General features: G+C 45.7%; 1 protein-coding gene across 2 annotated transcripts; it reads right to left on the reverse strand.

The window, feature by feature from the left end:
* Nucleotides 1–3,958: 3,958 nt before the first annotated feature.
* On the reverse strand, nt 3,959–48,946 carry LOC138663588 (zinc finger protein 773-like). 2 transcript variants are annotated; one of them, XM_069749848.1, is made up of 7 exons: nt 48,814–48,945; nt 14,582–14,731; nt 14,273–14,452; nt 14,066–14,189; nt 13,885–13,982; nt 13,596–13,686; nt 3,959–6,290 (listed from the first exon to the last, which is right to left on the reverse strand). In XM_069749848.1, the coding sequence occupies exons 2-7, from the start codon at nt 14,657–14,659 to the stop codon at nt 5,245–5,247; spliced, it is 1,617 nt and encodes a 538-aa protein (XP_069605949.1). In that variant the 5' UTR covers nt 14,660–14,731; nt 48,814–48,945; the 3' UTR covers nt 3,959–5,244. The 2 variants fall into 2 exon arrangements, with proteins under 2 accessions (XP_069605949.1, XP_069605947.1); XM_069749846.1 differs by having other exon boundaries at nt 3,965–6,290; nt 48,876–48,946.
* Nucleotides 48,947–72,089: the final 23,143 nt, after the last annotated feature.

Genomic DNA, 72,089 nt, shown 5'->3' on the forward strand with positions numbered 1-72,089 from the left:
GATTTGAAAGTTGAAAAGGACTATATCTCAATCTTTATTACACCGACTGATGGGAACCCACAGCGAAACAGAGGCGACCCTGATGGTGCAGAGAATGGGGCCACAGGTAGACTAAGTGATGGACAATGTTGTCATGTAATAGGGGGCCAGGGCAGAGATATACCAGAGTGTTTGGCCATGACTACTGCCCTGGTCCAGCCTCTTACAATAGTGATAGCCATCCTTCGTGGAACCCATATTTTTGTTTACACTTCTCTTGGTGAACTATCCCATCTTTCCTTTTCTTCTCTCCTCCCCCTGTTCCCCTGTGATATATGCCTGCTGCGTGCACTGCAGTTTTCACAGAATTATTAAATGCATCCGGAGGTATGTTCACCATAACAGGAGTTGGCCTTTGCTGCTTCTTTGCTTTCCAACTGTTAATCTGGTCCTCTGTCCCTCTAAACATGGGAAAGAATTGTATATACATTCTGGCCGTACCCTCATCACTTCTGTTCTTAGATCTTCTTTCAATCCTGTCAGAAACATACATTTTAGAACTATGGCTTCTCTGGGGTTTTTCAAATCACAGTTATGAGGGGTAAGTGTTGTCTGCAAGTGAAATGTTTCCTACGGTGGGGAGAATGAGGAATTAAATTTTGTGGTTGGGGCTCTTCCTTACCGGAGTTGAGAAACTGTCTGTGGACCCCTATGGCAACCCATGGTAATGAGTATCAGGGAGAGGGAAAACATCATATACACGTGAGCTAGTTTGCATCTGTGGAGACATGGGGATCAGCACTCCCCCGTGGCTGGCACCCATGGGGCCCCTGGCTGTTGGTATATCACCAGGGTCTGCACATAGCAGAGTCCAAGTGCTGGAAGTCCCATCGGGGATGACAGTGATGGGATGGAGATGAGGCTATACGAGTCAGGCAAGAAGGGTATTGTACTGGTGTCGAGGCTGCAGTGACGGAATAAATCTCCTGTTCTTGCGCAGCTTCGTCCTTTTTTGGGCTGCTTTCAGAAGGGGGGCTGATCTCATCCCCCGCTCTTACAGGGGTGGAGGGAGCTGTGGAAACATAGAATGACTTTGTGAGGGGGGGGAGCAGCCTGTGTGTGTGGAGACACTGCACATTGTCTCCCATACATTCTTTCATTCTAACTTCATCACATTCCTCTTTCTCAGTATTTAAGCATGGATCACATTCTCAGTATTTAAGCATGGACCATGTTATTCAGAGCTACTGATCCATGCTGCAACTTGCACCCCATAGTCATATTTATCAATCCATGCAATGCGGCATGCTCATTACTTAAATGCTTCCATCTCTCAGCATCCAAACATCCATTTCTTGGCATTCCTGCCTTTTCAAGAATTTTTAGCGGTATTCTTAACTGCTTTATGACCCTACTCAAGACGCACCAGTATCTTGGATCCGTAATCTGTCCTGACCTGGTGTGTCTAGCACCCATAACAGCGGTCAAAGGTAGCGACCTCTATCTTCAGCCCTGTTATGTATAAGCTGGATCCCACTGGTCTACTATGATAGCCAGCAATCCTGCTTCCAAAGCAAAAAGCTGAACCGCAACTCACTGTTCTGTCCTGATGCTGATGCACACTGTCCTGAAAAAGTAGATCACTATGAACAACGCAGTTCCTACCACAAGCGCTGTATACTCCTCATACATCTGGATCTGAGTCCTTACTAGACTCTGAATATGCAAGGTCTATTCCTGAATCCACGCCGGGTTCAATAAGATAATATTCGTGCGTGACATTATCTTGCCACCTTGGCATATACCATCTAGAGTCTAATATATCTTCCCAGCTTTTGTACAATCCATGAGGGTGAGTTACTATATGACAAGAGTATTCTCTGCACCTATACTGGTGAACTGAACATAGACACTTTTCACACAGCATGTGGTGCACACACATGGGAAGCATTTGTCTGATATTTCAATCACATTCATACACGCAGTCCTTCTGCACTTTCCCGATCCCCACATTTTATAAAAAATGCTCTAGTGCTGATGGACAAAAACCTAAATCACATCTATCTGTGGAATCTCCTACTTGGTTCCTATATCCTCTAATTAATATCCTATCTGAGTACGGGATTGTATAAAAAAATAAGCATTTATGTTCACCTAGATTGTCTTCACGTGATTTTTCCCACTTCACTACAGACTCCCACCCGAGACCTTCCTGTAAGTTTTTTCGAGTAGCAACGAACCGGAGAGTTTTATCTTGCTCACTGAAGGCTATTTATACATTGAGCACACATCACCAACGCTGCTCTATACCCCACAACACAGCAATATATCAGGACGGCAGTATAATCAGAACAGTTCAGCACAGCACTACTTCTCATTTAACAACTGACAAGGCACCAATAAACTGAACTAATATAATTAGCTAATCAAAAGCAGAATAAAAGTAATAAAGAAGGAAAGAAACATAGAATATAGGACAAGTATAGCAGAGCAGGTATAAGACAATAAAGACATTATAATTACAATATTTACAGTATTAACAATTGACATAATTACAAACAGTCAGGAATACTTGTTATAGATACAGACAAAACAAATGATGGAAAATCATCCACTTCATAACAAACCAAGAACAATTGTTAACAGCACTTACACAAACAATAGACAAACATGAGACAACAAATAACATACTTTCTTTTACCTGAGGGCTTTCCCGTTAGAAATCCCCAAAGATTTACTCTAGAAAGCCTCCTTCCCCCGAGAGAAAACTGTGTGAGTAATAAATCTACTCACTTAGGCTGGTATCACATTTGCGGTTGTGTCCGCAGCGTTTCTGACGCATACATCCGCATGCGTCTTGATTTCCTATCTTTGACATTGTAGACGCAGGTGCATGCGTTCACCCGCGTTTGCTTACGCATGCGTTTTTCGCGGTGTGCGGCAGGGCGCGGCTAACACACCATGTTGCAATTTTTGAGGCGGCAATTTTCTGTCAAATATGAGTGGGTTTAAAAAAAGCATTACTGTCTATGGGAACGCATGCGTACGCATGTCTTTGCGTAAGCATGTGTTCAATGAGCTTGCGTACTTCGGACTGCGCATGTCCAGGAACTGATTTAGACACGCCTATTGAGACACGCCCTCCTGGAAATATCAAACGCATGCGCATAAAAAGCACAAACGCATGTAAAAACGCATGCAAACGCTGCATTTATTTTGCCATCATGCGTAAGCTGATGCATTATCATGCATTTGCATGCGTTTGTGGTTCCGGACGATACGCTGTGGACTCAACCGCAAATGTGAACCTAGCCTTTCCCGGGATCTGGTTTCCTGTTCAGGAGTGATGCAGTCAATTGTTCAGTCTGAGATGAAAGTCGAAGGGGAATATTATATCCCCAGCCGGGGCAGTTCTCCTCATATTTCAGGACATATATATACCAGCCTTTTTCGGCTCTTAGGACATACTTACTAGCCCTTATTTCTACTCAACGGCGCCTGTAAATAGGAATCAGGACTACTGGATCACTTTTGTATACAGTGAGTCTATACAATTGTTTGGTATTAATTAACCCTTTCTTCCTGCAGCTCATCATTTTTAGGCATTGTTTGCAGACTACTATTAACCCTTTTTTTCTCCCCACTCCCCTGAAGCTGGGCTAAATGCAATTATTGACCATCATGTTTCGTGCTAGTTTGCTATTTTTCCATGCAAACAATATATCTACATTGTGTCAATATAGAATTCTTGCACCTGGCCAATTTTTGTTTTGTGGCTAATGCCAGTAAAATTGTATTTCTCTACATACTATCAGTGGGTTGTAATAGCGTGATTCTATATATATTTTTATTATTCGAATATTATATCCTGCTGAAGGCCTCCAAGTTGTTAGAGGAGGGATTTCTAGTCCTTCTCAGGCTTTTTTCTGTCTTAGGTACCCAAGCTATGAAGAATAAAACAGTGAGACACTCTTCTATTGTCTATCTGAATAATCTCTCTTTATTTTTGGATATGGTGATCTTTTATAGTACAAGATCAAAGGGAAATGAGGCATTACACAATAATATGGCAGAAATATGAGTTATACAATGAGAAAATGTGGGGGTACCTCCCTTATGTCAGTGTGTTCTGGTTCAAGCATTCAAGTTATCAAGAAAATTTGGGTGGAATCCATAGAATTTTGGGTGATGACAGACTTTATTGCTTAAAATTGGAAACAATAACATGTCCTTGATAATTTCTGGGAATTGAAGGGACTCACCAATAGCAATCAAAATATCCACACGTAGACAGATGATAATTATGAACATAGGCCATTATTCCATAATACTATTTCCTTGCATTTTATTCAGAACAGAAGTTTACCATTTCTTTCACAGTTTTTGTACAATTTGCCAAAAACATGTATAGTTTCTGCCTGTATGAGTTATTTTTGATGGTCAACAAAATAGAATTTTCCAACAATTCCTTTTTCACACTCTAGGTATGATAATGACTTCTATATGGGATTTTTGATGTTTAAAATGGTTGTCCACTACTTGGACAACTCTTTCTCTATTCTCATGTTTGGTCCTATTAAAATAAAAACAATTATACAAACTTCCCATGACGGCGCAGTTCCAGTGGTGTCAGCACTTGCATTCCTGATGCTCATGTGAGGTTGTTAAGTCATGTGAGCTGTGCATCAAGTCAGCACTGGTGTTACTGTCCCCACCTATGGACAAATCGAACAGCACAAGGAAATTAGAGAGCAGCTGCAGCTCTGGCTTCCTGTTGATGTTCAAGACGTCCAAAGGTGGGGGCAGGGAAGCAGACACTGGGCGCAGGGCTTGTGTGATGTAACAACCTTACGTGAGCCCCAGGAACGGCACCAGCATGGGATCTGAGTATGAGCATTTTTTACTTTTAAGAGGTCAAACATGAGGAATGACAGAAGGTTTTCCTAGTAGTTGACAACCCCTTTAAGAACATACAATTTTTGGATAAAACATTTTTAACATTCTGAACATGAAAAAGGCTTCTCCTCTGTATAACTTCTCTGATGTTTTTTTTTTATTCAAATAAATTTTTATTAAGAATAACAAGATAAATGACATGTTACATTGTCATTTTCAATACAAAGCTTTCCACCCCCCCCTTCAAACATTCCCATTCAATCCCACCACCCCCCAACCCCACCAACAAAGCAGCTCACCTTGCTTAGCACTTCCATAACTTCTCTGATGTTTATTAAGAGTTGATTTCTGTGTAAAACATTTCCCACATTAAAAACATGATAAAGGCTTTTCCCCTGTGTGGGTTCTCTGGTGGCCATCAAGATGCGCTTTCTGAGTAAAACATTTCGCACATTCTGAACATTTAAAAGGCTTCTCCCCTGTGTGGGTTCTTTGATGTTTAACAACATCTGATTTCTGATTAAAATGTTTCCCACATTCTAAACAGGGAAAAGGCTTCTCCCCTGTGTGAATTCTCTGGTGCTTAACAAGATATGCTTTCTGGTTAAAACATTTCCCACATTCTGAACATGAAAAAGGCTTCTCCCCTCTGTGACTACTCTGGTGCCTAAAAAGAGATGATTTCTTCACAAAACATTTTCCACATTCTGAACATGAAAATGGCTGTTCCCCTGTGTGACTTCTCTGATGTGTAAAAAGAGCCGATTTCTCGGTAAAACATTTCCCACATTCTAAACATGAAAATGGCTTCTCCCCTGTGTGAGTTCTCTGATGTGTAACAAGAGTTGATGTGTATGCAAAACATTTTCCACACTCTGAACAGGAAAAAGGCTTCTCCCCTGTGTGTGTTCTCTGATGAATAACAAGATTCCATTTCAGGCTAAAACATTTCCCACATTCTGAACAGGAAAAAGGCTTCTCCCCTGTGTGAGTTCTCTGGTGACTAACAAGATCTGATTTCTCATTAAAACATTTCCCACATTCTGAACAAGAAAAAGGCTTCTCCCCTGTGTGAGTTCTCTGGTGTCTAAGAAGATGCGATTTCTGGTTAAAACATCTCATACACTTGGAACAAGAAAATCTATTCTCTGGTCTGTTAATTTTTTGCTTCTTTGCTGTAGGAGCAATTTGTTTTTTAATGCTTATTTTGTGACTTTGATTTTCCTTAGTAGTTGGTAATGAATCAGAAGACAAGACCTGTTTCAAAGGATCAGATGACAGATCTTTGCTTTGAAGGAATGATGGCATATCTGGAGTAATGGCATTCACTTCAATTGTATCCTGTGAGAGCTCAAAATCATCTGATTTAAAAATTGAAGAGGTCATCTGTCCCTCTGATCGCCTGGTACAGTCATCTGTCAAAGAGAAAAACAATTATTAATTATATTGAAATTCATATTTAATATTTCTACTTAAAACTGTCCCTAAAAATGGCAAGTTAGAAAAAAATATGTAACTATTCTCCAAGACAATGAATGTTCACAGTCTAATAGAAAACCTCATAGGATGAACCAGTGGAGCATGGTGCTCAATTATTAGTTCATTCTGCCTCCCAAATATGGAATGAAAAGCTACAAATTAATGTTATGTAGGATAAAATAACACCAATAAAAATTTCTATTTATCTCGCAAAAAAACAAGCCCCCACTCAGATCCAATCTGTCAGTGGGAAAACAGAGGTTTCCACATTATTAATGTTTCAAAGGCTCTTGAAGAGCAACATAGCTTCCATAAGCCGATCCAGCAATAGCAGCTCTCTCAATGTCAAATCTCCCCCTTGCTTCTGAGTCTTGCAGTGTGCCCAAACCACATTTAGCATTCATGTACTTGGCACTACTATAATGAAAAAAACACTTAATTTACTGTGAGTGTGTGTCTCCTGAAAAACAATCTTGGCACTATGTGTTGGGTAATAAAATGGCAAATGTGCAATTTTCACCCTCCAACATCCATTGCATGCTAATTTACAGAAAGTGGCCGTGGAGTCAAAATAGTTACTACTATAGATTAATTCATTGAGGGTTATAATTTCCAAAATGTAGTTACTTTATGGAGATTTCCACTGCACTGCTGGTTTTCTGCCATTTTGTTATATTAGGACCTCTGCAAATGGTGGGTCTCATCCTCTCTGGGATCTGCTCCTGCGACGCCTGCTTCTGTCACCAGGTATCGCCTTATTCATTCTGCAGGCGGCTCTGGTAATGTAGGAGATGTCTGAACCAGAAGCTCTGGGTGGTGATGGCTCTGTCCAGCCACTAAGATTAGGGTTCCTAGGACCAGTAGTACCTTCTAGTCCGGCAATATGGGTGTGTGTGCTGTCCAGCTGAAGTAATTTGATCTCTGCTTCAGCCAAATGGAAAGCACCGCACCCTACTAAAGCTCGAAGAATATTACCGGAAGCTGCCAGATACAGCCTTGTTTTCCTCAGGTTTAGTCTTCTGCGCTCAGCTCCCAGCTTGTGTATTTGCTCTCTGTTGTGACCCCAGGCCATCTACTGACTACTCTGGCATCTTATGATTTTGTATTTTCTCTGCCCTCCTTGTTCTGACCAGGCTACCTGACTATTCGTCTTTCCATCTCACACTACAGATAGGCAGATAACACCATGGCCAAAGCCTAGGGGTCTCTGTGTAAGGGTCATGAGCATATCAATCCCTGTGATCTGGAAAATGGAGTAGATAGCACCAAGCCTGTTCATGGTAGCCATCTTTTGAGCTGCCAGGAGACCACAATACATTTTGTCTGCAAACTATTCCAGCAAAATCTGCATTCATATAGCTAAATAGCGCTCCTTCCCTTCTTAACCCTCCATGTGCGCAGACAGTAGTGCACAACTGTATATAGGGTATTGTTGGACTCAAGAGACGTTGGAAAATAATTTGTAAGGTCTATTGGATTCCTATTATGCTTTGTGAAGAATTGCAAAGTTATCACCACATAAAGTGACCACGTCAGATTTGAAAAATGGGGCCTGATTAGGAACATAAAACTGGCTGCAGGAACTGGTTATCAGAGTATTTTGTAAACTAACTACTGTAGTCAAAATCTGTGAGTATAGACAAAAACAAGTCTACTGAAATGATCAAACTCAACAAACTTCATCAGTAAAGAATGAGTAACTCATGGTGAAAGCTCTCTGGGGTGATTAGAGTATGGGGCTCGGTGGCTCTTGGCAATCTAAACCAATATTTGCTATAAGATTAGTTTTAAAAAATTAGACATTTAAAGATAAGTTTTTAAAATAATGCAGAGCTGAGAGGTCTTAAAGGGAACTTGTCAGATCCCCTGTGGCCTCAGACGCACAAAAAGTTGTGTCTACATACTGTAGCTAAATACCCTAACAGTCCCTTCATTACATTACACAAACAGATCTTTAAGTGTTCCGGCTTTAGAAAGGCACACTGTGCATGAGGTCTTCTACAGTTCCGATTATACGCAGTGTGACTCTCTGAAGCCGGGCATGCGACCAGCTTCAGAGGATCAGTGCAGTGAAGGAAAGAAGCAGCGAGTATGCGCGATGATGCCGGCACTTGTAAGTCCTGTTATTAAACCCACATAGGCTTGAAAACATGCTAAGTGGGCCGATTAGTCTAGGGAGACTAACGCCCCATTGACTAGTCAAAGGCTTCACTTACATATCTTAAACGGACTTTTGAAATAGTTTTTCTAAAGCTCTGTTTATGTGTGTAATCTAATAAAGGGACTATTGAGCAGGTACGTAGACACAACTGCAGGTGGTTCTGAGGGCATGAGGGACCTTACAGGCTCCCTTTAAATTTAGATAGCGAGGCAGGCCAATCCCACCACAATCAAACATACCATACAGATTGAACATGTAAAAACATTAAAAAAAAGACAAAGAATAAAAATATCATTCCCCAACAACGTTTGGTTTGTTTACAGAACTCCAATATTAACTGCTTTACCACCAGAAACGTCCCTGTGACCTGGTACTTATTACGTCCTGGCAATTTTGCGTGCACAGAGGCTGTGCGCGAGCAATCACTGCCAGATGTCAGCTGATTCTGACAGGTGACGCCCGGAACTTTGTGCCAGAAGCGGTCCTGCTCCACTCCCAGTATTTTAACCTCCTAAATGTCACAATCGAATTCAATTGCAGCTTTTCGGGAGCAGGCATAGGAAAGAAATCCCCTCTGCCCTTGGATCTGCTCAGAGCATGATCAGCAAGTTTGCCTAGCGTAGGGATGCTATACAAGCAATCAGCCTGCAAAAAATGAAAGTCCCATAGTGGGACAAAGTTAAAAAAAAAAGGAAAAAACAAAAATTGTAAGAATTTTTTCGTAGAAATATTTATTAATGGGAGATATGTATCTCCCATTAATGAATATTTGTATGAAAAAATATACTGTATATAGTATAGAAAAATATATATAAACAATTAAAGTACTTCTCACCTGGGTAGCTATATTTGGCATTGCCGTGTTCAGAACGACCTGACCTATAAAACTGTCCCACTAGTTAACCCCTTTAGTGAACGCCATAAAAAATAACTAACTAAAACATAAAACAAAAATACAATGCTTTATCATCATACCGCTGTACAAAAATTGTAATAAAATGCAATCAAAAACAGGACTATAAAAAATATGGTACCACTGAAAACATCATCCCCTTTTCCCGCAAAAAAAAAGCCACCATACAGCTCAATGAGCGGAAAAATAAAAAAGTTATAGCTCTCAGAGTAAAGCAATGCAAAAATAATTATTTTTTCTATAAAATAGTTTTTATTGTGTAAAAGCGCCAAATCATAAAAAACTGATATAAATCTGGTATTGCTGTAATTGTACTGACCTGAAGAATAAAACTGCCTTATCAATTTTACCACACGCAGAACGACATAAAAGAAAATCCCCCAAAACAATTCCTGAATTGCTGTTTTTGTTCATTCTGTCTCCCAAAAATCGGAATAGAAAGCAATCAAAAATGTGATGTGTCCGAAAATGGATCCAATAAAAATGTCAACTTGTCCCGCAAAAAACAAGCTATCACATGACTCTGTAGGTCGATATATTGAAAAATTATATCTTTCAATATATGACAATGTGCAATAAAAAGCGTTTTTTAGCGTGTGACAGCAGCCAAACATAAAAAACAGATAAGTCTGCTATCGCTGTAAACGCACCGACCTGAAGAAAAAGGCCACCATATCACGTATACCAGATGAGGAATGGCATAAAAAAAAAAATAAAACCAATTCTTCACCTGCTGTTGATTTGTTTATTCTGCCTCCCAAAGATCGCAGTAAGGCTCAGTGCACATTTATCTTGCACTCTGCGCTGAGCACTTACATCGGGGTTTCCGTGTAAATCTCTGAAATACGTGATTCAGACAAAACCCTTGACGGAAGATTCCCTATAATGAGGCATATGGAAAATCTGCTGCCTCATTATAGCGAATGGACCCTTCGGGGGTTACATCTGAATCATGTCAATCATAGTTTTAGATGGGATCCCTGATGTAAGTGCTCAGCATTGAGCATCGGGTAAATGTGATCCCAAACGTTATGTAAAATGTTCCTAACAAAATCTTCAACTCAATCCACAAAAAAGTCCACACTCAGGTCAGTCAACAGTTAACGGAAATATAGGGGCTTCCATGTTACTGGTAGCACAAAGGCTCTGGAACAGCGAAATGGCTCCTCGCTTCTCAAAAGAAATTCAGAAAATTCTGCGCTCCCAAATACAAATACCCCCCCTCCCTTCTGGGCCCCACAGAATGCCTAAACCACATATAGCATCCACATGAGTTGGGCATAACAAGCTGGTCACTATAATGGTACTGGTCACTACAACATACTGGTCACTACAACAGCAGTTTACAATTTTCACTTGGCAACATTCATTGCTGCTTGTTTCTGGAAAACATCCATGGAGTCAAAATCCTCACTAACCTGTAGATACATTCCCAAAGGGGTATAATTTCCAAAATGGGGTCACTTAAGGGAGGGTTTCTGATCTTCTTAGGGGCTCTGTATATGGAGTCTGCAAACTATTCTACGAAAATCTGCGCTCCTGGAGGCAAATAGCGCTCCATCCCTCCAGAGTCTCTCCATATGACTAAGCAGTACAGTAGAGCCACATATAGGGTATTGCCATGCTCAGTAGATATTGTGGGACAAATTATGGTGCAATTTTTACCCAATTATTGTGTGAAAATGTAAAATCTGGGGCTAAAAATGTAATTATTTTTTCTTCACTGCCCAATGGTATAAAATTCTGTGGCAACCCATGGTGTCAATCTGATTACTGCAACCCTAGATTAATTCACTGAGAGGTGTAGGGTCACTTACAGGGGTGGGGGGTTAATTCTGCTGTTCTGGCAACTCAGGGGCTCTCCCAGTGTGTTATGGCACTCGCGAACCATAACAGTAAAATCTGCATTATAGTATGGCGCTCCTTCCCTTCTGAGCCTTGCACTGTGCCTGACAAATATTTCTCGATTACTTGTAGGGTATTGGCGCACTCAGGAAAAAATAGACCTCAGTTTTTTATGAAAAAAATGTTCCTACTAGCCCTTAGAAAAAAATAAAACTTGGGGCTAAAACAACATTTTAGTGGTAAAAAATGCAATTTATTCTTTCTTCACCGCTCAATTGTATAAAATTCTGTGTCAATATGATCACTGTACCCCTAGATTAATTCATTGGGGAGTATAGTTTGTAAATGAGTTCACACATGGGGGGTTTCTGTTGTTCTGGTACCTCAGGGGCACTGCCAATGTGATATAATACCCTCAAACCATTCCAACAAAATCTGAACTACAATATGGCGCCTCTTCCCTTCGGAGCTTTGCACTGTGACTCAAAAGTAGTATTCCTCTCCATATGGGATATCGACACACTCAGGAGATATTGCACACCAAATTGTATGGTGCAATTTCTCTTGTTACCCTTGTAAAAATAAAAAAATGAGAGCTAAAACAACATTTTTGTGTGGAAAATGTGACTTTTTTTATTTTCAGGGCTCAATGTTATAAACTTCTGTGAGGCACCGAAGGGTTTAAAGTGCTCACTAAACATCTAAATATATTCTTTGAGGGGTTTAGTTTCCAAAATGGGGTCACATGTGGGGTGTTTAACACATCACGGGCTCTCTAAACAGGACATGGCGTCTGCCAATGATTCCACCAAGTTTTTCATTCAAAAAGTAAAATTACGTTCCTTCACTTTAGAGCCCTACCGTGCGCACAAACAGTAGTTTTCCCCCACATATTTGGTATCGGTAAGGTCATGATAAAATGCACAACAAATTTTGGGGTCTATCTTTTTCTGTTACCCTTGTGAAAATAAAAAAAAGGGTCTAAATAAATTTTTTGTGAAAAAAAGGTGAATGTTCATTTTTTTCAAAATTCCTATCAAGCACCTGAAGGGTTAATAAACTTCTTGAATGCGGTTTTGAGCACCTTGAGGAGTGCAGAATTTAGAATGGTGTCACTGGAGTATTTTCTACAATATACACCCCTCCAAGTCACTTCAAATGTGAGGTGGTCCCTGAAAAATAATTTTGGTAATTTTGTTGGAGAAATCACTGGTCAACTATTAACCTTTATAACTTCCTAACAAAAAAAAAAGTTTTAAAAATTGTGCTGATGTAAAGTAGATATGAGGGAAATGTTATTTATTAACTATTTTGTGTGACATATCTCTTTGATTAAAAGGGAACCTGTCACCCCCAAAATCGAAGATGAGCTAAGCCCACCGGCATCAGGGGCTTATTTACAGCATTCTGGAATGCTGTAGATAACCCCCGATGTAACCTGAAAGGTGAGAAAAAGAGGTTAGATTATACTCAACCAGGGACAGTCCCACTGCGGTCCGGGGCCTTCCATCTTCTTACGATGACGTCCTCTTCTTGCATTCATGCTCTGGCTCCGGCGCAGGCGTACTTTGTCTGCCCTGTTGAGGGCAGAGCAAAGTACTGCAGTGCGCAAGCGCCGGGAAAGGTTAAAGAGGCCCAGCGCCTGCACACTGCAGTACTTTGCAGTACTTTGCTTCTTAGGACGTCATCGTAAGAAGATGGGAGGCCCCGGACCGGACCGCGACGACCATCGGACCGGACCGCAGCGGGACCGCCCCTGGGTGAGTATAATCTAACCTCTTTTTCTCATCTTTCAGGATACATCGGGGGCTGTACAGAATGCTGTAGATAAGCCCCTGATGCAGGTGGGCTTAGCTCATCTTCGATTTTGGGAGTGACAGGTTCCCTTTAAGGGCATAAGAATTCAAAGTTTGAAAATTGCAAAATTTTCCAAATTTCCACCAAGTTTCCAGTTTTTTCACAAATAAACGCAAGTTATTTAAAAGAGATTTTACCACTGTCATGATGTACAATATGTCGCGAAAAAACAGTTTTAGAATCAGAGAGATCCATTGTAGTGTTGCAGAGTTATTACCTCATAAAGTGACAGTGGTTAGAATTGTAAAAATTAGCCTGGTAATTAATGTGCAAACATTAAAGGGGTTAAACAGGAGTTGCACTCATTTATGATGGACCATTGGAACTACTAGGAGTCCTGACCAGAAGAGTAGAGTATATGTTACTCCTGATTTCAGGAGAGATTGTGCAGTAATCCGAATAATCTTGTTTGAAGTTAGTCAGTTTTAAAAGAAATTGAAAATTCTATTCGCAAATACTACTCACCTGGGTAGTCAAATGTAGGAATCTCCTCTTTAAACCACTCATCACACCTCAAATATGTCTCTGTAGTATTAATATGGGTCAGATCTTCACCCTGAAACAAATATTGTAAAAGCCACAGACAGAAGGAGAAGTCACATCTATGATCAGCTCTATTTCTGCCATCTCCACAGTTTTCATTACACAAGTATAAAACATATAATACTGATGGATAAAACTAGATCGAGCACTAGATCTTCACAGCCGTCTACACATCATAGAGGAGATCTCATGACACCTTCTCTCCATCTACCTGATGATCCTGAGGAACATTTGGATCTTCTTGTTTACAGTCCTGAGGAAGAAGAGGACGGGGACATCTCTCTGGTGTTGTCCTCTTACTGGATAGATCTGGAGGAAACACATACAGGGACTGAATTCATTCTTTACATACAGATAATTATAGGCTGTGCGTATTTAGTCTTGTCTATTACCTGATGATGTGAGGGGCTGGGGAACCTCCATCATGACGTCCTTGTACAGATCTTTGTGTCTTTCTAAATACTTCCACTCCTCCATGGAGAAATAGACAGTGACATCTTGACACCTTATAGGAACCTGACACATACAATGATACCGTCATCCCCCTAATCCCTTCATAGTGTTACTGTATAATGTCCCAGCATTCCCAGCAGTGTCACCTCTCCAGTCAGCAGCTCAATCATCTTGTAGGTGAGTTCTAGGATCTTCTGGTCATTGATGTCCTCATGCATCAGGTGGTGAGGTGGAGGTCCTGTGATTGGGCTCAGGGGTCTTCCACATCCCTCAGACACAGGGTCCTGACAGTGCTCACTAGAGGTCTTCATCACTACTGTGTAATCCTGGTAATGGAAAGACACATTAATAAATATCACTACAGACATTTCCAGAGTCCTCACCTCTCCAGTTCTGTCCATCTGATATTCCCATAGATAAGAATGATGTAATGTGACGTCATCAGAATCTCTCACCTCTCCAGTAAGCCGGAAGAGGATCTCTATGGTGAGGTGTATTATCCTCTCAGCCATCTTGTTTCTGTCCATATCCATCCTTGATGGGTAAATCAGGAAAATTCTCTTATATAGAAGATTTTCACTGAGGGGATCCGATATTGTAGAGACCTGAATGAGAAGAAGATGAGCCGATGTAACATCATAAAAATCCTGTGTAATAATACAATTACTGAAGATTAGTGAAACATATGAGAAGATTTATTATTTTACAGTATTTAGTTCTCTTCTTTACATCTACTAATAAAACCTACATATTTTAGGCCACAGACAACATGGAGTTTCTCTCTCGGAGTCAATGGGAACCTATGTGTTAGTCTATGGGAACGCATAGGAACGCAAGGACATGCGTTTGTTTGCGTTTGCACAAGGGTCTATATACAGAAATCCTATGAGCCACGCCCATTGGGCGTGGCTTTTGTCAATGAAATTCGCCTTGAAATATTTTTTCATAACAAACGTATGTGCATAAACAACGCGAACGCATGCAAGAATGCATGCAAACACGTGCAAATGTTGCGGTTTTTTATCCGTCATGTGTAAGTTGATGCAGATAAAAAACGCAGAGTTATCATGCCATGTGTTTGCCTTTGCGTACTAAACGCTGCAGACTCAACCCCAAATGTGAAACTAGCCTAAGTAATTATCATTTTTCTCATTCCCCACAACAGCACCATGGAGAGAGATTTCAGAGGAATCCCTTGGGGAGGGACCACCGCTTGTAAGACATTAGTAAGATGTAAGATAAATAAGATCTCCAGCACCTAAATCCATCCTAGTGCTTGAAAAAAGTGGAGGGTAAGGACCTTGTGACAGGCCTACAGATTTGTTCCAGAGAAGCTTTAGCCCAGGATGTAGAGACAGCCCTTGTGGTGTGGTTTTATATTATCAGGGGGTGGGAATACTTCCCAAAGAGTAGGCCAAGGCAATCCTTGTTCTGACTCATCTGTCTATGTACCCTTTGAACGAAAGCCTGGCCTCTCCTTGGACTATGAAAGAGAGCAAACAGAGAGGAAGATTTAGTGAATTCACTGGTTGACTCTAGGTATTGTAACAGGTATCTCCTACCATCCAAGATGTTGAGCTCTTTTTCCCCCTCTTTTTTAGGGTTATCACAGAAAGATGGCAAAGCTAGCTCCTGAGATCTGTTGAAGGTTGTTACCACTTTTGGGAGAAAGGGTTATACTTAGCCCTGACCCAACCTATCTGGTAAGACCTGAGTAGGTGGTTGGTTGACCGATAGTGCCTGCAGCTCCCCCATCCTTCTAGCTGATGCCACCAGAAGGGCTATTTTTAGGTTCAAAATCTAAATCCAGCACTCTGATAGGGGATCAAATGGGAGACCTGTTGATAGACTGTCAGGCGAGTACGCTTGAAAGGCAAACATACGAGGATATGAGCACTGGGACCTGAGAACTAACAAGAGTGTTAGGAAATAAACTTACAACATTACACAGGTACCTTCCACCCAGTGCAGGTGCCTTAAATAATTAGTGCTCCCCAGCCACTGGTTGTGGACACTTTAGGATGGCGCGAGCTGTCTTATTAAGAAGCTGGGAGCTCACTGTGCCCGGGCATCTGCAAGCAGTGCACAGACCCTGGGCAGCCGCAGGAGGATGAGGACAGGGCGCGGGACCATGGTGGTGAGCATGGGCACCAGAGAAAAAGCAGGGATGGCAGGAGGGGAGGGAGGTGCGGCGCTGAAAATTTTTGGTGTCTTTGCTGGGGAAGGGAATGTAGAGACACCGGCGTTATACAAGTTGCCCTTTTCTCAGTTTGAAATGTTATTAAGAAATGGCAGTTAACAGGAGTAGTGGAGGTCAAGATATGGTCTGGAAGACCAAGTAAAATTTCAGTGAGAACAGCTCGTAGGATTGATATAGGCAAAATCAGAACCCCTACTTGGCTGCAAAAGACCTTCAGAAAGATTTAGCAGACTTTGGAGCTGTGGTCCTTTGTTCTACTGTTCAGAGACACCTGCACAAATATGGCCTTCATAGAAGAGTCATCAGAAGAAAACCTTTCCTGCATCCTCACCATAAAATTCAGCTTCAGAACTATGCCAACGAACATCTAAACAAGCCTCATGCATTTTGGAAACACACCCTATGGACCGATGAGGTTAAAATAGAACTCTTTGGCCACAATGATCAAAGGTAGTGTCGAGGAAAAAGAGCACAGAATTTCAGTAAAAGGACATCTCGCCAACCATTAAGCATCGGGTTGGATCAATCATGCTTTGGGGTTGTGTTGCAACCAATCTCACGAGGAACATTTCATGGGAGAAGAATGGATTTAATTAAATTTTCATTTAAAATCTTGATGCAATATAACACCATCTGTTAAAAGAAGTTGAAAAGAGGATGACTTCTATAAACGGATAATGATGCTAAGCACACATCAAAATCCACAATAGACTACATGAAAAGGCGCAAGCTGAAAGTTTTACCATGGTCCTCACAGTCACTTGATCTGAACATCATTGAAAATCTGTGACTATACCTCAAAATAGCAGTGCATGCAAGACTCCCCAGAAATCTCCTCTTGATCTGAACATCATTGAAAATCTGTGACTATACCTCAAAATAGCAGTGCATGCAAGACGACTCAGAAATCTCACAGAACTGGAAGAATTTTCCAAAGAAGAAGGGATGAAAACCCTCAAACAATGGAAAGACTTCTCTGGCTTCTAAAAGCATGTGCAACTTGTAATACTTGCAAAAGGGGTGCTACTAGGTACTAACCATACAGGGTTCCCAACCTTTTAAAAATCCAATTTTCCTTTTTGAAATTTTTTAAATGTAGAATATGAAAATATTTATATTTTGCATAAAATACAACGGAAATGTGTCATCTTTAACTTTAGCCCTTTTAGAGATAATGTCATCTTCAACTTGCTTAACTGTTCACAATGTCAGTAATTTGTCATGGTATAGGACATGGTTCATGTCCTGCTCTCTGGGGGTTAATATTGCTGGCCTCTCTTTGGATCTGGGAGCGGTATTTATACACACTCCAGACTAGGATTCCCTGTCAGCTATACTTTCGTTTAGTCTGTGTGTCTGACCCCTTGAGTGTGTGCTCGGTTTGCATTTGCTTCTTTTGCTCTCCATGCTTTACTCTGCTTGTTTGTTCTGCTGGCTTTATGACCTTTGGCTCCCTTTCTGGCTATCCCTCCGCCTCATCCCTCGGTTACCTTGTTATCTTCTGGTTTTGATCTTGGCACGTTTAACTACTCTCCAGTGTATATTGTCTCCTCTGCACCCCGACGTCTGGCGCCACCCTCGACCACCTCCTACCCTGTCACGTGTTTCAGGTCCTGTTTGCTACCCGTTGAGTTCCCCTCCGCTCTGCTTTCAGCTCCCTTGCTGTGGCACGCAGCTGTCCCCGCAGCAGTAATACCCAGGAGTCTGTTGTGAATTCTGCTCTTGGGCTCCCTCCAGTGGTTGTAGGTGGGAATGCAGTTGTCTCTGAGTCACAGCACTGGCCAGGTGTATCAGCTAATTGCTGTTCTGACTGGGATATTTAAGTGTGCAGGATTCATTAGCCCTTGCCAGTTGTCAATATTTCTTTGGAAGTATTGGATCTCTGCCTGGCCTCACCTGCTTAGCTGCCAGTTCACCAAAGATAAGTGTCTGTTTCTTTTTCTGAAGCACACTTGCTGTGTGCTTATTTCCAGTGCTGATCTTTTGTTTCTATTTGTCCAGCTTAGACTGTGTCAGCTGTTTTTCTCAGTCTGGTTGGATTCTCTGGAGTTGCAGTTATACTCTCCATGTCTTTAGTTAGATGGTGGAGTTTTTGTATTTTATTTTCTGCTGTGGATATTTTGGAAGGGTTTTATTACTGACCGCACAGAACTCTGTCCTGTCTTTTTCTATTTAGCTAGAAGTGGCCTCCTTTGCTAAGCCTGTTTTCTGCCTGCGTGTGTCTTTTCCTCTTCAACTCACAGTCAATATTTGTGGGGGGCTGCCTATCCTTTGGGGGTCTACTCTGAGGCAAGATAGTTTTCCTATTTCCATCTTTAGGGGTATTTAGTCCTCCGGCTGTGTCGAGGTGTCTAGGTTTTGTTAGGTACACCCCATGGCTACTTCTAGTTGCGGTGATAGGATCAGGGTTTGCGGTCAGTATAAGTTACCACCTACTCCAGAGAAGGTTTTCATGCTGCTCCAAGGCCACCTGATCATAACAGGAGTCGTGACATTATAGCTGACCGTACAGTCTTTCCCCGATGGTGGGGTGTTAGTATATTATAGATCTGGTACAGGCTCTCACGGATCATGTTAATGAGCTCTCCCAGCTTATGCAGAAGCTGTCCGTGGAGCAGCAAGTCCTGGTTCGCTCGCACCAACAGGTGCAGAGAGATGTGTCAGGCGCTCTACAGGGGTCTGCTCCATCGGGGTTTGGGGAGGGGGCCCAACTGATGTATCCCTAGCAGACCCTGAGCCACCGGTAAAGCTACCCGACAATTTTTAAAGAGATAAAAAATTGTTTAGGGTCTTCAAGGAGGGATGCAAGTTGTTCTTTGAATTGCATATCAGAGGATATGGTGTTGAGTGAGACACAGGGGAAGCACTCCGCTGAAAGCTTCTGCTCAGAGTTTAGACGCTGGGCAGCTGAAGTATCTTGGAACGCCGCCGCCCTGAGGGGGTTGTTCTGCAGTGGCCTGTCTGACCGTCTACATCCTTACATTACATCCTCCTCCGGATACCCTGGAGGACACCATGACGCAGGCGGTCCGTATGGATTGGAGACTTCGTGCTAGAGGATTGATGCAACAACAGACTCCCTTGTACTCCAAATTGTGTGATGTTGCACCCATACCTGAGCCCATGGTGATTGGGTCAATCTCGGCGGTAAAGGAAAGAGAGAGAAGACATCGTAGAGACAAGCTACTATGCTTTTACTGTTGTGACATCATTTTGAGCAGGGGTGCCTAAACTTTTACATACCACTGTAGAATGGAAAGTATTGCCAGCTGCTGTCAGTTTGGCAGTCCGCATGGTTGGCTGTTTTTTCCTACCCATTGGGACTATTCTGGAATGTCCAATGGTCGTGTCCATATTGCTATGAATATGAAAATTGGATTTTTCCACTTATGTAAAATATTCTTCTTGTTCAGTACTGTACTTTGGAGGACACAGCTCCAAACCTTTCCTGTTCTTTGGCCTAGGGTCAAAACTGGTGTCATTGTGGTTGCCTTCTTTGGTTCAAGTCATGTTGGTTCCTATGTTGATTTTTTTTTTTAGTAGAATTTTTTTTTACTGTTTTCTTGGGTTACTCTCCTAATCTTATAGGCACTAAAATGAGCTGCCTCGTGTCTGAGCAGAGGACATAGCCCACCAGGGGAGCCAATGTTTATTGTGGATTTCACTAATTATTATGGAGCCCTCTAATGGCAGGGCATATACCCATACTCTTCTATCATGGTGTGTTCACTGTTGTGAATTCTGCTCTTGGGCTCCCTCCGGTGGTTATGAGTGGTAGTGCTGCTGTCTGTGGATCGCAGCATTTATCAGGTGTGTTTACTTTTTGCAATTTAGACTCAGCTATTTAGTCCTGCTTGATCTTTTAGTCAGTGCCAGTTGTCCATTGTTTTTGGAGGATTCACATCCCTTTCTGGTCTCTCCTGTTTGCTGTGCTTTTCATCAAAGATAAGTCCTGGCTTTGTTTCTGCTGTCCACATGCTGTGGGCCTTATAGTTCAGTGCATTTTCATGTTTTGTCTTGTCCAGCTTGTCTGTGAAAGGATTTTTTGCAGCCAAGCGGTATCTCTGGAGATGCAGATATACCCTCCATGTCTTTAGTCAGATGTGGAGTTTTGTATTTTCTGTGGTGGATATTTTCTAGTGTTTTAATACTGACCGCAAAGTTCTCTGTTCTATTCTTTCTTTTTAGCTAGAAAGGCCTCCTTTGCTAATCCTGATTTCAGTTTGCGTTTGTCATTTCCCTCACCTCTCACAGTCAATATTTGTGGGGGGCTGTCTATCCTTTGGGGATTTTCTCTGAGGCAAGATAGTTTTCCGTTTCTATCTTTAGGGGAAGTTAGTCCTTAGGCTGTGTCGAGGTGTCTAGGGAGTGTTAGGTACATCCCACGGCTATTTCTAGTTGCGCTGCTAGGTTCAGGGTCTGCGGTCAGTACAGGTACCACCTTCTCCAGAGTACGTCACATGCTGCTCCTAGGCCACCAGATCTTAACAGTACAACTGACCAACAATGAGTTAATTGCATCTCAGAAGAAGGGAGGAAAGGTTTTGAGCCATTTTTTTTCCTTAGCCTGTTTTGTCTTTTCCTCCGTCTTAATCTCTGGGTGGCTGCGGAACCTAGTAATAACATGAATGTTCAGGAGTTAGTTTCTCGTGTGGATCAGCTTGCTGCTAGGGTACAGGGTATTTCAGATTATATTGTTCAGACTCCTGCCTTAGAACCTAAGATTCCCACTCCTGATTTATTCTTTGGTGACAGATCCAAATTTTTGAGTTTCAAAAATAACTGTAAACTGTTTTGTGCTCTGAAACCCCGTTCTTCTGGTGATCCCATTCAGCAGGTTAAAATCATCATATCCCTGCTGAATGGTGACCCACAGGATTGGGCATTTTCCCTGGAAACTGGCAATCCTGCTTTGCTTAATGTTGATTCTTTCTTTCAAGCATTGGGGTTATTGTATGATGAGCCTAATTCTGTGGATCAAGCTGAGAAGATCTTGTTGGCCCTGTGTCAGGGTCAAGAAGTGGCAGAATCGTATTGCAAGAAATTTAGAAAATGGTCTGTACTGACTAAATGGAATGAGGATGCCTTGGCGGCAATTTTCAGAAAGTGTCTTTCTGAATCCGTTAAAGATGTTATGGTGGGGTTCCCCATGCCTGCTGGTCTGAGTGATTCTATGTCTCTGGCCATTCAGATTGATCGGCGCTTGCGCGAGCGCAGACTTGTGCACACTGTGTCGTTGTCCTCTGAGCGGAGCCCTGAGCCTATGCAGTGTGATAGGATTTTGTCTAGAGCTGAACGTCAAGGATTCAGGCGTCAGAATGGGTTGTGTTTTTACTGCGGCGATTCTGCTCATGTTATTTCTGATTGCCCTAAGCATACAAAGAGAATCGCTAGTTCTGTTACCATCAGTACTGTACAACCTAAATTTCTGTTATCTGTGACCTTAATCTGCTCATTATCATCATTTTCTGTCATGGCATTTGTGGATTCAGGTGCCGCTCTGAACTTAATGGACTTAGAATTTGCCAGACGTTGTGGTTTTCCCCTTGCAACCTTTGCAGAACCCTATTCCTTTAAGGGGCATTGATGCTACACCGTTGGCGATAAATAAACCTCAGTTTTGGACACAGCTGACCATGCGCATGGCGCCAGCCCATCAGGAAGATTGTCGTTTTCTGGTGTTGCATAATTTGCATGATGATATTGTGCTCGGTTTTCCTTGGTTACAGGTACATAATCCGGTGTTACATTGGAGATCTATGTCTGTGACTAGTTGGGGTTGTCAGGGGGTTCATGGATACGTTCCTTTGATGTCAATTTCCTCTTCCCCCTCTTCTGAAATTCCTGAGTTTTTGTCAGATTTCCAGGATGTATTCGATGAGCCCAAATCCAGTTCCCTTCCACCGCATAGGGACTGTGATTGTGCTATTGACTTGATTCCAGGTTGTAAGTTCCCTAAGGGCCGACTTTTCAACCTGTCTGCGCCAGAACATGCCGCTATGCGGAGCTATATTAAGGAGTCTTTGGAGAAGGGGCATATTCGGCCATCTTCTTCACCATTGGGAGCAGGTTTTTTTTTTTCTTGCCAAGAAGGATGGTTCCTTGAGACCCTGTATTGATTATCACCTCTTGAATAAGATCACGGTCAAATTTCAATACCCTTTGCCTTTGCTTACTGATTTGTTTGCTAAGATTAAGGGGGCTAGCTGGTTTACTAAGATTGACCTTCGAGGGGCATATAATCTTATTCGTATTAAGCAGGGTGACGAATGGAAAACTGCATTTAATACGCCCGAAGGCCATTTTGAATACCTTGTGATGCCATTCGGACTCTCTAATGCCCCATCTGTGTTCCAATCCTTCATGCATGATATCTTTCGGAGTTATCTTGATAAATTCATGGTTGTAAATTTGGATGATGTTTTGATTTTTTCCGATGATTGGGAGTCTCATGTGAAACAGGTCAGGATGGTATTTCAGATCCTCCGTAATAATGCTTTATTTGTGAAGGGGTCAAAGTGCCTCTTTGGAGTGCAGAAGGATTCTTTTTTGGGCTTCATTTTCTCTCCCTCATCTATAGAAATGGATCCGGTTAAGGTTCAGGCCATTCATGATTGGATTCAGCCCACATCTGTGAAGAGCCTTCAGAAATTCTTGGGCTTTGCTCATTTTTATCGTCGTTTCATTGCCAACTTCTCCAGTGTGGTTAAACCCCTGACCGATTTGACTAAGAAGGGCGCTGATGTGACGAATTGGTCCTCCGCGGCTGTTTCTGCCTTTCAGGAGCTTAAACGCCGATTTACTTCTGCCCCTGTGTTGCGTCAGCCGGATGTTTCTCTTCCATTTCAGGTTGAGGTTGACGCGTCTGAGATTGGGGCAGGGGCCGTTTTGTCTCAGAGGAATTCTGATGGTTCCTTGATGAAACCGTGTGCCTTCTTTTCTCGGAAGTTTTCGCCTGCGGAACGCAATTATGATGTCGGCAATCGGGAGTTGTTGGCTATGAAGTGGGCATTTGAGGAGTGGCGACATTGGCTTGAGGGGGCCAAGGACCGTATTGTGGTCCTGACCGATCATAAGAATCTGATTTTCCCTGAGTATGCCAAACGGCTGAATCCTAGACAGGCTCAATGGTCCCTGTTTTTCTCCCGTTTTGATTTTGTGGTCTCGTACATTCCTGGTACTAAGAATGTTAAGGCGGATGCCCTCTCTAGGAGTTTTTTTTCTAATTCCCCTGGGGTTCTTGAGCCGGTCGGCATTCTGAAGGAAGGGGTGATTCTTTCTGCCATCTCCCCTGATTTACGACGGGTTCTTCAGGAATTTCAGGCTAATAAACCTGACCGCTGTCCAGTGGGGAAACTGTTTGTTCCTGATAGAAATCACTTTACTAGTCCATCTGAGGTTCATTGTTCTGTGTTGGCTGGCCATCCTGGGATTTTTGGTACCAGAGATTTGGTTGGTAGGTCCTTTTAGTGGCCTTCTTTTTCGCGGGATGTGCGTTCTTTTGTGCAGTCCTGTGGGATTTGTGCGCGGGCTAGGCCTTGCTGTTCCCGCGCTAGTGGGTTGCTTCTACCTTTGCCGGTCCCTGAGAGACCTTGGACGCATATTTCTATGGATTTTATTTCAGAGCTTCCGGTTTCCCAGAGGATGTCTGTTATCTGGGTGGTTTGTGACCGGTTTTCTAAGATGGTTCATTTGGTACCTTTGCCTAAATTGCCTTCCTCTTTTGATTTGGTTCCGTTTTTTTTCAGCATGTGGTTCGTTTGCATGGCATTCCGGAGAATATTGTGTCCGATAGAGGTTCCCAGTTTGTTTCTAGGTTTTGGCGGGCCTTTTGTGCTAGGCTGGGCATTGATTTGTCTTTTTCTTCCGCATTTCATCCTCAGACAAATGGCCAAACCGAGCGAACTAATCAGACTTTGGAAACTTATTTGAGATGCTTTGTGTCTGCTGATCAGGATGATTGGGTGGCTTTCTTGCCATTGGCCGAGTTTGCCCTTAATAATCGGGCTAGTTCTGCTACCTTGGTTTCGCCTTTTTTTTGTAATTTTGGTTTTCATCCTCGTTTTTCTTCAGGGCAGGTTGAGCCTTCTGATTGTCCTGGTGTGGATTCTGTGGTTGACAGGCTGCAGCAGATTTGGGCTCATGTGGTGGACAATTTGGTGTTGTCTCAGGAGGAGGCTCAGCGTTTTGCTAACCGTCGTCGGTGTGTTGGTTCCCGGCTTCGGGTTGGGGATTTGGTCTGGTTGTCTTCCCGTCATGTTCCTATGAAGGTTTCTTCCCCTAAGTTCAAGCCTCAGTTTATTGGTCCTTATAGGATTTCTGAGATTATCAATCCAGTGTCTTTTTGTTTGGCCCTTCCAGCCTCTTTTTCCATCCATAATGTTTTCCATAGATCTTTGTTGCGGAAGTATGGGGTGCCCGTTGTTCCCTCTGTTGATCCTCCGGCTCCTGTATTGATGGGGAGTTGGAGTATGTGGTTGAGAAGATTTTGGATTCTCGTTTTTCGAGGCGAAAGCTTCAGTATCTGGTCAAATGGAAGGGTTATGGCCAGGAGGATAATTCTTGCGTTGTTGCCTCCGATGTTCATGCTGACGATTTGGTTTGTGCCTTTCATTTGGCTCATCCTGATCGGCCTGGGGGCTCTTGTGAGGGTTCGGTGACCCCTCCTAAAGGGGGGGGGTACTGTTGTGAATTCTGCTCTTGGGCTCCCTCCGGTGGTTATGAGTGGTAGTGCTGCTGTCTGTGGATCGCAGCATTTATCAGGTGTGTTCACTTTTTGTAATTTGGACTCAGCTATTTAGTACTGCTTGATCCTTTAGTCAGTGCCAGTTGTCCATTGTTTTTGGAGGATTCACATCCCTTTCTGGTCTCTCCTGTTTGCTGTGCTTTTCATCAAAGATAAGTCCTGGCTTTGTTCTGCTGTCCACATGCTGTGGGCCTTATAGGTCGGTGCATTTTCATGTTTTGTCTTGTTCAGCTTGTCTGTGAAAGGATTTTTTGCAGCCAAGCGGTATCTCTGGAGATGCAGATATACCCTCCATGTCTTTAGTCAGATGTGGAGTTTTGTATTTTCTGTGGTGGATATTTTCTAGTGTTTTAATACTGACCGCAAAGTTCTCTGTTCTATTCTTTCTTTTTAGCTAGTAAGGCATCCTTTGCTAATCCTGATTTCAGTCTGCGTTTGTCATTTCCCTCTCCTCTCACAGTCAATATTTGTGGGGGGCTATCTATCCTTTGGGGATTTTCTCTGAGGCAAGATAGTTTTCCGTTTCTATCTTTAGGGGAAGTTAGTCCTTAGGCTGTGTCGAGGTGTCTAGGGAGTGTTAGGTACATCCCACAGCTATTTCTAGTTGCGCTGCTAGGTTCAGGGTCTGCGGTCAGTACAGGTACCACCTTCTCCAGAGTACGTTACATGCTGCTCCTAGGCTACCAGATCATAACAGTTCACACATTGTTATCTGTTGGGGAAACTATTTGCAGCAAAGTCAAACCAAGGTGTTAGCTATCAGCAGTGTTTTTCGGTGTTTCCCGGCCTTCTGTGGCGACTTCGCTTCCATGTGGCCCACGATAAGTTGTAAAGATCAGATGGGGAAATACATTTTTTACAATTTTTCTTGTAAAAAGATAGAAGTTGCGTTTCGCTGAGGGTATGACTGCTAGTGGCCCACTGTTCCATAGGACAGGCTCTGGCAGAGACCACGCTCTTATTTTACAGAAGGGTAACAATACTCTTCTTATCAATTTTGAGCAGTATTTTTAGCCAAGGAGGAGTACATACTTTGCAGTAACTCAAATCTATAATACATGGATAGGTAAACATAATACTAAGATCTCACTATTAATGATGGGAAACTATATCTTATAAACAAAGCTTAAATATGGTCTTTGTCAAATATTTCAAACTGCAACCCATCCTTTTCACATGTAAGGATGGGTTGCAGATTTAAAAATACAGCTCAAGAAATGGAACAATTGTCAAAGGAGCAGCGTTGTGAACGACTATACGTCACTCAGCCACTGGGCAGGGCTGTGACATGAGAAAAAAAAAATCTCTCTGCTGACTGTGTACAACAGGTTTTTTTATCCAGCCTCAGTCCATTACCATCCCTTGTAACACCATCAGGCTGACAGAACAGAATGGTTATACAATGAAGCATAGAGGAGGATGAAGCAGGAGATAAAAACCTGTTATGCTCAGTTAGCAGGAGGATTTATTTTTCTCATGTCACAGCCCTGCTCTGCAGTTGAGTGAGCTTTGTTTGTTTATAATGTTGCTTCTCCGACAGTTGAGACACTTGTCAAGCTGTCTTTCTTCAGTCTGCAACCCATCCTGACACGTGACTAGGACAGGTTGCACTGTGAAATATGTGACAAAGGCCAATTTTATCACATTCCTAGAGATCCCATTTAAGGTTATGTAAATTAGTCATTTTTATTGTTTTGGCAGATTTGAATGCTGTATCACTCCATGCATAAAAAGGAGAACAAAGAACTAGTCTGAAGGTTGCTATTAATTATCACCTGATCATTAACCCTATACGTCGTGATCAGATGCAGTTACCAAGCAACGATGTATAGTTACGTCATGATGATCGTGTGTGATACAGGAGATGTGCCAGCACGATCACCTCAGGGAACTCATCTTATGTGATAGCCGAGCCCCGGCTCTCACAGCCAGGAGTGATACCAGCGCTGTCCTCGGCTATTTAACCCACTAAATGCTGCGATTGGTATCAATTGCAACATTTAGTAGGCTATAATACATACAAAGAAAAAAAGAGAGTTTGCGATCCAAACTAAAAAATATATATATAATACTCAATCACGGTTGCTCAAAGGAATCACATCTCACAGTTTTGTAAAGTTACAAACCGATTTATTAAACATATTATACAACCATGAAAAAAATACATATAATACCAAAGGAATAATGACAAAAAGGCTGTGACTGTATATATGTGGTACCCGTTCACGGGTGTCTTTCCCCCTTTTTTTTTTCTCTTTTTTTCTATCGTGAGGACGGTTTTTATTTTTTTATTTTTATTGTATTCCATATGTTGCGGCTGTTTTCATCTTTGTGCCGCATTTTATTTCTCCCCTTTTGGGAGTATTGGAGTATTATAATGTACTAGATGGCAGCCCGATTCTAAAGAATCGGGAGTCTAGAATCCATATATACTTTATTTATTCAAATGTAAGAATAATACAATTAATAAATAATAGTAAGAAAGAACAAAAATAATAGGCAGTATATGGAGAAAACACCAAACAAAAGTTCAAAATTGGTGTGAAAATGTCACTGAACCACTTCACAACTAAATATATACAGTGGGGCAAAAAAGTATTTAGTCAGTCAGCAATAGTGCAAGTTCCACCACTTAAAAAGATGAGAGGCGTCTGAAATTTACATCATAGGTAGACCTCAACTATGGGAGAGAAACTGAGAAAAAAAAATCCAGAAAATCACATTGTCTGTTTTTTTTTAACATTTTATTTGCATATTATGGTGGAAAATAAGTATTTGGTCAGAAACAAAATTTCATCTCAATACTTTGTAATATATCCTTTGTTGGCAATGACAGAGGTCAAACGTTTTCTGTAAGTCTTCACAAGGTTGCCACACACTGTTGTTGGTATGTTGGCCCATTCCTCTATGCAGATCTCCTCTAGAGCAGTGATGTTTTTGGCTTTTCGCTTGGCAAAACGGACTGTCAACTCCCTCCAAAGGTTTTCTATAGGGTTGAGATCTGGAGACTGGCTAGGCCACTCCAGGACCTTGAAATGCTTCTTACGAAGCCACTCCTTCGTTGCCCTGGCTGTGTGCTTTGGATCATTGTCATGTTGAAAGACCCAGCCACGTTTCATCTTCAATGCCCTTGCTGAAGGAAGGAGGTTTGCACTCAAAATCTCACGATACATGGCCCCATTCATTCTTTCATGTACCCGGATCAGTCGTCCTGGCCCCTTTGCAGAGAAACAGCCCCAAAGCATGATGTTTCCACCACCATGCTTTACAGTAGGTATGGTGTTTGATGGATGCAACTCAGTATTCTTTTTCCTCCAAACACGACAAGTTGTGTTTCTACCAAACAGTTCCAGTTTGGTTTCATCAGACCATAGGACATTCTCCCAAAACTCCTCTGGATCATCCAAATGCTCTCTAGCAAACTTCAGACGGGCCCGGACATGTACTGGCTTAAGCAGTGGGACACGTCTGGCACTGCAGGATCTGAGTCCATGGTGGCGTAGTGTGTTACTTATGGTAGGCCTTGTTACATTGGTCCCAGCTCTCTGCAGTTCATTCACTAGGTCCCCCCGCGTGGTTCTGGGATTTTTGCTCACCGTTCTTGTGATCATTCTGACCCCACGGGGTGGGATTTTGCGTGGAGCCCCAGATCGAGGGAGATTATCAGTGGTCTTGTATGTCTTCCATTTTCTAATTATTGCTCCCACTGTTGATTTCTTCACTCCAAGCTGGTTGGCTATTGCAGATTCAGTCTTCCCAGCCTGGTGCAGGGCTACAATTTTGTTTCTGGTGTCCTTTGACAGCTCTTTGGTCTTCACCATAGTGGAGTTTGGAGTCAGACTGTTTGAGGGTGTGCACAGGTGTCTTTTTATATTGATAACAAGTTTAAACAGGTGCCATTACTACAGGTAATGAGTGGAGGAAAGAGGAGACTCTTAAAGAAGAAGTTACAGGTCTGTGAGAGCCAGAAATCTTGATTGTTTGTTTCTGACCAAATACTTATTTTCCACCATAATATGCATAAAAAATGTTAAAAAAACAGACAATAAGATTTTCTGGATTTTTTTTTCTCTATTTGCCTCCCATAGTTGAGGTCTACTTATGATGTAAATTACAGATGCCTCTCATCTTTTTAAGTGGTGGAACTTGCACTATTGCTGACTGACTAAATACTTTTTTGCCCCACTGTATAGTTTTGGTAAATGGTATTATCATTTTTTTTGACGAAATTCGGCAGGAGCTTGAAGAGCAACGTCACTGGGCCCGCCTGCACGCAGTAGAAACTTGCTGTGAGGTAAAAATTCAAAAATCACACCAAAATGGCGGGCGGAGTGTGTCACAGTACGGCACGTTTCTGATTGGTCGCTCGCAGCAGGCGGCAACCAATCAGACACTGGACACTGTTGACGTCACTTATCTCCGGACATTAGCTCCGGACATTAGCTCCGGACATTAGCTCTGGACATTATCTCCGCACATTAGCTCCGGACATTAGCTCCGGACATTGGCTCCGGATAAAGCCATGGAAGTTGGCACAAATTGCAGGAAGTAGTATTCTAGGCAATTAATCTCCGGACATTAGCTCCGGACATTAGCTCCGGACATTAGCTCCGGACAAAGCCACGGAAGTTGGCACAAATTGCAGGAAGTAGTATTCTAGGCAATTATATATTAGATTGTATTGTGCCCCCTGTTTGCCATGTGTGGGGTGCGCGGGCGGCTCCGGATCAGACCCCGTCGCTAATGGCATCTTCACGCAGCGATTGGTAACTATGCCGGCCAGAAACATTTTGTTTTCATTACTCACCGCCTTCGTGATGCCGGATGTGACGTGGTGTTCTGGTCTGGATCCGCCTTCACGCGCTCTGACTGCACGGCTGATGGGGGCTCGTCCTCGTCCGGGAACACTTGATTGGTTGGGATGGGTTGGGCTGGGACTTTAAAGATGGCACTGGCGGCACATTACGCACTGCTCCCCGAAGAAGCAACAGCGAAACGCGCGTCGGGGCATCAGCGTTTCGGGCAGCCAGTAACATGGGTGAGTGTGTTAGGAGACATTCTGTTTGTATATGATACTTGTAAGGCATTATACCTTACCGGCGTCTGGGCGATCACTATTCTGATCGCATCTGATTACCATCTCACCTCCTTCCCTCTATACCCGTGTTTTTGGTATAGCACTGTGACATTCAGATAACTTTAATTGCTGCTTATTATGCACTATGCACTTTTTTGACAAATTGGGTTTTTTTTTCCCCCTTTTTCTCTGACTGGTCACATATGCTCTCGGGTCTGCCCACAGTTTTCCATAGTTAGACATTGTTGCCTGCTTGCTCCCTTCCTTTTTGTCATTATTCTTTTGGTATTATATGTATTTTTTTCATGGTTGTATAATATGTTTAATAAATCGGTTTGTAACTTTACAAAACTGTGAGATGTGATTCCTTTGAGCAACCGTGATTGAGTATTATATATATATTTTTTAGTTTGGATCGCAAACTCTCCTTTTTTCTTTGTATGTATTATAATCTGTATCTTAGAGAGGATCCTTGGTCCCCGTCATAGGGGTTTTCTGGGATTATGTTTCATATGTCCTGGTGGTTCCGATATGCTCTTATATTTAGTAGGCTATGCCAGGTGCATGGTCTAAGAGACTTCTGACAGTGTAAAACTGACAGGTATAATGCATTGTAGTGATGGTGCACTGCAATGCATTATACCAGTCATCAGCGCAGTTAAAGTGATAGAGGGACTAGGTAAAAAAAATTTAAAAAAAGTATAAAAAAAATAAATCAAACATTTGTAAAAATATTTTTTGGGAAAATCACAAAATAATAATAATAAAAAATATTATACCTATAAATATGGATCTTTATGTAAAAACAAAATTAAACAAATAAAGTTCACATATTTGGAACAATCGATCTATAAACACCATAAAAAAAAGTGGCAAAAATCAATGATTTTTCAATCATACCTCCAAAAAAGTGGAATAAAACGCAATCAAAAAGTAAAAGGTAAATCAAAATGGTATTGCTGCAAATGTCATCTTGTCTAGCAACAAACAAGCTGCCATACAGCTCCATCAGTGAAGTAAAAAAGTCAGAATACAGTGACACAAAAACAATTCATTTTTCTATAAAATTGTTATTATTGCCTAAAAACGCCAAAACATGAAACAATTATATAAAGTTAGTATCCCTGTTATGGTACTGACCCGAAAAATAAAAATGCCTTATCAATTTTACCAAACAGTGAATAGCATAAAAAGATACAAAATCAATCCCTGAATTGCTGTTTTTTGTTTATTCTGTCTCTCAAAAATATGAATAAAAAGTGATCAAAAAATGTCATGTGCCTGAAAATCGAACAAAAAAAAAGTCACCTATTCCCGCAATAAACAAGCCCTCGTATGACTCTGCTAGCAGAAATACTGAAATATTATAGCTCTCAAAATATGGCGATGGAAACATTTAAATGGAAACCCCAAATTAAGTGTTCAGAGTAGAGAGCAGGATAAATGTGATCCCAAACATTATGTAAAATATTTATAAATAAAAGCTTCAACTCCATCCACAAAAAAAAATTCACTCAGGTCTGTCATCTATTAAGGGCAATATAGGGGGCTTCTACGTTACTGGTAGCACAAAAGTACTAGAAAGGCGCTATGATTCCTCGCCCTACAAAAGTAATCTAGTGAATTCTGTGATCCCAAATCCAAATGCTCCTCTCCCTTCTGAGCCCCACACTGTGCCAAAATCACATTTTGCGTCTACATGTTTGGGCACTACAATGTATGGTCTCTACAACTTTCCTGACACTACAATGTATGGGCACTATATTGCAAATTGCCTCATCAGAGAAAAAGAGGACTTGAACTCTATGATGCCACCTGTTGGAAGTAGCGATCCTACAAGTCAACCCTTTAACGAGTCTTACAGCCTTGACAAGCCAGAGCTGGTATGTTACTCTCCACAAGGAGAAACCTTACCCCTTAGACCCCAGTCCAGAGCCTCTCATCTAGCTAAATCAGTTCTCATGCTTCACACTGACGAGCGCCAACAGCCCGAAACACCGTGTCTGCGAATTGAGATACTGATTTGGCTTTTATCCTGTTATATTGCAAGACTTGTTAAAGGGTTAATTGTGACTTGTAGGATCGCTACTTCCAACAGGTGGCGCTATAGAGTTTAAGTCCTCTTTGTCTCTGAAGAGGCAGTTTGCATATTAAATTTGGCAGAGGAGCATTGCACGACGAATAATCCTCATTACCTTGGCAAGCTAGAGCTGGTATGTCACGCTCCACAAGGAGAAACCTTACCCCTTAGACCTCGGGCACTATATTGACAGATATGCAATTTTCACTAAGCAACAAACATTGCTGCTTGTTTCTGGAAAACACCCATGGGTCATTTAAGGGGGAATTCTGCTCTTCTGGCACTTATGGCCTCTGTTTATGGAGTCTGCAAACTAATCTATAAAAATTTGTTCTCCATGAACAAAATAGTGCTCCTTCCCTCCCGAGTCTCTACGTATGGCTATGCAGTACTGTGCTTCCACATATGGGATATTGCCATGTTCAGCTGAAATTGTATGTCAAATTTTGGTGCTGTTTTTACCCATTTTCACTTGTGAAAATTAGGGTTGAGCGAAATGGGTCGTTCATTTTCAAAAGTCGCCGACTTTTGGCAAAGTCGGGTTTCATGAAACCCGACCCGACCCCTGTGCGGGGTCGGCCATGCGGTACGCTACTTTCGCGCCAAAGTCGCGTTTCAATGATGCGAAAAGCGCCATTTCTCAGCCAATGAAGGTGAACGCAGAGTGTGGGCAGCGTGATGACATAGATCCTGGTCCCCACCATCTTAGAGAAGGGCATTGCAGTGATTGGCTTGCTGTCTGCGGCGTCACAGGGGCTATAAAGGGGCGTTCCCGCCGACCGCCTTGTTACTGCTGCTGATCTGAGCTTAGGGGGAGGTTGCTGCCGCTTCATCAGAAGCAGGGATAGCGTTAGGCAGGGTCCATTAACCCCCAAACCGCTTGTGCTGTAGCGATTTCCACTGTCCAACACCACCTTCGGTGTGCAGGGATAGTGGAGGCTCCCTGGTAGCTGCATTGCTGTGTGTACGCCGCTGTGCAAACCAACTGCTTTTTTCAAAGCACAAATCCTCTTGTTCCTTCCTTTCTGCACAGCTATCTTTTTTGTTTGTCCACACTTTTTATTTAATTTGTGCATCAGTCCACTCCTTATTGCTGCCTGCCATACCTGGCACTGCAGGGAGATAGTAATTGTAGGACAGTCCCTGTTTTTTTTTTTTTTTGTGGGAGATTAAGATTGGCATTTCTGCTAGAGTGCCATCCCTGTGTGTGCCATCTCTCACTCAGTGGGCCATAGAAAGCCTATTTATTTTTTTGGTTGATTTGGGTTCTAAATTCTACCTGAAAAAATCAATAAATCAATCAGTGGGAGATAAATATTGGCCTCTGGGCTTGTGTGCCACTCCTGACTCCTGTGTGTGCCATCTCTCACTCAGTGGGCCATAGAAAGCCTATTTATTTTTTTATTTGGTTTCTAAATTCTCCCTGAAAAAATCATTTTATTTTATTTGGTTTCTAAATTCTTCCTGAAAAAATCATTTTATTTTATTTTGTTTCTAAAGTCTCCCTGAAAAAAAAAAAAATCAGTGGGAGATTAATATTGCCCTTTCTGCTTGTGTGCCAGTCTTGACTCCTGGGTGTGCCATCTCTCTCTCTCAAATAGTGGGCCATAGAAAGCCTGTTTTTTTTTGGTTGATTTGGGTTCTAAATTCTACCTGAAAAAATCAATAAATCAATCAGTGGGAGATAAATATTGGCCTCTGGGCTTGTGTGCCACTCCTGACTCCTGTGTGTGCCATCTCTCACTCAGTGGGCCATAGAAAGCCTATTTATTTTTTTATTTGGTTTCTAAATTCTCCCTGAAAAAATCATTTTATTTTATTTGGTTTCTAAATTCTTCCTGAAAAAATCATTTTATTTTATTTTGTTTCTAAAGTCTCCCTGAAAAAAAAAAAAATCAGTGGGAGATTAATATTGCCCTTTCTGCTTGTGTGCCAGTCTTGACTCCTGGGTGTGCCATCTCTCTCTCAAATAGTGGGCCATAGAAAGCCTATTTTTTTTGGTTGATTTGGGTTCTAAATTCTACCTGAAACAATCAATAAATCAATCAGTAGGAGATAAATATTGGCCTCTGGGCTTGTGTGCCACTCCTGACTCCTGTGTGTGCCATCTCTCACTCAGTGGGCCATAGAAAGCCTATTTTTTTTTTTTGGTTGATTTGGGTTCTAAATTCTACCTGAAGAAATCAATAAATCAATCAGTGGGAGATAAATATTGGCCTCTGGGCTTGTGTGCCACTCCTGACTCCTGTGTGTGCCATCTCTCACTCAGTGGGCCATAGAAAGCCTATTTATTTTGTTTGGTTGATTTGGGTTCTAAATTCTACCTGAAAAAATCAATAAATCAATCAGTGGGAGATAAATATTGGCCTCTGGGCTTGTGTGCCACTCCTGACTCCTGTGTGTGCCATCTCTCACTCAGTGGGCCATAGAAAGCCTATTTATTTTTTTGGTTGATTTGGGTTCTAAATTCTACCTGAAAAAATCAATAAATCAATCAGTGGGAGATAAATATTGGCCTCTGGGCTTGTGTGCCACTCCTGACTCCTGTGTGTGCCATCTCTCACTCAGTGGGCCATAGAAAGCCTATTTTTTTTTATTTGGTTTCTAAATTCTTCCAGAAAAAATCATTTTATTTTATTTTGTTTCTAAAGTCTCCCTGAAAAAAAAATAAAAAAAAATGGGAGATTAAGGGCCCCTTTCCACTTGTGAGAAAAACGGACGCGTGCAATCCGATAAAAAATCGGATTGCACTCGGACCAATGTTTTTCAATAGATGACATTCCATTTGCGATTTTTTTCCCAGCCGAAATCGGACTGAGAAAAATCTGTGTCGGCTGAGAAAAAAAGCTCCCAGGCTTTCTAGGAAAGCTCCCACGATCTATGAACAGCCAGCAGAGAGCGCCTCACCGCAAATGCAGGTAAATATAGATCATTGACCTATATTTAGCTTAATTCCCTGGGGTTTTGCAGCGAGGAGTAGCGTTGCATTAGCAGAACTCCTGGCTGCAAAATGTTTTAACCCCTTCAGAAGGATTTACATCGTTGGACTTTACAGATCTGCGGAAGGTATGTATATTGTTGGTTTATTATTTTTTTTGGTCACAGAACGAGGGTCTTCACTGAGTGGATTGGGCGTTAAATAAAATATTACAACAACCTTTGTTTTTATTTCATTAAAATAATTTTTAATAATGTGTTTGTGTATTTTTTAACCCTTTACTAGTATTGGATTAATAATGGATAGGTGTCATAATTGACGCCTCTCCATTATTAATTAGGCTTAATGTCACCTTACAATAGCAAGGTGGCATTAACCCTTCATTACCAGATATCCCACCGCTACACGGTGTTGTGAATTCTGTGGCAGAGCTCCCTCCTGTGGTCACAAGTGGTACTTCGGCTGATTCTCTCTGTGAGCTTCCGTTGGTGGAGGAAAGTGGTACTGCGGCGTCTGAGTTTCCTTCCTCAGGTGTTGTGGTGAAGTCGTTAGGTGCTGCTCTATTTAACTCCACCTAGTGCTTTGATCCTGGCCTCCTGTCAATGTTCTAGTATTGGACCTGTTTCCTCCTGGATCGTTCCTGTGGCCTGCTGCTCTGCATAGCTAAGTTCCGCTTTTGCTTTTTGTTTGCTGTTTTTTTCTGTCCAGCTTGCTTATTTGTTTTCTCGTGCTTGCTGGAAGCTCTGGGACGCAGAGGGTGTACCTCCGTGCCGTTAGTTCGGTATGGAGGGTCTTTTTGCCCCCTTTGCGTGGTTGTTTGTAGGGTTTTGTGTTGACCGCAAAGTTACCTTTCCTATCCTCGCTCTGTTCAGAAAGTCGGGCCTCACTTTGCTAAATCTATTTCATCTCTACGTTTGTCTTTTCATCTTAACTCACAGTCATTATATGTGGGGGCTGCCTTTTCCTTTGGGGTATTTCTCTGAGGCAAGGTAGGCTTATTTTCTATCTTCAGGCTAGCTAGTTTCTCAGGCTGTGCCGAGTTGCATAGGGAGCGTTAGGCGCAATCCACGGCTGCCTCTAGTGTGTGGTTGGAGAGGATTAGGGATTGCGGTCAGCAGAGTTTCCACGTCTCAGAGCTCGTTCTTTGTTTTTGGGTTATTGTCAGATCACTGTATGTGCTCTGATCGCTATGTCCATTGTGGTACTGAATTACCAGATCATGACAACACGGGAATGGGAAGAGAGTGGCCAAGTGCCAGAATAGGCGCATCTTCCAGATGTGCCTTTTCTGGGGTGGCTGGGGGCAGGTGTTTTTAGCCAGGGGGGGGGCCATTAACCATGGACCCTCTCCAGGCTATTAATATCTGCCCTCAGTCACTGATTTTACTACTCTGGCGGAGAAAATTGCGCGGGAGCCCACGCCAATTTTTTCCGCCATTTAACCCTTAAATATAATAGCTAGAACGGCCAAATTTTGCATAGACACACTACTGACATTAGTAGTGTGGAATATGCAAAAAAAATGGTAATATGAGATGGTTTACTGTATGTAGACCAGGTCTCATATCATGTCGGGTTTAGGAAGGAGAAGGCAAAAGCCGGTAATTGAATTACCAGCTTTAAAGCTGTCTCGCGCTGCATTAAATATAAATATATATATATATAGGTGTCTCTCTGACATATATATATGCATATATACCTATTCTATGTGTATATATCTACTCTAATCTAACCTGTCAGTGTGATTTTACTGTACTCTGCTCTGAATTACTGGCTTTTCAAAGGAGACCCGTGCGTAAAAATCGGACAGCAATACGGATGTCATACGGATGTTGCGATAAAAAAATCGCATGACACTCGCATGGCACTCGCAGACGTTACATCAGTTTTTTCGGTCCGTAAATCGGACCGTTTTTTTCTCACACTAGTGGAAAGGGGCCCTAATATTGACATTTGTGCTTGAGTGACAGTCCTGCGTGTGTGGCATCTCTGTGATTTGGTGCCACAGAAAACAGAGTGTGTAATATTGTGCCTGATTTTCCTTGCGGTCTCACCAACCTGTAAAGGGATATCGAAATCATACTGAAGTTATAGCTCACCGTGTAAGTTGTTTGACAGCAACAAATAAAGTTACTTTGGTTAAGTTTTTAAAACAATGAGGAAGTCTGGTGCAAGAGGTCGTGGCCGTGGGCGTTCATTGTCAGCTGGTAATGATGGTAGTGGTAGTGGAGCATCAGGTGGTCGTGGGAAAAAAAATATTCCACCTAAGTCTGGAGCTGTGGAGCCAGGTTCGTCGTCAGGCTACACAAGGCCTCGAACGCTCTCTTTTCTGGGAGTAGGAAAACCGCTTTTAAAGCCGGAGCAGCAACAGCAAGTTTTGGCTTACCTTGCTGACTCAGCCTCTAGCTCTTTTGCCTCCTCTTCTGAAACTGGTAAATGTAAAAGCAGCGCGTCGTTTGTGGATGTTCACGGTCAGGGACAAGTCGCTTCCTTGTCCTCTTCAGCAAAAACAACAACAAGAGAGAAGGATGCAGCAGGCGACACAATGGGTTACTCCATGGAGCTCTTTACACATACCGTCCCTGGCTTAGAAAGTGAAGCAGTTAACAGGCCATGCCCATTACAAGTAGATTCTGACATGGAGTGCACTGATGCACAGCCACAGCCAGACTACTATGCTGGTCCTTTGACTCAGACCACAACATTGCCCTCTCAGGGTACTGATCCACAATCAGACCCTGATGAGACTATGTTGCCCCGTCACAAACGCTATACCACCGACCGACACGGTGACACAGACGAAGTTGCACACGAGCTAGAAGAGGAGGTTATAGATGACCCAGTTGTTGACCCCAATTGGCAGCCATTGGGGGAACAGGGTGCAGGCGGCAGTAGTTCTGAAGCGGAGGTGGAGGAGGGGCCGCAGCAGGCATCAACATCGCAACAGGTTCCATCTGCCGGGCCCATATCTGGCCCAAAACGTGTGGCAAAGCCAAAACCTGTTGGAGGACAGCATGGCCATCCGGTTAAAGCTCAGTCTGCAATTCCTGAAAAGGGATCCGATGCTAGGAAGAGTGCAGTCTGGCATTTTTTTAAACAACATCCAATTGATCAGCGCAAAGTCATCTGTCAAAAATGTTCAAATAGCTTAAGCAGAGGTCAGAATCTGAAAAGTCCCAATACAAGTTGCATGCATAGACATTTAATCACCATGCATTTGCAAGCCTGGACTAACTACCAAACGTCCCTTAAGGTTGTAGCACCCTCGGCCAATGAAGCTAGTCAGCAACGCAACATCCCTTCCGTCACTGTAAGGCCACCATTTTCCGCACCACCGGCAGTATCTGTGCAGGTTTCTTTGCCAGCCCAAAGCAGTCAGGGTCAGGGAATCACCAGTTTTGTTGGAGGAAATACTGCATCTAGGGCACCGGCGGAAACAATACCGTCTCCAACCATCTCTCAGTCTGCCATGTCCACCGGCACACCCGCTAGTTCCACGATCTCCAGCTCTCCAGTCCAGCTCACCCTACATGAGACTCTGGTTAGAAAAAGGAAGTACTTATCCTCGCATCCGCGTACACAGGGTTTTAACGCCCACATAGCTAGCCTAATCTCGTTAGAGATGATGCCCTACCGGTTAGTTGAAAGCGAAGCTTTCAAAGCCCTGATGGAGTACGCTGAACCACGCTACGAGCTACCCAGTCGACACTTTTTTTCCAGGAAAAGCCATCCCAGCCCTGCACCAGCATGTTAAACAGCGCATCGTCCATGCACTCAGGCAATCTGTGAGTACAAAGGTGCACCTGACTACAGATGCATGGACCAGTAGGCATGGCCAGGGACGTTACGTGTCCATCACGGCACACTGGGTGAATGTGGTGGATGCAGGGTCCACAGGGGACATCAATTTCGGGACAGTTGTGCCTAGCCCACGGTCTAGGAAACAGTTGGCTGTAGGCGTTCGCACCCCCTCATCCTCGTCCTCCTGCAGAAGCGAGAGCTCTTCCACAGACCGCAGTCGCCCAACCACTCCATCGGCAGCTGACACTGTTGCACACCAGTTGTCCCATCATGGGCCAGCTACTGGCAAGCGTCAGCAGGCTGTATTGGCTATGAAGTGTTTGGGCGACAACAGACACACCGCGGAAGTTCTGTCCGAGTTCTTGCAGAAAGAAACGCAGTCGTGGCTGGGCACTGTAGATCTTGAGGCAGGCAAGGTAGTGAGTGATAACGGAAGGAATTTCATGGCTGCCATCTCCCTCTCCCAACTGAAACACATTCCTTGCCTGGCTCACACCTTAAACCTGGTGGTGCAGTGCTTATTGAAAACTTATCCTGGGTTCTCTGACCTGCTCCTCAAAGTGCGTGGACTTTGCTCACATATCCGCCGTTCGCCTGTACACTCCAGCCGTATGCAGACCTATCAGCGGTCTTTGAACCTTCCCCAGCATCGCCTAATCATAGACGTTGCAACAAGGTGGAACTCAACACTGCACATGCTTCAGAGACTGTGCGAACAGAGGCGGGCTGTTATGTTTTTGTGGGAGGATACACATACACGGGCAGGCAGTAGGATGGCAGACATGGAGTTGTCAGGTGTGCAGTGGTCGAAGATACAAGACATGTGTCAAGTCCTTCAGTGTTTTGAGGAATGCACACGGCTGGTTAGTGCAGACAACGCCATAATAAGCATGAGCATCCCCCTAATGTGTCTGCTGATCCAAAGTTTGACGCACATAAAGGATCAGGCGTCTGCACCAGAGGAAGAGGAAAGCCTTGATGACAGTCAGCCATTGTCTGGTCAGGGCAGTGTACAGGACGAGTTAGCGGGCAAAGAGGAGGTGGAGGACGAGGAGGATGATGGGGATGAGTATATTTTTAATGAGGAAGCTTTCCCGGGGGCACTGGAAATTGGTTGCGTGGCAAGGCCGGGTTCTGGTTTTTTGAGGGACACAAGTGACGTAGATTTGCCTGAAACTGCCCCTCAACCAATCACAACCGCAGATTTGACAACTGGAACTTTGGCCCACATGGCGGATTATGCCTTACGTATCCTCAAAAGGGACACACGCATTACTAAAATGATGAACGATGACAATTACTGGTTGGCCTGCCTCCTTGATCCTCGCTATAAAGGCAAATTGCAAAATATTATGCCACATGAGAACTTGGAACTAATATTAGCAACCAAACAATCAACTCTTGTTGACCGTTTGCTTCAGGCATTCCCAGCACACAGCGCCCGTGATCGTTCTCACACGAGCTCCAGGGGACAGCAGACCAGGAGTGTTAGGGGTGCACACATCAGAAGTGGCGTTGGACAGAGGGGTTTTCTGACCAGGTTGTGGAGTGATTTTGCTATGACCGCAGACAGGACAGGTACTGCTGCATCAATTGAAAGTGACAGGAGACAACATTTGTCCAGTATGGTTACAAACTATTTTTCATCCCTTATCGATGGTCTCCCTCAACCGTCATTCCCATTTGATTACTGGGCATCCAAATTAGACACCTGGCCAGATTTGGCAGAATATGCATTGCAGGAGCTTGCTTGCCCGGCAGCTAGTGTCCTATCAGAAAGAGTATTCAGTGCTGCAGGTTCAATATTAACCGAAAAAAGGACTTGTCTGGCTACCCAAAATGTTGATGATCTAACATTCATTAAAATGAACCACAACTGGATTTCGAATTCTTTTGCCCCACCTTGCCCGGCCGACACCTAGCTTTCCTATGAAAAGCTCTTGCCTGTGGACTACTGTGAATTACTTTTCTAATGTCTTAATTTGCTGCAGCTGATTGTCCAGCATACGACATGTTTACACCTCCCTAAATGGCCAAATTCCCCACACGGGGCCGTGGTATCGCGACTTGGCGCAAGCACCCGTGAGAGTGCTGTTTGTCTGAAGAGGTGGGTGTGCCCGCTTTTGGTCGACAGCACTGCCACTGGGTCCCTCATAGTACAATAAAGTGTCTCTGGCGGTGGTGGTGCGCACCCAACGTCAGACACACTGTTGTAACATGAGGGGCCCTGGGCCTGTACCGCCGGCCACAAGAGAGTTCACCCACCCCCAGGTCAAACATTGCTCTACCACTTCCACAGTTATCTCTCACACTTCCACCAATGTTTAGTCTATGCGCTGACATCCTTCCATTCCTGCCACTGACAATACCATTGTGTTGACATGTATGATGGTACTTAACATAGTCAGGGGCAGTGTCCTCTATTTACCAAAGTAAATACTTTGCGCCAAATTAGTAGGTCTGAAACTACGCAGAGGATCCCACCCCTGTACCTAATGATTGCACCCTTTAGTGTTTTCGTTTTGTTTTAATGCGAGACATTCACATTTATTTATTGTTTTGGACTACTAACTGGCAGACACTCATTACAATCGGCCTCCGCTGACCAGACCACTGCTGCCCGTGTACCCCTTGGAACCAATTTTAAATTGCCTACAGCCAGCCCAATTTTATTATGTTAGGCCTTCGAAGCCTGTCTGCGGTCCCTCCTTCCACTAGGCCTCCACTGACCTGTCTACTGCTGCCCGTGTACCCCTGGAACCAATTATAAAGTGCCTACAGCCTGTCCAATTTTATTATGTTAGGCCTTCGAAGCCTGTCTGCGGTCCCTCCTTCCACTAGGCCTCCACTGACCTGTCTACTGCTGCCCGTGTACCCTTGGAACCAATTATAAAGTGCCTACAGCCTGTCCAATTTTATTATGTTAGGCCTTCGAAGCCTGTCTGTGGTCCCTCCTTCCACTAGGCCTCCACTGACCTGTCTACTGCTGCCCGTGTACCCCTGGAACCAATTATAAAGTGCCTATAGCCTGTCCAATTTTATTATGTTAGGCCTTCGAAGCCTGTCTGCGGTCCCTCCTTCCACTAGGCCTCCACTGACCTGTCTACTGCTGCCCGTGTACCCCTGGAACCAATAATAAAGTTCCTACATGTTATGACCCCAATGGCGAGGGTCTCAGAGGAACGTGGAAGTCTGCAAGATACAAAAATCCAGCTCATAGGGCAGTGGTAACTGGGTTGACCATATATCTACTCCTAACGCCAACACTAGAAGTAGCCGGGGGTCATACCTACGTTGATCCTAGATGACTCGCGCCAGCCGGAGAATCTAAATACCCCTAGTAGAGGAAAACAAAGACCTCTCTTGCCTCCAGAGAAAGGGACCCCAAAGCAGGATAGAAGCCCCCCACAAATAATAACGGTGAGGTAAGAGGAAATGACAAACACAGAAATGAACCAGGTTTAGCACAGAGAGGCCCGCTAACTAATAGCAGAATATAGAAAGGTAACTTATATGGTCAACAAAAAACCCTATCAAAAATCCACACTGGAAATTCAAGAACCCCCGAACCGTCTAACGGTCCGGGGGGAGAACACCAGCGCCCTAGAGCTTCCAGCAAAAGTCAGGATACAGATTAGGAACAAGCTGGACAAAAATACAAAACCAAAAACAAATAGCAAAAAGCAAAGTAAATGACTTAGCTGAATAACCGGACCAGGATCAGTAGACAAGAGCACAGCAGATTAGCTCTGATAACTACGTTGCCAGGCATAGAACTGAGTGTCCAGGGAGCTTATAAAGCAACGCCCCTAACTAACGACCCAGGTGCGGATAAAAGGAAAGACAGAAAAACCAGAGTCAAAAAACTAGTAACCACTAGAGGGAGCCAAAAAGCAAATTCACAACACTACAGCCTGTCCAATTTTATTATGTTAGGCCTTCGAAGCCTGTCTGCGGTCCCTCCTTCCACTAGGCCTCCACTGACCTGTCTACTGCTGCCCGTGTACCCCTGGAACCAATTATAAAGTGCCTACAGCCTGTCCAATTTTATTATGTTAGGCCTTCAAAGCCTGTCTGCGGTCCCTCCTTCCACTAGGCCTCCACTGACCAGACCACTGCTGCCCGTGTACCCCGGGAACCAATTTTAAATTGCCTACAGCCAGCCCAATTTATTATGTTAGGCCTTCGAAGCCTGTCTGCGGCCCGTTCTTTCTACTACTCCCACACTGACCAGACCACTGCTGCCCGTGTACCCCTGGAACCAATGTTAAAGTGCCTACAGCCCAATATTTTTTTATGTTAGGCCTTCGAAGCCTGTCTGCGGCCCGTTCTTTCTACTACTACTACAATGACCAGTCTACTGCTGCCCGTGTACCCCTGGAACCAATGTTAAAGTGCCTACAGCCCAATATTTTTTTATGTTAGGCCTTCGAAGCCTGTCTGCGGCCCGTTCTTTCTACTACTACTACACTGACCAGTATACTGCTGCCCATGTACCCCTGGAACCAATGTTAAAGTGCCTACAGCCCAATATTTTTTTATGTTAGGCCTTCGAAGCCTGTCTGCGGCCCGTTCTTTCAACTACTCCTACACTGACCAGACCACTGCTGCCTGTGTACCCCTGGAACCTATTTAAAAGTGCCTACTGTTACGTCCGCTGCACATACTTACCCGGCTTCTTCCATCCCTCGGCGCACTCGCGATCCTGTCCCTCGCCGGCTCACGGCGTCCGGTCTCTCTGCACATGCGCGGTCTCGTTTCCTCCGTCGCAGAGCCTTCTGGGAGGTCGCGACCCGATGGCTCCGCCCCAACATGGCGGCTCCCATCGGGTATTTCTTCCCGGCGTCTTTCCAGGCAAGACGCCTTTGCTTTGTAGGTGCACTGTCTGCCGTCAGTGTCCCTATGCCCTAGGCTCCCCTGTATCAGTATCTTTTCCCTGCTTAGTTTTCGCTTTGTCTCAGTGTTATGTCCTGCCTAGTCCCGTGTTCCTGCTGTGTCCTGCCAAGCTCCGTGTTCCTGCTGTGTCCTGCCAAGTTCCGTGTTCCTGCTGTGTCCTGCCAAGTTCCGTGTTCCTGCTGTGTCCTGCCAAGTTCCGTGTTCCTGCTGTGTCCTGCCAAGTTCCGTGTTCCTGCTGTGTCCTGCCAAGTTCCGTGTTCCTGCTGTGTCCTGCCAAGTTCCGTGTTCCTGCTTTGTCCTGCCAAGTTCCGTGTTCCTGCTGTGTCCTGCCAAGTTCCGTGTCCCTGCTGTGTCCTGCCAAGTTCCGTGCTCCTGCCGTGTCCTGCATCGTCTCGTGTTCCTGTCATTATCAGTTAAGTCCTGTTTTCCTATTATTCCCCGCCATTCCAATAGCTCTGTGGTCTCCTTCTTTATCTTGGGTCGTCCCTTTGGCTCTAGCTGTTGTGTCTCCATTCCCCCGAGGTCCTGCTCCTAACACTCCCTGTATAGGGGGTGATTCCATCTGGTCCGCTCGACCCCGGGGGCTCTAGAGTCACGACCCAGAGGGTCCACTCTCGGATTTCTGTCCGAATCCCTACACCTACAGCCCAATATTTTTTTATGTTAGGCCTTCGAAGCCTGTCTGTGGCCCGTTCTTTCTACTACTCCTACACTGACCAGACCACTGCTGCCTGTGTACCCCTGGAACCTATTTAAAAGTGCCTACAGCCCAATATTTTATTATGTTAGGCCTTAGAAGCCTGTCTGCGGCCCGTTCTTTCTACTACTCCTACACTGACCAGTCTACTGCTGCCCGTGTACCCCTTGAACCAATGTTAAAGTGCCTACAGCCCAATATTTTTTTATGTTAGGCCTTCGAAGCCTGTCTGCGGCCCGTTCTTTCTACTACTCCTACACTGACCAGACCACTGCTGCCCGTGTACCCCTGGAACCTATTTAAAAGTGCCTACAGACCAATATTTTTTATGTTAGGCCTTCGAAGCCTGTCTGCGGCCCGTTCTTTCTACTACTACTACACTGACCAGTCTACTGCTGCCCGTGTACCCCTGGAACCAATGTTAAAGTGCCTACAGCCCAATATTTTTTTATGTTAGGCCTTCGAAGCCTGTCTGCGGCCCGTTCTTTCTACTACTCCTACACTGACCAGTCTACTGCTGCCCGTGTACCCCTTGAACCAATGTTAAAGTGCCTACAGCCCAATATTTTTTTATGTTAGGCCTTCGAAGCCTGTCTGCGGCCCGTTCTTTCTACTACTCCTACACTGACCAGACCACTGCTGCCCGTGTACCCCTGGAACCTATTTTTAATTGCATAGAGCATCCTTTTTTTAATAGTAGGCGTACAAAGTCTGTCTGCGGTCCACTATTGAAATTGTCCTCCACTGCCCAGAGCAATGCTGCCTGTGTACCCCTGTAACCTTTTTTAAGCTGCAGTGAGCCACATTTTTGGTTTAAGGCCTACTACCTGTGTCTGTCTGCGCCACTCAATACAGCTGTGTTCCTTTGAAAAAAGCTGAGCGTCAATAGTCTTGTTTTCAGCCTCTAGGAATTTTAAAACTGCATTGGGGCTACAACTTTGGTAGGGCCTACTAACGGTGTCTGCCGCCCCAAGGTGTGCCCCAGGTTTCGTCCACATTGCTTAGATCTTCCTACTCTCGTTTAGTAGTTGTTGCAAACTACACTGCATTAGGCCTACAAATTTGGTATGGGGTGTAGAGAGACGGTGTGTTACACTCCAAGGTGTTCCCCAGGTTTCGTCCACATTGCTTCGATCTTCCTACTCTCGTTTAGTAGTTGGTGAAAACTACACTGCATTAGGCCTACAAATTGGGTATGGGGTGTAGAGACGGTGTGTTCCACTCCAAGGTGTTCCCCAGGTTTCCTCGCCATTGCTTCGGTCTTCAGACTCTCGTTTAGTAGTTGTTGGAAACTACACTGCATTAGGCCTACAAATTGGGTATGGGGTGTAGAGACGGTGTCTTCCACTCCAAGGTGTTCTCCAGGCTGCCTTTCCTGAGCTTCTATCTTCAGGCTCTTGTTAAATAGTGGTTAAATGGAACAACTGCATTTGGCGTACTAGTTGGTTTGGGGCCTACTAACAGTGTCTGCCGCTCCTTGCTGTTCTCCTGGTTTCCTGTCCTGAAATTCCATTTTCAGGCTCTCGTTAAGTAGTTGTTAATGTTAGACTGCATTTGGCCTACTAGTTGGGTTGGGGCCTACTATCGGTGTCTGCCACTCCTTGCTGTTCTTCTCCACTGAACAAAGCTGTGCCGCCTGTTTACTACGGTTGCCAATTTTGAACTGCATTTCGACTACTTACTGATTTGGGCCTACTCTCTGTGTCAGCCTCTCATTCCAGTTGTCCTCCACTGTAATGCCCCCTGTTTAGTCCTGTGTTACCAATTTTGAACTGCATTTAGCCAACTTTATTCTTTGGACCTATATCTGTGTTTCCTCCTCATCCTGCCCATAGCCCAGCCAGTGATAGATGAGTCTGCTGGTACATTGACCCATAACGCAACATTCCCCGTGCACGCTACACAGCAAGATTGTGACCCTGCTGAAAGTCAGGTTCCTCTTCCCGCATACCATACCACCTTACACGGGGACAAAGAGGAAGGTGCAGATGAAAGTGCAGGTTCCTTCATCAGGTGGGGGGAGGAATACTAGTTGGCGACGTCACTGGCACAGGGCCTCTCATAGTACGCAAAAGTGTTGCTGCCGGTGGGAGGCGCCCCCGCCGTGCAAACACACCGCCGTACTTTGAGGGGCCCTGTGCCAGTGCCAATGCCAACGAGTGGGCCCCCCCCGCTTGCTCAGGATCACAGCACTTGCAAAGTTGAAATACTTACCTCTCCCTGCTCCACTGCCGTGACGTGGTCCAGATTTCCTGGGCCCACTAATTACTTGAACCAGCCCTACCCCCCACAACTTTAGCCAAATGACCCCCAATTTCAAATGCCTTCCAATTATTATAAGGTAAATTACGATTGACAAGCTTCTGTAACAAGAATGGATGTTTTTGCCATTAAAATGGGCAGTGTAGGTGTTTTCCTGGCCTCCACTCACTGCCGACTATGCTCCCCCATTGACTTGCATTGGGTTTCGTGTTTCGGTCGATACCCGACTTTTCGCGATAATCGGCCGATTCCACTCGACTCGACTTCTAAGATAGTCGGGTTTCGCGAAACACGGCTCGACTCTAAAAAGGTCAAGGTCGCTCAACCCTAGTGAAAATGTAAAATCTGGAGCTAAAGCAATTTTCTGTGGAAAAAATGTAACTATTTTTTCTTCACCGCCCAATGGTATAAAATTCTGTGACACACCTGTGTTGTCAATATACTCACTGTACACCTGTAATTGAGGTGTCATTTATAAATAGGGTCATTTTTGGGGGGTTCTGCTGTGCTGAGACCTCAGGGGTTCTGCTAATGTGACATGGCACCTGAAAACTAGAACAGCAAAATCTGCACTGTAATATGGCGCTCCTTCCCTTCTGAGCGTTGCACTGTGTCTCAAAAGTAGCTTTCACCTACTTATGAGGTACTGCCGTACTCAGGAAAAATTGCATAACAAATTGTATTGTTCGATTTCTCCTATTATCCCTTTAGAAAATTACAATCTTGAGGCCAAAGCATCAGTTTAGTAGAAAAAAAATAGTACTATTTGATACTCAGCTCAAGTTTACACAATTCTGTGAATCGCCTGAAAAGTTAAAAATACTCACTACTCTCCTAATGAGTTCCTCGAGAGGGGTAGTTTAAAAAATTGGGTCACTCATGGGGGTTTCTGCTGTTTCAGGGGCTCTCCAAATGTGACATTGGGACCACAACCCATTTCCTTACAATTCCGAGCCATGCCATGCAACCAAACAGTAGTTTTCCACCACATATGTGGTACTGGCATACTCAGGAGAAAATTCAAAACAAATTTGCGGATCCACTTTCACCTGTAACCCTGGTCTAGGAAGACTTCTTGTAGTCCCAAACTTCTTCCATTTAAGGATTATGGAGGCTAAAACAAAATTTTTATGGGAAAAATGCAATTTTCTGTTTTCACGATTTTACATTATAAAATTCTGTGAAGCACCTGGAGGTTCAAGCTGCTCATGATACATCTAGATAAATTCTTTAAGGGGTCATATTTGCAAAATGGGGTCGATTGTGTGGGGCACATGAGAAACTTTCCAAACGCGATATGGCATTAGCTCTTGATTCCAGCCAATGTTGCATTCCAAAAAACAAATAGTACTTGTTCCCTTCTGAGCCTTGCCGTGCACCCAGAGAGTAGTTTTCTCCTTCATAAGAGTATTGGCATACTCTTGAGAAATTGCACAACAAAACGTATGGTGCATTTTCTCCTGTTACTGTTATGAAAGAGCAAAAAGAGTAACATTTTTGTTGGGGTCATTATAAATTTCTGCGAAGCACCTGAAGGGTTAATAAACTTGTTGAATGTGGTTTTGAGCACCTCGAGGGGGTGCAGTTTTTAGAATGGTGTCACTTTGGGGTATTTTCTGTCAGATAGGCCCCTCAAAGTCACTTTACATGTGAGGTGGTCACTAAAAAATGGTTTTGTAAATTTGTTGGAAAAATGTGAAATTGTTAGAAGGGTTAATAGTTTGCGTTTCAATAATGATGCTGATGTGAAGTCGCCATGTGGGAAATGTTATTTATTAACTATTTTGTGTGACATAACTCTCTGGTTTAATGGAATAAAAATTAAAAGTTTAAAAATTGAAAAAAAAAATTGAAAAAGTCAAACTTTTCAATATTTTCACAAATAAACAGAAATAATATCGCTCTAAATTTCCTAGTAACACGAAGAACAATTTGTCACAATAAAACAATGTCAGAATCTCCGGATCCGCTGAATCTCCAGAGTTATTACCTCATAATGTGATGTCGGTCAGGTAGGAGGAAAAAGGGGGCAAAAGGGTTAATAGGACTCACAGGAGGAACCGGGGCCCCAGAAAGGAGAAGATCCAGGAGTGTCTGCCACATATATGGCTGTTCTGCGCGCAGGCACAGGACCTGTGATGAGGTCACAGGAGGGGAGGAGTCAGCAGTCACATGATCAGGGGCCTCAGTGTATGCAGGACTCTGCTGTGCTGGTTGTCATGGTGCTGGATGAGGGGAAGTTTCTGTGGGGGGTCAGGAGGGGTTTGCAGTGTGGATGTAGCAGAGCCGTGTGTGTACGAGGTGTAGGGAGCGGAGCCGCATGTGTACGGAGCGGAGCTGTGTGTGTACGAGGTGTACGGAGCCGAGCCGTGTGTGTACGAGGTGTACGGAGTGAAGCCGCATGTGTACGGGGTGTACGGAGCGGAGCTGTGTGTGTACGAGGTGTACTGAGTGGAGCCGTGTGTGTACGGGGTGTATGGAGCGAAGTCGTGTGTGTGCAAGGTGTATGGAGCAGGGCCGTGTGTGTACGGAGACGAGCCGTGTGTGTACGAGGTGTACAGAGCAGAGCCGTGTATGTACGAGATGTACGGAGCGGAGCCATGTGTGTACGAGGTGCATGGAGCGGAGCCATGTGTGTATGGAGCGGAGCCGTGTGTGTACGAGATGTACGGAGAGGAGTCGCGTGTGTATGAAGAGTATAGAGCAGAGCGACATGTGTACGAGGTGTACAGAACGGAGTCATTGGTGCACTGAGCGACGCTGCATATGTATGAAATGTATGGAGTAGAGCCGCGTGTGTGCGAGGTGTACAGAGCTTTGTGTGTGCGGAGCTGTGTGTAAGGACCCACTTATATGGAGCACTGTGTGTGCGGAGCCCTCATGCGGAGCCGTGTGTGTGCAGACCTGTGTGTTCGGAGCTGTGTGTACGGAGCTCTGTGTTTGCAGAGCCCTGTGTGTGCGGAGCCCAGTGAGTATGCTGTATACTCCCGTATACTCGCCATCTTCAGACATCGTGGCTCTTTATCACAGTATAGAAGAACTGACACCAGGCACACTGTAAAACTGCGGTTGGAAGTTTCTTGTTTCTCGCACTTATATTGATAACGTTAACCCCTTTGTGATCGATGATGTATACAGTGAGTATGGAAAGTATTCAGACCCCTTTAAATTTTCTACTCTCTGTTTCATTGCAGCCATTTGGTAAATTCAAAAAAGTTAATTTTTTCTCATTAATGTACACTCTACACACCATCTTGACTGAAAAAAATACAGAGATGTAGGCATTTTTGCAAATTTATTAAAAAAGAAAAACTGAAATATCACATGGTCATAAGTATTCAGACCCTTTGCTCAGTATTGAGTAGAAGCACCCTTTTGAGCTAGTACAGCCATGAGTCTTCTTGAGAATGATGCAACAAGTTTTTCACACCTGGATTTGGGGATCCTCTGCCATTCCTTGCAGATCCTCTCCAGTTGGATGGTGAATATTGCTGGACAGCCATTTTCGGGTGTCTCCAGAGATGCTCAATTGGGTTTAGGTCAGGGCTCTGGCTAAGCCAATCAAGAATGGTCACAGAGTTGTTCTGAAGCTACTCCTTTGTTATTTTAGCTGTGTGCTTAGGGTTATTGTCTTGTTGGAAGATGAACCATCTGCCAGAGGTGCACGCGTGTCCTGGTTTCTACGGCGCACACGCACACATCTCTCATTGATCCTGGCCGTGCCTTCTGTGTCGCTCTGTGGACTCTGACCCGGAAGGTATGCTTTCACTCTCCTTATCAGGCCGCCTCTTCCTCTCGGCGGTGCCTGATGGTCATTTGTGTTCTGCATATGAATCTGGCTCCACGTCTCTCCTGTGTTCCTTCCTGCCTTCTTGTTTGCTCACCTCCCATTGCTGTATTCTTTAGCTAATCCTGGCCTTCTCCTTTGCTCCCTCCTAGTGCCTGCCTTCCGGTGTCCTCCGTCCTGTCCATGTTCCAGTGTCCTTGTCTGCCTGCCAGCCTCCGTCCTCCACCTTGTCCGTGTTTCCAGTCTCCAGCTTGTCTGCCCATGTCCTCCGTCTGGTTCCTGCTTCCGCGCCTTGTCTTCCTGCTCGTTCTCTCCGTCCGGTCCGTATTTCCACGCCTTCCCTGTTTCTGTCTCCTCACTACTCCTTAAGGATCCCTATTAGTTGCCTTTTTGTCCGCCCTTCCTTACCAGCTGCCGTGGCGATAGTCTCCCTCGGGCCTGCCCCTAAGGCTCCCTGTATAGGGAGTGGTTCACTTGGTCAGCTCGCCCGTGGAAGGTTCGTTGTCACGGTCCAGTGGGTCCACCCTACAGTCTCCACAGTTAATCCTCACAGTACCATCAGGCCCACAGTATCATCAGGCCATGGACCCTGCTGGTACTCCTTTTTCCACTCAAAAAGAGCTTGGGGTTCTTCGTGAGAATCAGACCAGGATCATGGCCTTTTTAAAAGCCATGGAATTCCGCTTATCGGCGTTACAGCCCTCTGATCCTGGGAACGTGTCCCAGATGGCAAGTCTCCAGCAAGAGCTCACCCAGCAACGCGACACCCAGGGCCACATTCTTAATTATATTGCTTCGGTGGATAATCGTCTGCTTGCTATGAAGTCGGCCGCTTTCTCTCCCGTTCCCGCCCCCGCTCCGCATCCACCACCTCACCTGGCCAAACCTCCACGCTATAGTGGAGATCCTAAGTTATGTCGAGGTTTTTTAAATCAGTGCCAACTACACTTTGAGCTATTGCCGTAGCAATACCCCACTGATCGGGCCAAGGTGGCTTTTGTTGTGTCTCACCTGGAAGGGGAGGCTTTGGCCTGGGTGAATCCACTTTGGGAGCGGGACGATGCTCTAGTTTCCCAACTCGCCAATTTTTTGGAAATTTTCCGTAAGGTGTTCGATGAATCCGGACGCTTGGCCTCTACTACTGAGTACCTTTTTAATCTCCACCAAGGTTCTCTTTCTGTCGGCCAGTGTGCTATTCAATTTCGTACTTTGTCATCTGAGCTAGGATGGAATAACGAGGCCTTGGTGGGAGCCTTTTGGCGAGGTCTGTCTTCTCGAATCAAGGATGAGCTGGCGGGTCGTGACACACCAACGTCTTTGGAGGATCTCATATCCTTAGCTACCCGCATCGATCTTCGATTCCAGGAACGGCTTCGTGAAACAGCTAGAGAGAGAAGATCTTCTCGCCTATCTTCGGCTCCTTCTAGTTCTTCCTCTTTGCAATTGGTCTCTTCGCCTCCGGTTCCGGCTCCTGAACCCATGCAGGTGGATCGCCTTCGCCCAGCAGAACTACGCCGCAAAGAAAGAATTGCTCAAGGTCTCTGCTTCTACTGTGGCAGCGCGTCTCATCTTCTGCATTTTTGTCCGGTGAGGCCGGGAAATGCTTCCGCCTAGTCCAGGTAAGAGAGGCCTCCCTAGGTATCTGTGAATCCTCTCTACCTTTAACACTTTTTGTTTTAGTTAATCTTGGTACTAACCATTTTTCTGAGGTGGCTTATGTTGATTCTGGTGCTGCAGGGAACTTTATTCAGCTAGAGGCAGTCAAGAGACTCCATATTCCTGTCAAATCCTTGGAGATTCCCCGGCAGTTAGCTTCAGTCGATGGTAGGCCCTTGCGGGAGATCGTTACCCTCGTCACAGAAGAGGTGGAGTTACAGATCGGAGCTCTGCATCGGGAGAAGATTGCCTTCTATGTGCTGCCTTCGTTGTCTCGTACGTTCCTGTTGGGTCTTCCGTGGTTAAGAACTCATGAACCTGTCCTGGATTGGCGATCTGGTGATGTCCTACGCTGGGGTCACGTCTGTCAGACTAGGTGTCTTCTTTCCGTGCAACCTGTTAAGACTCTTCAGTCTAACCTGACACCTGCAGGTTTGCCTTCGGCCTACTGGTCCTTCTCGGACGTCTTCGACAAAAAAGAGGCGGAGTGTTATGACCAGGTGGTTAGGAGCACCCGGAATGACCTGATAGTTAAACCACATACCGGACGAACTCTGGGATGTGGGAACTCTGCTGACCGCAAGCCCTAATCCTATCACACACACTAGAAATAGCCGTGGAGCGCTCCTGACCAGACCTAGGTGCCTCGTCACAGCCTAAGGGCACACATCTCTCATTGATCCTGGCCGTGCCTTCTGCGTCGCTCTGTGGACTCTGACCCGGAAGGTATGCTTTCACTCTCCTTATCAGGCCGCCTCTTCCTCTCGGCGGTGCCTGATGGTCATTTGTGTTCTGCATATGAATCTGGCTCCGCGTCTCTCCTGTGTTCCTTCCTGCCTTCTTGTTTGCTCACCTCCCATTGCTGTATTCTTTAGCTAATCCTGGCCTTCTCCTTTGCTCCCTCCTAGTGCCTGCCTTCCGGTGTCCTCCGTCCTGTCCATGTTCCAGTGTCCTTGTCTGCCTGCCAGCCTCCGTCCTCCACCTTGTCCGTGTTTCCAGTCTCCAGCCTGTCTGCCCATGTCCTCCGTCTGGTTCCTGCTTCCGCGCCTTGTCTTCCTGCTCGTTCTCTCCGTCCGGTCCGTATTTCCACGCCTTCCCTGTTTCTGTCTCCTCACTACTCCTTAAGGATCCCTATTAGTTGCCTTTTTGTCCGCCCTTCCTTACCAGCTGCCGTGGCGATAGTCTCTCTCGGGCCTGCCCCTAACGCTCCCTGTATAGGGGGTGGTTCACTTGGTCAGCTCGCCCGTGGGAGGTTCGTTGTCACGGTCCAGTGGGTCCACCCTACAGTCTCCACAGTTAATCCTCACAGTACCATCAGGCCCACAGTATCATCAGGCCATGGACCCTGCTGATACTCCTTTTTCCGCTCAGAAAGAGCTTGGGGTTCTTCGTGAGAATCAGACCAGGATCATGGCCTTTTTAAAAGCCATGGAATCCCGCTTATCGGCGTTACAGCCCTCTGATCCTGGGAACGCGTCCCAGATGGCAAGTCTCCAGCAAGAGCTCACCCAGCAACGTGACACCCAGGGCCACATTCTTAATTATATTGCTTCGGTGGATAATCGTCTGCTTGCTATGAAGTCGGCCGCTTTCTCTCCCGTTGCCGCCCCCGCTCCGCATCCACCACCTCACCTGGCCAAACCTCCACGCTATAGTGGAGATCCTAAGTTATGTCGAGGTTTTTTAAATCAGTGCCAACTACACTTTGAGCTATTGCCGTAGCAATACCCCACTGATCGGGCCAAGGTGGCTTTTGTTGTGTCTCACCTGGAAGGGGAGGCTTTGGCCTGGGTGAATCCACTTTGGGAGCGGGACGATGCTCTAGTTTCCCAACTCGCCAATTTTTTGGAAATTTTCCGTAAGGTGTTCGATGAATCCGGACGCTTGGCCTCTACTACTGAGTACCTTTTTAATCTCCACCAAGGTTCTCTTTCTGTCGGCCAGTGTGCTATTCAATTTCGTACTTTGTCATCTGAGCTAGGATGGAATAACGAGGCCTTGGTGGGAGCCTTTTGGCGAGGTCTGTCTTCTCGAATCAAGGATGAGCTGGCGGGTCGTGACACACCAACGTCTTTGGAGGATCTCATATCCTTAGCTACCCGCATCGATCTTCGATTCCAGGAACGGCTTCGTGAAACAGCTAGAGAGAGAAGATCTTCTCGCCTATCTTCGGCTCCTTCTAGTTCTTCCTCTTTGCAATTGGTCTCTTCGCCTCCGGTTCCGGCTCCTGAACCCATGCAGGTGGATCGCCTTCGCCCAGCAGAACTACGCCGCAAAGAAAGAATTGCTCAAGGTCTCTGCTTCTACTGTGGCAGCGCGTCTCATCTTCTGCGTATTTGTCCGGTGAGGCCGGGAAATTCTTCCGCCTCAGGGAACTTTATTCAGCTAGAGGCAGTCAAGAGACTCCATATTCCTGTCAAATCCTTGGAGATTCCCCGGCAGTTAGCTTCAGTCGATGGTAGGCCCTTGCGGGAGATCGTTACCCTCGTCACAGAAGAGGTGGAGTTACAGATCGGAGCTCTGCATCGGGAGAAGATTGCCTTCTATGTGCTGCCTTCGTTGTCTCGTACGTTCCTGTTGGGTCTTCCGTGGTTAAGAACTCATGAACCTGTCCTGGATTGGCGATCTGGTGATGTCCTACGCTGGCGTCACGTCTGTCAGACTAGGTGTCTTCTTTCCGTGCAACCTGTTAAGACTCTTCAGTCTAACCTGACACCTGCAGGTTTGCCTTCGGCCTACTGGTCCTTCTCGGACGTCTTCGACAAAAAAGAGGCGGAGTGTTATGACCAGGTGGTTAGGAGCACCCGGAATGACCTGATAGTTAAACCACATACAGGACGAACTCTGGGATGTGGGAACTCTGCTGACCGCAAGCCCTAATCCTATCACACACACTAGAAATAGCCGTGGAGCGCTCCTGACCAGACCTAGGCGCCTCGTCACAGCCTAAGGGCTATCTAGCCCTAGAAAAGGAAAATAAAGCCTACCTTGCCTCAGAGAAATTCCCCAAAGGTAAAGGAAGCCCCCCACATATATTGACTGTGAGTAAAGATGAAAGTCACAAACGCAGAAATGAAACAGGTTCAGCAAAGGGAGGCCAGACTAACTAAATAGACAGAGGATAGAAAAGGTAACTTTGCGATCAGCACAAAAACCTACAAAGACCACGCAGAGTGTGCAAAAAAAAAGACCTCCGCACAGACTCACGGTGCGGAGGGGCCACTCTGCATCCCAGAGCTTCCAGCTAGCAAGACAAAATCATGAAAACCAGCTGGACAAGAAAACAGAGAACAAAATAAGACTATAAGGAACTTAGCTTCTGCAAGAGAAGGCAGGTCACCAGAGAGATCCAGGAGCGAACTGAACGAATGCAAAAACATTGACAGCTGGCCTAGAGTAACGATCTGAGAGGAGTTAAATAGAACAGCCAACCAAAGGATAAACCACGTCACCTGTGTAAGGAACCTCAGAAGCCGCAGCTTCACTCATAGCCACCAGAGGGAGCCCATAGACGGAACTCGCCGAAGTACCATTCACGACCACAGGAGGGAGCTTGACAACAGAATTCACAACAGTACCCCCCTCTTGAGGAGGGGGTCACCGAACCCTCACCAGAGCCCCCAGGCCGACCAGGATGAACCAAATGAAAGGCACGAACAAGATCAGCAGCATGAACATCAGAGGCAAAAACCCAGGAATTATCTTCCTGACCATAACCCTTCCACTTGGCCAGGTACTGGAGTTTCCGTCTCGAAACACGAGAATCCAAAATCTTCTCCACCACATACTCCAACTCCCCCTCGACCAACACCGGGGCAGGAGGATCAACGGAGGGAACCATAGGCGCCACGTATCTCCGCAACAACGACCTATGGAACACATTATGGATGGCAAAAGAAGCTGGAAGGTCCAAACGAAATGACACAGGATTAAGAACTTCAGAAATCTTATATGGCCCAATGAACCGAAGCTTAAACTTAGGAGAGAAAACCTTCATAGGAACGTGACGAGATGACAACCAAACCAAATCCCCAACACGAAGTCGGGGACCAACACAACGCCGGCGGTTAGCGAAACGTTGAGCCTTCTCCTGGGACAATGTCAAATTATCCACCACATGAGTCCAAATCTGCTGCAACCTGTCCACCACCGCATCCACACCAGGACAGTCCGAAGGCTCAACCTGCCCTGAAGAGAAACGAGGATGGAAACCAGAATTACAGAAAAACGGAGAAACTAAAGTAGCCGAGTTGGCCCGATTATTAAGGGCGAACTCAGCCAAAGGCAAGAAGGACACCCAATCATCCTGCTCAGCAGAGACAAAGCATCTCAGATATGTCTCCAAAGTCTGATTAGTTCATTCGGTTTGGCCATTAGTCTGAGGATGGAAAGCCGAAGAAAAAGACAAATCAATGCCCATCTTAGCGCAAAAGGACCGCCAAAACCTCGAAACAAACTGGGAACCCCTGTCCGAGACGATGTTCTCTGGAATGCCATGCAAACGAACCACATGCTGGAAAAACAATGGCACCAAATCAGAGGAGGAAGGCAATTTAGGTAAGGGTACCAAATGGACCATCTTAGAGAAGCGATCACAAACTACCCAAATGACCGACATCCTTTGAGAAACAGGGAGATCAGAAATAAAATCCATGGAAATATGCGTCCAGGGCCTCTTCGGGATCGGCAAGGGCAAAAGCAACCCACTGGCACGAGAACAGCAGGGCTTAGCCCGAGCACAAGTCCCACAGGACTGCACAAAAGAACGCACATCCCGTGTCAAAGAAGGCCACCAAAAGGATCTAGCCACCAAATCTCTGGTACCAAAGATTCCAGGATGACCAGCCAACACTGAACAATGAATGTCAGAGATAACTCTACTAGTCCATCTATCAGGGACAAACAGTTTCTCCGTAGGACAACGGTCCGGTCTATCAGCCTGAAACTTTTGCAGCACACGCCGCAAATCAGGGGAAATGGCAGACAAAATTACCCCTTCTTTAAGAATACCTGTCGGCTCCGGAACACCCAGAGAGTCAGGCACAAAACTCCTTGACAGGGCGTCAGCCTTCACATTCTTAGATCCCGGAAGGTATGAAACCACAAAATCAAAATGGGAGAAAAAGAGCGACCATCGAGCCTGTCTAGGATTCAACCGTTTGGCAGACTCGAGATAAGTTAAATTCTTGTGATCAGTCAAGACCACCACGCGATGTTTAGCTCCTTCAAGCCAATGTCGCCACTCCTCGAATGCCCACTTCATGGCCAACAACTCCCGATTGCCCACATCATAATTGCGCTCAGCAGGCGAGAATTTTCTAGAAAAGAAGGCACAGGGTTTCATCACCGAGCCATCAGAACTTCTTTGCGACAACACAGCCCCTGCTCCAATTTCAGAAGCATCAACCTCAACCTGAAAAGGGAGCAAAACATCTGGCTGGCACAACACAGGGGCAGAAGCAAAATGTCGCTTCATCTCCTGAAAAGCCTCTACAGCCGCAGAGGACCAATTGACCACATCAGCACCTTTCTTGGTCAAATCAGTCAACGGTTTAGCAATACTGGAAAAATTAGCGATGAAGCGACGATAAAAATTAGCAAAGCCCAGAAACTTCTGCAAGCTCTTCACAGATGTCGGCTGAGTCCAATCGTAAATGGCCTGAACTTTAACAGGGTCCATCTCGATAGAAGAAGGGGAAAAAATGAAACCCAAAAATGAAACCTTCTGAACTCCAAAGAGACACTTTGACCCCTTCACAAACAAGGAATTCGTACGAAGGACCTGGAACACCATTCTGACCTGCTTCACATGAGACTCCCAATCATCCGAAAAGACCAAAATGTCATCCAAATATACAATCATGAATCTATCCAGGTACTCTCGGAAGATGTCATGCATAAAGGACTGAAACACAGATGGAGCATTAGAAAGCCCGAATGGCATAACCAGGTACTCAAATTGGCCCTCGGGCGTATTAAATGATATTTTCCATTCATCACCCTGTTTAATTCGCACAAGATTATACGCACCACGCAGATCTATCTTGGTGAACCAACTAGCCCCCTTAATCCGAGCAAATAAATCAGACAGCAGCGGCAAAGGATACTGAAATTTGACTGTGATCTTATTAAGAAGGCGGTAATCAATACAAGGTCTCAAAGAACCATCCTTCTTGGCCACAAAAAAGAACCCTGCTCCCAACGGTGATGACGACGGACGAATATGACCCTTCTCCAAGGATTCCTTTATATAACTCCGCATAGCGGCGTGCTCTGGCACAGATAAATTAAACAGACGGCCCTTAGGAAACTTACTACCAGGAATCAAATTACCGTATATACTCGAGTATAAGCCGAGATTTTCAGCCCAAATTTTTGGGCTGTAAGTGCCCCTCTCGGCTTATACTCGAGTCACGGTAGCGGTGGGGTCGGCTGGTGAGGGGGTGAGGGCGCTGAGGCATACTTACCTAGTCGCAGCGATCCTCGCGCTGTCCCTGCCGTCCCACGGGCTTCTGTGCTGCAGCTTCTTCCTCTCTTCAGCGGTCACGTGGGACCGCTCATTACAGAAATGAATAGGCGGCTCCACCTCCCATAGGGGTGGAGCCGCCTATTCATTTCTCTAATCAGCGGTGCCAATGACCGCTGACAGGAAGAGGCTGCAGCACAGAAGACGGGGAGGAAGGCGGGGAGCGTCAGGATCGCTGGGACTAGATAAGTATATCATACTTACCTGTCCCCGTTCCAGCCGCCGGGCGCCGCTCCATCTCCCCGGCGCCTCCATCTTCCCGGCGTCTGCGCTCTGACTGTTCAGGCAGAGGGCGCGATGACGCATATAGTGTGCGCGGCGCCCTCTGCCTGATCAGTCAGAGCAGAGATGCCGGGAAGATGGAGGCGCCGGGACCGGACGCTGGGAGCTGCAATCAAGAGAGGTGAGTATGTGTTTTTTTTTATTGCAGCAGCAGCAGCAGCGGCCATAGCACAGATTTATGTGCAGCATCTATGGGGCAGTATGAACGGCACACAGCACTATATGGGGCATCTGTGCAGCATCTATGGGGCAATATGAACGGCACACAGCACTATATGGGGCATCTGTGCAGCATCTATGGGGCAATATGAACGGCACACAGCACTATATGGGGCATCTGTGCAGCATCTATGGGGCAGTATGAACGGCACACAGCACTATATGGGGCATCTGTGCAGCATCTATGGGGCAGTATGAACGGCACACAGCACTATATGGGGCATCTGTGCAGCATCTATGGGGCAATATGAAGGGTGCAGAGCACTGTGGGGCATCTGTGCAGCATCTATGGGGCAATATGAACGGTGCAGAGCACTGTATGGGGCATCTGTGCAGCATCTATGGGGCAATATGAACGGTGCAGTGCACTATATGGCACAGCTATGGGGAAATAATGATCTATTTTTATTTTTGAAATTCACCGGTAAATGCTGCATTTCCACCCTAGGCTTATACTCGAGTCAATAAGTTTTCCCAGTTTTTTGTGGCAAAATTAGGGGGGTCGGCTTATACTCGGGTCGGCTTATACTCGAGTATATACGGTAATAGCACAGTCGCAATCCCTATGAGGAGGTAGGGCACCGGATTTGGGCTCCTCAAATACATCCTGTTAATCTGATAAAAACTCAGAGACTTCAGAAGGAGTGGAAGGCGAAATTGACAGCAATGGAACATCACCATGTACCCCCTGACAACCCCAGCTGGACACCGACATAGATTTCCAATCCAACACTGGATTATCGACCTGTAGCCATGGCAACCCCAAAACGACCACATCATGCAGATTATGCAAGACCAAAAAGCGAATATCCTCCTGATGTGCAGGAGCCATGCACATGGTCAATTGAGTCCAGTACTGAGGCTTATTCTTGGCCAAAGGTGTAGCATCAATTCCTCTCAATGGAATAGGATACTGCAAGGGCTCCAAGAAAAAACCACAGCGCCTGGCAAACTCCAAGTCCATCAAATTCAGGGCAGCGCCTGAATCCACAAATGCCATTACAGAAAAGGACGACAGAGAGCAAATCAGAGTAACGGACAAAAGAAATTTAGACTGTACCGTACCAATGGTGGCAGACTTAGCGAACCGCTTAGTGCGCTTAGGACAATCGGAGATAACATGAGTGGATTCACCACAGTAAAAACACAGCCCATTCCGACGCCTGTGTTCCTGCCGTTCAGCTCTGGTCAAAGTCCTATCACACTGCATAGGCTCTGGCCTATGCTCAGAGAACACCGCCAGATGGTGCACAGCTTTGCGCTCACGCATGCGCCGATCGATCTGAATGGCCAAAGACATAGACTCATTAAAACCAGCAGGTGTGGGAAATCCCACCATGACATCCTTAAGGGCTTCAGAAAGACCCTTTCTGAAAATTGCCGCCAGGGCACATTCATTCCACTGAGTAAGCACTGACCACTTTCTAAACCTCTGACAGTACACCTCCGCTTCATCCTGACCCTGACACAAAGCCAGCAAGATTTTCTCTGCCTGATCCACTGAATTTGGTTTATCATAAAGCAATCCAAGCGCCAGAAAAAACGCATCAACATCACACAATGCCGGATCTCCTGGCGCAAGGGAAAATGCCCAGTCTTGAGGGTCACCACAAAACAAAGAAATAATGATTTTTACTTGTTAAGCGGGGTCACCAGAGGAGCGGGGTTTCAAAGCTAGAAACAGTTTACAATTATTTTTGAAATTCAAGAACCTAGATCTATCCCCAGAAAATAAGTCAGGAATAGGAATTCTAGGCTCTAACATAGGATTCTGAACCACAAAATCTTGAATGTCCATAACTACACTTGTGTCCTGGACCACCCAAAGGTCTAGGGGATAAGAAAGACAAAACACAGTGCAAAGAAAAAAAAATGGTCTCAGAAGTTCTCTTATCCCTCTATTGAGATGCATTAATACTTACGGGCCAGCTGTACTGTTATGACCAGGTGGTTAGGAGCACCCGGAATGACCTGATAGTTAAACCACATACAGGACGAACTCTGGGATGTGGGAACTCTGCTGACCGCAAGCCCTAATCCTATCACACACACTAGAAATAGCCGTGGAGCGCTCCTGACCAGACCTAGGCGCCTCGTCACAGCCTAAGGGCACACATCTCTCATTGATCCTGGCCGTGCCTTCTGCGTCGCTCTGTGGACTCTGACCCGGAAGGTATGCTTTCACTCTCCTTATCAGGCCGCCTCTTCCTCTCGGCGGTGCCTGATGGTCATTTGTGTTCTGCATATGAATCTGGCTCCATGTCTCTCCTGTGTTCCTTCCTGCCTTCTTGTTTGCTCACCTCCCATTGCTGTATTCTTTAGCTAATCCTGGCCTTCTCCTTTGCTCCCTCCTAGTGCCTGCCTTCCGGTGTCCTCCGTCCTGTCCATGTTCCAGTGTCCTTGTCTGCCTGCCAGCCTCCGTCCTCCACCTTGTCCGTGTTTCCAGTCTCCAGCCTGTCTGCCCATGTCCTCCGTCTGGTTCCTGCTTCCGCGCCTTGTCTTCCTGCTCGTTCTCTCCGTCCGGTCCGTATTTCCACGCCTTCCCTGTTTCTGTCTCCTCACTACTCCTTAAGGATCCCTATTAGTTGCCTTTTTGTCCGCCCTTCCTTACCAGCTGCCGTGGCGATAGTCTCCCTCGGGCCTGCCCCTAACGCTCCCTGTATAGGGGGTGGTTCACTTGTTCAGCTCGCCCGTGGGAGGTTCGTTGTCACGGTCCAGTGGGTCCACCCTACAGTCTCCACAGTTAATCCTCACAGTACCATCAGGCCCACAGTATCATCAGGCCATGGACCCTGCTGGTACTCCTTTTTCCGCTCAGAAAGAGCTTGGGGTTCTTCGTGAGAATCAGACCAGGATCATGGCCTTTTTAAAAGCCATGGAATCCCGCTTATCGGCGTTACAGCCCTCTGATCCTGGGAACGCGTCCCAGATGGCAAGTCTCCAGCAAGAGCTCACCCAGCAACGCGACACCCAGGGCCACATTCTTAATTATATTGCTTCGGTGGATAATCGTCTGCTTGCTATGAAGTCGGCCGCTTTCTCTCCCGTTCCCGCCCCCGCTCCGCATCCACCACCTCACCTGGCCAAACCTCCACGCTATAGTGGAGATCCTAAGTTATGTCGAGGTTTTTTAAATCAGTGCCAACTACACTTTGAGCTATTGCCGTAGCAATACCCCACTGATCGGGCCAAGGTGGCTTTTGTTGTGTCTCACCTGGAAGGGGAGGCTTTGGCCTGGGTGAATCCACTTTGGGAGCGGGACGATGCTCTAGTTTCCCAACTCGCCAATTTTTTGGAAATTTTCCGTAAGGTGTTCGATGAATCCGGACGCTTGGCCTCTACTACTGAGTACCTTTTTAATCTCCACCAAGGTTCTCTTTCTGTCAGCCAGTGTGCTATTCAATTTCGTACTTTGTCATCTGAGCTAGGATGGAATAACGAGGCCTTGGTGGGAGCCTTTTGGCGAGGTCTGTCTTCTCGAATCAAGGATGAGCTGGCGGGTCGTGACACACCAACGTCTTTGGAGGATCTCATATCCTTAGCTACCCGCATCGATCTTCGATTCCAGGAACGGCTTCGTGAAACAGCTAGAGAGAGAAGATCTTCTCGCCTATCTTCGGCTCCTTCTAGTTCTTCCTCTTTGCAATTGGTCTCTTCGCCTAAGGTTCCAGCTCCTGAACCCATGCAGGTGGATCGCCTCCGCCCAGCAGAACTACGACGCAAAGAAAGAATTGCTCAAGGTCTCTGCTTCTACTGTGGCAGCGCATCTCAGCTTCTGTGTTTTTGTCCGGTGAGGTCGGGAAATGCTTCCGCCTAGGCCAGGTAAGAGAGGCCTCCCTAGGTATCTGTGAATCCTCTCTACCTTTAACACTTTTTGTTTTAGTTAATCTTGGTACTAACCATTTTTCTGAGGTGGCTTATGTTGATTCTGGTGCTGCAGGGAACTTTATTCAGCTAGAGCCAATCAAGAGACTCCATATTCCTGTCAAATCCTTGGAGATTCCCCGGCAGTTAGCTTCAGTCGATGGTAGGCCCTTGCGGGAGATCGTTACCCTCGTCACAGAAGAGGTGGAGTTACAGATCGGAGCTCTGCATCGGGAGAAGATTGCCTTCTATGTGCTGCCTTCGTTGTCTCGTACGTTCCTGTTGGGTCTTCCGTGGTTAAGAACTCATGAACCTGTCCTGGATTGGCGATCTGGTGATGTCCTACGCTGGGGTCACGTCTGTCAGACTAGGTGTCTTCTTTCCGTGCAACCTGTTAAGACTCTTCAGTCTAACCTGACACCTGCAGGTTTGCCTTCGGCCTACTGGTCCTTCTCGGACGTTTTCGACAAAAAAGAGGCGGAGTGTTATGACCAGGTGGTTAGGAGCACCCGGAATGACCTGATAGTTAAACCACATACAGGACGAACTCTGGGATGTAGGAACTCTGCTGACCGCAAGCCTTAATCCTATCACACACACTAGAAATAGCCGTGGAGCGCTCCTGACCAGACCTAGGTGCCTCGTCACAGCCTAAGGGCTATCTAGCCCTAGAGAAGGAAAATAAAGCCTACCTTGCCTCAGAGAAATTCCCCAAAGGTAAAGGAAGCCCCCCACATATATTGACTGTGAGTAAAGATGAAAGTCACAAACGCAGAAATGAAACAGGTTCAGCAAAGGGAGGCCAGACTAACTAAATAGACAGAGGATAGGAAAGGTAACTTTGCGATCAGCACAAAAACCTACAAAGACCACGCAGAGTGTGCAAAAAAAAAGACCTCCGCACAGACTCACGGTGCGGAGGGGCCACTCTGCATCCCAGAGCTTCCAGCTAGCAAGACAAAAACATGAAAACCAGCTGGACAAGAAAACAGAGAACAAAATAAGACTATAAGGAACTTAGCTTCTGCAAGAGAAGGCAGGTCACCAGAGAGATCCAGGAGCGAACTGAACGAATGCAAAAACATTGACAGCTGGCCTAGAGTAACGATCTGAGAGGAGTTAAATAGAACAGCCAACCAAAGGATAAACCACGTCACCTGTGTAAGGAACCTCAGAAGCCGCAGCTTCACTCATAGCCACCAGAGGGAGCCCATAGACGGAACTCGCCGAAGTACCATTCACGACCACAGGAGGGAGCTTGACAACAGAATTCACAACAGAGAACTTGCCCCCACATCGTCCATATGATTGCCCGATCGACCTTGTTCCAGGCACAACACCACCCAGGGGGCGAATTTACCCACAGAATCCTCTTGAGCCTCAAGCTATGACTGAGTATATCCAGGAGAATCTAGCCAGAGGTATTTTCCGGAAGTCGTCTTCACCCGCAGGCGCAGGTTTCTTTTTTGTCAAGAAGAAGGATGGGTCTCTTCATCCCTGCATCGATTACCGGGGTGTCAATAATATCACAATTAAGAATAAGTACCCACTTCCTCTTATTCCAGAACTATTCGATCGACTACGAGGAGCACGCATTTTTACGAAACTAGATCTCCGTGGGGCCTATAATTTAGTCCGTATTTGTTCTGGAGATGAGTGGAAGACTGCCTTTAACACCAGGGATGGGCACTACGAGTATTTAGTCATGCCCTTTGGTTTATGCAATGCTCTTGCTGTATTCCAGGAATTCGTGAATGAAATTTTTTGAGATCTTCTGTACTCCTGTGTGGTGGTTTGCTTGGATGATATCCTTATTTTCTCTCCAGATCTGGTCACCCACAGAAAGCATGTTAGTCTTGTGCTACTGCGCCTGAGAGAGAATCACCTTTATGTCAAGCTTGAAAAATGCGCTTTTGAACAGCCGTCTCTTCCCTTCTTGGGTTACATTATCTCTGACTCAGGTCTACGCATGGAACCAGAGAAGGTGTCTGCCGTGCTCAACTGGCCACGTCCTAATGGTGTCAAAGCTATCCAGCGATTCCTTGGTTTCGCAAATTACTATCGGCAGTTCATCCCTCATTTCTCCTCTTTGTCCAGATCTATCACCGCTCTGATATGTAAGGGGTCCAATCCTCACATCTGGTCGTCTGAGGCCTTAGATGCTTTCTCGTCTCTGAAACAAGCCTTCACCTCTGCTCCAGTACTACATTGTCCGGAGGTGAATAAACCTTTTGTTCTGGAGGTTGATGCATCTGCCGCTGGTGCTGGAGCTGTACTTTCTCAAAGGTCATCTTCAGGGAAGCTGGTTCCCTGTGGTTTCTTCTCCAAGACATTCTCTTTCTCTGAACGGAACTATTCCATTTGCGACAGAGAGCTCTTAGCCATCAAATTGGCATTTGAGGAGTGGAGATACCTTTTGGAGGGAGCTGTTCACCTATTTAAAGTCATGGATCACAAGAACCTGGCATATATCCGTTCTGCTCAGAGACTTAATCCTCGGCAAGCTAGATGGTCTTTGTTTATTGCCCGTTTTAATTTTGAGTTGCATTTTTGTCCTGGTAACAAAAATCTCAAGGCTGACGCGTTGTCCAGGTCCTTCTTATCTTCTGACTCAGAGGAGGAGCCCTCGCATATCTTGGATCCGTCTAAGGTCATCATGGTGGCACCTGTTAGTTTGTCTTCTCTACCTCCTGTTAAAACTTTCGTTCCTGTGTGCAACAGAAGACAAGTTCTTTGCTGGGGACATACTTCCAAGTTAGCAGGTCATGTCGGCTTCAAGAAAACACTCTCGTTTGTGTCTCGTTTTTATTGGTGGACGACTCTTCTTCAGGATATCCGAAGCTTCATCGCCTCTTGTCTGTCTTGTGCCAAGAACAAGACTCCTAGGCATTTACCCTCCGGTTTGCTTCATCCGCTCCCTATTCCATCTGCTCCTTGGCAGCACATTGCAATGGACTTTATGACCGATCTGCTTCGATCTTCCGGTTGCACTGCCATTCTGGTTGTTGTAGATAGGTTCTCCGAGATGGCTCACTTTATATGTCTTCCAGGTTTACCTTCTGCACCTGAGTTGGCGAGAGCTTTTATCCATCATATTTTTCGCATTCACGGTCTTCCTCAACATATTGTTTCGGATAGAGGGGTGCAGTTCACCTCTCGCTTTTGGAAGTCTCTCTGCAAGTTTATGGACATCACGCTTGATTTTTCATCTGCCCACCACCCACAAACCAATGGTCAAGTGGAACATACCAATCAAACTTTGGTAACTTACCTTCGTCACTTCTCTAATTCTCATCAGAACGACTGGGTAGATCTGCTTCCGTGGGCTGAATTTACTTATAACAATCATACCAGCGAATCTACTTCCAAGTCTCCTTTCTTCATCGTCTACGGGCAACATCCTGGTGTACCACTTCCGGTTCCTCCTGTCTCAGGAGTCCCAGCGGCCGATCTTTTGTCTGGGGAGTTCTCTAGGATTTGGCAGGCGACCAAGACAGCTCTTGAACTGGCCTGCGCCAGAATTAAAAAACATGTGGACAGGAGGCGCTTGGACTCTCCTCTATTTCAGCCCGGTGATAAGGTGTAGCTATCTTCCAAGTTTGTCCGCTTAAAAGTGCCTTCACACAAACTGGGTCCCCGCTATATTGGTCCCTTCGAGGTCTTGTCCCATATCAATAATGTCTCTTATAAGTTGAAACTTCCTGCTTCGCTTTGCATCCCTAATTCTTTTCATGTTTCCCTCCTGAAGCCTGTGGTCCTCAATCAGTTCCATTTCAATCTCAATCATTCTCCTCAGCCTGATTTTTGTAATGATGTCTTTGAAGTTAAAGACATTCTTGCTATGAAAAAATTAGAGGGAGGACCTTTTTCCTGGTTGATTGGAAGGGTTTTGGTCCCGAGGAGAGATCTTGGGAGCCTCGGGAGAACATCCAGGCTCCTTGAATCCTGGCAAAATTTCTTTCGGGTCTGAGGAGGGAGGGGCATAAGGGGGGGTACTGATATGCTCCCGCCGACCTCGCCGCATGTGTCTCATACTTACCTCGCTGTGGCGTCCTGGCGCGTCCCTGCTCGCTTCCAGTCTTCTGTTCTTCCTGCGTGCTCGGCTCCTGGTCCTCCTCGGGTGCGCGCACGCTCTGGTTTCTATGGCGCACGCGCACACATCTCTCATTGATCCTGGCCATGCCTTCTGCGTCGCTCTGTGCACTCTGACCCGGAAGGTATGTCTTCGCTCTCCTTATCAAGCTGCCTCTTCCTCTCGGCGGTGCCTGATGGTCATTTGTGTTCTGCAAATTAATCTGGCTCCACGTCTCTCCTGTGTTCCTTCCTGCCTTCTTGTTTAACGCTCACCTCCAGTTGCTGTATTCTTTAGCTAATCCTGGCCTTCTCCTTTGCTCCCTTCTAGAAATAAACCATTATTTCTTATTTTTAGTGACTCTATAGCGACAGGGTCTGTTCCGCAGGACTGGCGCATAGCAAATGTGGTGCCAATATTCAAAAAGGGCTCTAAAAGTGAACCTGGAAATTATAGGCCAGTAAGTCTAACCTCTATTGTTGGTAAAATATTTGAAGGGTTTCTGAGGGATGTTATTCTGGATTATCTCAATGAGAATAACTGTTTAACTCCATATCAGCATGGGTTTATGAGAAATCGCTCCTGTCAAACCAATCTAATCAGTTTTTATGAAGAGGTAAGCTATAGACTGGACCACGGTGAGTCATTGGACGTGGTATATCTCGATTTTTCCAAAGCGTTTGATACCGTGCCGCACAAGAGGTTGGTACACAAAATGAGAATGCTTGGTCTGGGGGAAAATGTGTGTAAATGGGTTAGTAACTGGCTTAGTGATAGAAAGCAGAGGGTGGTTATAAATGGTATAGTCTCTAACTGGGTCGCTGTGACCAGTGGGGTACCGCAGGGGTCAGTATTGGGACCTGTTCTCTTCAACATATTCATTAATGATCTGGTAGAAGGTTTACACAGTAAAATATCGATATTTGCAGATGATACAAAACTATGTAAAGCAGTTAATACAAGAGAAGATAGTATTCTGCTACAGATGGATCTGGATAAGTTGGAAACTTGGGCTGAAAGGTGGCAGATGAGGTTTAACAATGATAAATGTAAGGTTATACACATGGGAAGAGGGAATCAATATCACCATTACAAACTGAACGGGAAACCACTGGGTAAATCTGACAGGGAGAAGGACTTGGGGATCCTAGTTAATGATAAACTTACCTGGAGCAGCCAGTGCCAGGCAGCAGCTGCCAAGGCAAACAGGATCATGGGGTGCATTAAAAGAGGTCTGGATACACATGATGAGAGCATTATACTGCCTCTGTACAAATCCCTAGTTAGACCGCACATGGAGTACTGTGTCCAGTTTTGGGCACCGGTGCTCAGGAAGGATATAATGGAACTAGAGAGAGTACAAAGGAGGGCAACAAAATTAATAAAGGGGATGGGAGAACTACAATACCCAGATAGATTAGCGAAATTAGGATTATTTAGTCTAGAAAAAAGACGACTGAGGGGCGATCTAATAACCATGTATAAGTATATAAGGGGACAATACAAATATCTCGCTGAGGATCTGTTTATACCAAGGAAGGTGACGGGCACAAGGGGGCATTCTTTGCGTCTGGAGGAGAGAAGGTTTTTCCACCAACATAGAAGAGGATTCTTTACTGTTAGGGCAGTGAGAATCTGGAATTGCTTGCCTGAGGAGGTGGTGATGGCGAACTCAGTCGAGGGGTTCAAGAGAGGCCTGGATGTCTTCCTGGAGCAGAACAATATTGTATCATACAATTATTAGGTTCTGTAGAAGGACGTAGATCTGGGGATTTATTATGATGGAATATAGGCTGAACTGGATGGACAAATGTCTTTTTTCGGCCTTACTAACTATGTTACTATGTTAGTGCCTGCCTTCCGGTCAGTGGCGTAGGAAGGGGGGTGCGGGGGGGGCGGTCCGCCCCGGGCGGCACAATGCTGGGGGCGGCCGGCGCTGCAGGAGAAGAAGATTAAAAAAAAAAAAAAAAAAAAGACGCCCCTTTAAATCTTCGGGCGGCGCCGTCCGCCGCCACGACCAGGGCCAGCTCCCCCCACCCCCGGGTCCCGCCCCCCGCTCTAATACTCACCTCTCCTGGTTCCTGCGGCTTCAGCGTCCTCTGACTCTGCGACGTCTCAGAGCAGAGGGCGCGATGACGTCACTACTGTGCGCGCCGCTCTGCCTCTCTGTCCTGAGCGTCGCAGAGCCGGAGAGACGCTGACTGCACCGGACCTGCGCTGGGAACGGGAGAGGTGAGGATTTTACTTCTTTTTTTTTTTTCTTTATGTCTGACTGTCTGGGGCTGGGGCAATGCTGGAGACCATGGGGCAGATTGCTGGACACACTGGGGCAGTACTGGAGACCATGGGGCAGAATGCTGGACACACTGGGGCAATACAGGAGACCATGGGGCAGATTGCTGGACACACTGGGGCAATACAGGAGACTATGGGGCAGATTGCTGGACACACTGGGGCAATACAGGAGACCATGGAGCAGATTGCTGGACACACTGGGGCAATACAGGAGACCATGGGGCAGATTGCTGGACACACTGGGGCAATACAGGAGACCATGGGGCAGATTGCTGGACACACTGGGGCAATACTGGAGACCATGGGGCAGAATGCTGGACACACTGGGGCAATACTGGAGACCATGGGGCAGAATGCTGGACACACTGGGGCAGTACAGGAGACTATGGGGCAGAATGCTGGATACACTGAATACTGGAGACCATGGGGCAGATTTCAGGACACATTGAGGCAATGCTGGAGACCCTGGGGCAGACTTCTGGACATACTGGGGCAATACTGGAGACCATGGGGCAGATTGCTGGACACACCGGGGCAATACTGGAGACCATGGGGCAGAATGCTGGACACACTGGGGCAATACAGGAGACCATGGGGCAGATTGCTGGACACACTGGGGCAATACAGGAGACTATGGGGCAGATTGCTGGACACACTGGGGCAATACAGGAGACCATGGGGCAGATTGCTGGACACACTGGGGCAATACAGGAGACCATGGGGCAGATTGCTGGACACACTGGGGCAATACAGGAGACTATGGGGCAGATTGCTGGACACACTGGGGCAATACTGGAGACCATGGGGCAGAATGCTGGACACACTGGGGCAATACTGGAGACCATGGGGCAGAATGCTGGACACACTGGGGCAATACTGGAGACCATGGGGCAGAATGCTGGACACACTGGGGCAGTACAGGAGACTATGGGGCAGAATGCTGGACACACTGAATACTGGAGACCATGGGGCAGATTTCAGGACACATTGAGGCAATGCTGGAGACCCTGGGGCAGACTTCTGGACATACTGGGGCAATACTGGAGACCATGGGGCAGATTGCTGGACACACCGGGGCAATACTGGAGACCATGGGGCAGAATGCTGGACACACTGGGGCAATACAGGAGACCATGGGGCAGATTGCTGGACACACTGGGGCAATACTGGAGACCATGGGGCATAATGCTGGACACACTGGGGCAATACAGGAGACTATGGGGCAGATTGCTGGACACACTGGGGCAATACAGGAGACCATGGGGCAGATTGCTGGACACACTGGGGCAATACAGGAGACTATGGGGCAGATTGCTGGACACACTGGGGCAATACTGGAGACCATGGGGCAGAATGCTGGACACACTGGGGCAGTACAGGAGACTATGGGGCAGAATGCTGGACACACTGAATACTGGAGACCATGGGGCAGATTTCAGGACACATTGAGGCAATGCTGGAGACCCTGGGGCAGACTTCTGGACATACTGGGGCAATACTGGAGACAATGGGGCAGATTGCTGGACACACCGGGGCAATACTGGAGACCATGGGGCAGAATGCTGGACACACTGGGGCAATACAGGAGACCATGGGGCAGATTGCTGGACACACTGGGGCAATACTGGAGACCCTGGGGCAGATTGCTGGACACACTGGGGCAATACTGGAGACCCTGAGGCAGATTTCTGGACAGATTGAGGCAATGCTGGAGACCCTGGGGCAGACTTCTGGACACACTGGGGCAATGCTGGACACTGGGGCAGATTGCTGGACACACTGGGGGTAATATACTGGACACACTGGGGCAATGCTGGACACTGGGGGTAATATGCTGGACACACTGGGGCAGACTGCTGGACACACTGGGGAAAGGCTGGACACTGGGGCAGATTGCTGGACACACTGAGGGCAGATTGCTGGACACACTGGGGGTAATATGCTGGACATACTGGGGCAGATTGCTGGACACACTGGGGGTAATATGCTGGACACACTGGGGCAGATTGCTGGACAACATGGGGGTAATATGCTGGACACACTGGGGCAGATTGCTGGACAACATGGGGGTAATATGCTGGACACACTGGGGGCAGGACTTGAGGCATGGGCAGAATGTAGATACGGGGCATGATTGGAGACACGGGGCAGGATTGGATCATGGGGCAGGACGGATACGATGGAGGCTGGTGGGGCAGGATGGGGAGATCATATGGGGTAGAATGGATACTCATGAGGGCAGGATACGACAACATATGGCTGGAGCCAGGAATGAGATAAACGGGGCCAGGGTGGGGAATATTATTACTATAGGGGATAATTAAGGGATATTGTTACTGCAGTGATGTATTTATTTTATTTTTTGAGTATACTGTTTTAAATGGGGGGGCGGTCCTGTTACTGTGCAGAGTGACACTATATCACCTTTTTTTCTTCATGTGGTGTAATGTAGAAGTTGTGAAAAATTAAGTAATGTGTTCTGCAAGCGGAGCTCGAGATAACTGTGTTATTTCCTGCAGAAACGAGTCCTGGCTGGAAGGAATGATGGCGGTCTGTGCTGGATGA

The sequence above is a fragment of the Ranitomeya imitator genome, chromosome 2 (genome assembly GCF_032444005.1).
Source record: "Ranitomeya imitator isolate aRanImi1 chromosome 2, aRanImi1.pri, whole genome shotgun sequence".
Lineage (NCBI taxonomy): Eukaryota > Metazoa > Chordata > Amphibia > Anura > Dendrobatidae > Ranitomeya > Ranitomeya imitator.

Bases quoted from the DNA above. Each gene is read 5' to 3' on its own strand.
- LOC138663588 (XM_069749846.1), bottom strand. From the start codon at position 48,926: ATGTGGCAGACACTCCTGGATCTTCTCCTTTCTGGGGCCCCGGTTCCT. The intron at 14,732-48,875 runs GTGAGTCCTATT...CTTCTCATTCAG, and splicing joins CTGGGGCCCCGGTTCCTCCT to GTCTCTACAATATCGGATCC. The intron at 13,687-13,884 runs GTAGATGGAGAG...TATTTGTTTCAG, and splicing joins ATGTTCCTCAGGATCATCAG to GGTGAAGATCTGACCCATAT.